This window comes from Magnolia sinica, chromosome 16 (assembly GCF_029962835.1).
Source record: "Magnolia sinica isolate HGM2019 chromosome 16, MsV1, whole genome shotgun sequence".
NCBI lineage: Eukaryota > Viridiplantae > Streptophyta > Magnoliopsida > Magnoliales > Magnoliaceae > Magnolia > Magnolia sinica.
The window spans coordinates 7,168,296-7,240,384 of record NC_080588.1 but is presented as its reverse complement, the minus strand read 5'-3'; the positions used below and the strand labels follow the sequence as shown (position 1 = coordinate 7,240,384).

General features: G+C 40.7%; 3 protein-coding genes across 5 annotated transcripts; 1 reads left to right on the top strand and 2 right to left on the bottom strand.

Annotated features, from left to right (window-relative positions):
- Positions 1-5,411: 5,411 nt before the first annotated feature.
- LOC131228586 (putative ubiquitin-like-specific protease 1B) lies at positions 5,412-6,004 on the bottom strand. Its single transcript, XM_058224342.1, has 2 exons — positions 5,896-6,004; positions 5,412-5,808 (listed from the first exon to the last, which is right to left on the bottom strand). The coding sequence occupies exons 1-2, from the start codon at positions 5,965-5,967 to the stop codon at positions 5,425-5,427; spliced, it is 456 nt and encodes a 151-aa protein (XP_058080325.1). The 5' UTR covers positions 5,968-6,004; the 3' UTR covers positions 5,412-5,424.
- A 7,579-nt stretch (positions 6,005-13,583) lies between these two features.
- On the top strand, positions 13,584-50,932 carry LOC131229127 (two-pore potassium channel 1-like). Of its 3 annotated transcripts, XM_058225003.1 has the most exons (6): positions 13,584-13,665; positions 14,272-14,400; positions 15,219-15,364; positions 40,749-41,680; positions 43,620-43,807; positions 50,575-50,932. In XM_058225003.1, exons 4-5 carry the CDS (start codon positions 40,785-40,787, stop codon positions 43,786-43,788), a joined length of 1,065 nt encoding a protein of 354 aa, XP_058080986.1. In that variant the 5' UTR covers positions 13,584-13,665; positions 14,272-14,400; positions 15,219-15,364; positions 40,749-40,784; the 3' UTR covers positions 43,789-43,807; positions 50,575-50,932. The 3 variants fall into 3 exon arrangements, with proteins under 3 accessions (XP_058080986.1, XP_058080983.1, XP_058080984.1); XM_058225000.1 differs by lacking the exon at positions 15,219-15,364; XM_058225001.1 differs by lacking the exons at positions 13,584-13,665; positions 15,219-15,364 and adding an exon at positions 13,863-13,990.
- A 17,361-nt stretch (positions 50,933-68,293) lies between these two features.
- On the bottom strand, positions 68,294-68,865 carry LOC131229523 (uncharacterized). The gene has a single exon (XM_058225510.1). The coding sequence runs from the start codon at positions 68,813-68,815 to the stop codon at positions 68,462-68,464; it is 354 nt and encodes a 117-aa protein (XP_058081493.1). The 5' UTR covers positions 68,816-68,865; the 3' UTR covers positions 68,294-68,461.
- Between the last annotated feature and the right edge of the window lie 3,224 nt (positions 68,866-72,089).

Here is a 72,089-nt window from a genome sequence, read left to right as displayed (position 1 = left end):
ATATATTTCCAGTTACGTTTGGCATCGGGGAATCGGAGAACGGTAGCAGTTGGAATTGGTTCCTTACTTACCTTAGCGATGCGATAGGGTCTCTGGATGATCTTGTGATTATATCCGATAGACATAAAGGTTTACTGAAAGAGGTACCCCATGTCTTCCCACGTGCAATTCATGGCTACTGCGCATATCATATCTACAGAAACTTGGTGGACACTTTTAAAGACAAGTCATTGGAGATGTACTTTTGGCGGGCAGTGAAGACATGTAGGGTGGCTGAATTTGAAAAATTAATGCATGATATCGAAATGGCCAACCCCGCAGTACATGCATGGCTGACAGAAATCGGATACGAGAGATGGGCATCTTCACACTTTCCAGGAAAAAGATTCAACTTGGTTACTACAAACATTTTCGAGTGTGTCAATGCCCTCTTCAAAGAAGCACGCGAATACCCCGTTACGAAATTGATAGAAGGGGTTAGATTGAAGATACAGGAATTGTTTGACAGCATGGGCGGAGCAGCAGTTAAAGGATCTTGTGCAGAAGGCGCGAGATGTTCGCTGTCATCCTATTTCTCGAGATGAGTACTATGTTGTGGGAGATTATAATGATACAGTCAAGCTCAGTGAGTTTTCGTGTACATGTCGCGAGTTTGGCGTGAAGGGGTACCCTTGTATACATGTCCTGTCAGCATGTATAAACTACAATCTCCCTCATTACTCATATTGCTCCCCATTCTACACGGTGCAAAATTACATAGCTACGTATAGCGAATCGGTCTACCCAGTACGTGACAAGAGTGAGTGGGAAGAAATTTCGGTGGGCTTTAAGGAGTACTGTGTGCAAATCAAACCTCCAGGACAAAGAAGGTCAGTTGGAAGACCTAAAAAGCTGAGAATTCCATCGCGTGGAGAGGAATCGAAAACAATAAAGTGTGGGCGATGCAAACAAACTGGGCATAATCGTCGGAAGTGCAAGTTTCCCATACCTGAAAAATAGTATACTCTGTAATTTCTATAGTGTTTTGATGTATAACATACTTTGTAAACTTGGTGGATGTTGAATAAACTCTCTATTTTGTCCCACAGTGTTTTCAGTTTGTCCCGCTATGCTTGTCAAAAAGGAAAATGCTAATGGAAATCATTGCAAGGCAATTGCGCAGATACTAGAATGTGTAAAAGTAAAAACATGCCTGATAGACAAGAACTTCACAGGCATAGAAGGGAAATCCCTCCAACCACTCATTTTCATGTTTGCCCCGCTCATATGTCAATTTACCCCGTTGTTTTTCTAGTTTGCCCTGCTCAAAATTTAGTTTGCCCCGCTCATATTGCATTTTGCCCCGCTGTTTTTCTAGTTTGGCCTGCTCATATTTCAGTTTGTCCCACTGATATTCTAGTTTGCCCCGCTGATTTTCATGTTCGGCCCACTTATTTTCTAGTATCCTCCGCTGATTTTGTAGTTTGTCTATCTCGTATTTCAGTTTGCCCCGCTGATTTTGTAGTTTGCCCCGCTCGTATTTTAGTTTGCCCCGCTGATTTTCTAGATCACCCCGCTTATTTTCTAGTTTCCCCCGCTGATTTTCTAGTTTGCCCATCTCATATTTCAGTTTGCCCCGCAAATTTTCTAGTTTGCCCCGCTCATTTTCATGGTTGCCTAACTCAATTTCATGCTTGGGATGAGAAATGACAGAATCAATCTGAGATGCATGATGAAGGAGATTGAGAGTAATAAAATGAGAACATCCATACACTACTGCACATCATAAACCAAAGCGGAAACACTTTCATATATAATCTGAGTTAGTACAATGTTCCCATACATAACTATCCATGAAAAAAACGTAAATGATGCCAACTACTAACTATTACAGTACTAGGTGGAAATGATCCACTTCTTACTACACATTAAACACAAAGCACATAACTACTAACACGGCTAAACAGAAGTGAAGGAGTCCATATGCATCACAACTCCCTACTGTGATACCGAGTCCGGCGAGGGAGGGGGCATTCCCTCCTTCTGTACACAACACAACACCGCCTTTATCGTTCGCTGCATACTCTTCATCTTACGCTTCAGATAGTCCTGGTCCTTCTTAATCTCAGATAGTTTCGCCTCGATCGCCCCTACACGCTCATCTAAACCTTGACGTGCATTGGGCACTTCGCCTGTATCATCACCCTCTCCTTCTTCTTCAGCCTCATCCTCTTCGCTACCTTCTTCATCTTCAGCTATCTCGTCACCCATTTCTTCCAACCGCCTTGCCTCTTGTTTAGGGCCACATTGCATGCGATTTAAGGTGTCTTCCGTTATCACTCTTTCTGGATGTGAAGGGCCGATGGATGCCCTAAACCCATTTCCTCGGGCTAGCTTGCAAATTAGGCGGCCAAATGGGAGGGAGAGATTACATCTTTTACTCTTCACAGACTTCACTATATGGTAAAGGATAATGGAGGGCAGGCACACATTCTCCCCACGCCCTATCTGGTACATTATTTCTGCATGGTAGACAGAAACCTCCGTACTGTTTCCCTTTCTCGGATATAAATTATATGTGAAGATGTAGTGCAATAGTCTGTAAATTGGAATCATTTCTTTGTTTCTGAAGCTACTATCTCTCCTCCACTCTACGAGGTGGCCACACAATCTCCTACTCAGCTCACTCCTGTGCTGCGATGTGTTCAAGTTCCTAGTGTCTATAGGGATATGAACCGTCCCCAATGACACGCCAAGTGTGTTCGCGATGTTTTCTACCCTGATCGGAATCAGCACGTCTCCAAATGAAATGTCAAATCCGAGTGGGTTGACACTTGCATTAATAATTCGAGAATAGAAAAACCGAACATCATGCTCATTGGCTGGAAAATTACCTTCAAAAATAGGTCCCCAACCTTGATGCAAGAGCCGATCTAGCACGTCATTTTCGGCAAACAGTCGGTCCCCCACCGTGATTTCGAAAACCACTTCCCTATCGTGATAGTGGCCCGCATCCAATGTCCGTAAGTTTCGGTCGTGGCCCCTCTTTGACCTCCTTTCACGATGAGCCGGTCCAGAACTCGTTGCACCAACATTGACCGTCCCTACATTTCCACTCTTAGGTGGTGATGATGGAGTCGCAACGGCCGCAGCAGCTCGCCTTGTGCTTCTTTGTTGAGACGGAGATGATGGACTTGCTTGAACAACTCTCTTCTTCCCCATGATAATGATGGGTTTAGAAAGGTGTTAGAAAGATGAAGAGATGATTGTGGAAGATGTGGAAATGGGGTTTTGAAATTGAGGAGATGGTAAAAGGATTAAAAAAAAAAAGTGAAGGAAGATAAAGAAAGGGAGTGGAGACTAAGAAAGGTTTAAGGTTTGAAAGATGGAAATGGAGATTGTGGAAGGTGTGGATAATGGGTTTGGAAGTTGAGAGAGTTTGATAGATGGAAATGGAGGTTGTGGAAGGTGTGGATAATGGGTTTGGAAGTTGAGAGAGTTTGATAGATGGAAATGGAGGTTGTGGAAGATGTGAAGAGGGAGTTTGGAACTTGAAGAGATGGTAGAAGGATTGAAAAAAAAAAGGAGGGTGAAGGAAGATGAAGAAAGGGGAATGGAGATGAAGAAAGGTTTAGAGAAGTTGAGATATTAAGAAGAAGAGAGGATTTGTGTGAAGGAATTTGAGGAAAGGGGTATGGAATGGGAGGGTTTGGGCGTGTGGGGAGTTAAATACATCATGCCATGTGGGACCCACTTAAAATTTTTCAAAAAAAAAAGGGGGCGGGCGGCACTACCGCCGGTCCGGCGGCACTACCGCCCGGACCTCCAGACGGCGGCGGAGGTCCGGGCGGTAGTGCCGCTCGCCCCCCCTCTCTTTTTTTTGAAAAATTTTAAGTGGGTCCCACATTTCTTACAACATTTGATATTTTTAATGGGCCCCACACACAGAAATACATTTTTGGTGGGTGTAGAAATACAGTAAGATGGCTGTACCAATTTGGAGTGGTTACAGTCTTTTCTACAAAATTTACAGATTTTTCCCCTTATTTCAATTTTTTATTTTTTAAATTTAAAAAAAAATAAATAAAAGATGTGAGATCACATTTGCCGATTATGCAATCACACATGATGGAGTGCACATAATCTCTTCTGCGATCTAACAACGTTGCCTGTAACGTTGAATGTGTTAGCTTGGTTTTCTAGTTCATGGTTGGGGCTGCACCAACATTTGCTCGGCCAGCCGCTCATAATTTCATGTTCAGCTTCATCAGTAAGTTAACATGTTAAGAAATAAAGGTACTTCAAGAAATACATTTTTTTTTATTAAGTGGATATATGATACAAATGGCTAATGTTAAAGATGCATATGGGGCCTTAATGCATCATGACGTGAACCTTGTTTCCTGATGTACAAGTCTGTATAAATGGGCCCCATTGTTTGGTGACCCATGGTGCTAATCTGATTACCCTAAAATCAGCGGGGGATACTACAAAAACAGCGGGGCAAACTAAAAAATCAGCGGGGGAAACTGGAAAATCAGTGGGGGAAAAAATAAGGGCCCGTTTGGCCAGTCGGATTGGAAGGGGTTGGAAGTAAAATCCCGGGATTGGCCGGGCGTGCCAAACAGAGTCGGTGATCTGATCCCAATCCCACCGATCTTAAGACAATCCACTGACAACATCATCATTACCGGGATGGGAAGGATTAATCCCAAGATTGGCCGGGCGTGCCAAACAGACTGGATGTAGCAATCCAGGGATATAGCAATCCCATGGATCTCAAGACAATCCACTGCCAACACCATCATTACCTAGAAATCCATGCCATCCACCGTAATACCGTTCAATCCCTTCCAAACCACCCGGCCAAACGGGCCCTAAAATCAGCGGGGCAAACTAGAATATCAGCGGGGTGCACTACAAAAACAGCGGGGCAAACAACAAAATCAGCGGGGCAAACTGTAAAACCAGCGGAGCAAACTACAAAATTAGCGGGGGAGACTAGAAGATCAGCGGGGGAAATATGAACATCAGCGGGACAAACTAGAAAATCAGCGAGGCAAGCATGAAAATGCACGGGGCAAGCATGAAAATGAGCGAGTCAAGCATGAGAATGAGCCGGCCAATCTTAAGCACTGAGTCACAGCAACAGCATACTTGATTGATAAGCATAGCGAGGCAAACGAAAAATATAGTGGGACAAAGTATAAAGTTCATTTCATCATCCACCAAAATTACAAAGTATGCTATACATCAAAACTTACAATTCCGACGAATATGCCAAATTTTTTCAAATGTTGCTATCCACCAAAATTACAAAGAATGTTATACATCAAAACTTACAATGTATGCTATACATCATAACTTACAATGTACATTCAATGATGTATATAGTACAATGTATACAACATATTTCCAAAATTCATCCCATGCCCTAAACAAATATCATCTACAAACTAGAGACAAGCAATCATATGCTATTGACTTCCTCCAAACGGCGGTGAATTTTTGCATGTCTATTCCCGCCAAGGTGAGACCGCTACACAAAATGTCGATGTATTTCATTACGAATATACCACAGTCATAACCATTGTCCTGCTTCGGCGCACATTCATCGACTCTGACGGTCCACTTCTTCCCTTCAAGCGCAGTGCTGTCTCCAGTAGCATGGAAGAGGATGGGGAGTGCATCAGTCATCATCTTCATCTTTTGCTTGTACTTCGGCAATAAACGGGTGCACAAGCTATCCACAATAACAATTTCTCTTGCTCTAGGATAGATGACTAGCAGAAACCAATGTGAATTTTCGTGATTTATGGGCGCATAGACCTGTTCGTGATTCACAGAATAATATATTAGTCAAACATGATAGAAGACATAACAGTAAGAGATGATGTTCTGCGACAAGTGCATTACCCGTTCATAACACCAAATTGCTTTGGCGTATGGTCTATCTCGCTCCTTGGCAATTGCATAGGCCGTACCCATATGACCTAATAGCTCGGCCTGTTCTGACGCTGATTTGGAGGCCTGGTATGCAGTCAAAATAGGCAAACACCCCTCAAGGCTTTGCTGTTACAAACATGATGAAAGTTCACGTCATGTAAGAAAATCAAATTTTCAAACAGATTATGGATTAGCGCAATAAACAGTTACCGTAAAATACGTAGGACAGAATTTGCAATCTTGAGGATATGCTATTGTAAGGTCGTTATGCCTTTTCTCAAGGAACTCGATGTATGTGTCGATAGCCTAATCAATAGAATAGTACGATTTAGTCATAGATTAATATAACACATAATTATATGTCAATCAATGCATATCGAGAATAAATTAATAATACTTACCTCGCTATCAACCCACGCATCCTTCAGCCATATCGTACCGAACCATTTTTCCGCTGCCATGGCTTTGTTTGCTTCATACCAGTCCTCTACCTCTTTAACCTCATGTGCGGATAGTATCCTGAAAGGATCCATCTGTAGAGGAAATGGTATCGGAGAAGTTGCAAAAGCTGTTACATGCTCTGGTTCAGGAACCGCCGCAGGGGTTGTATCGAATGCAGATAGGGACAAGTATGGAGAAATTTTATAATATGACGGCTTCGGTATCCTTTTGGTTCTCCTTTCATAAACAGGATGAGAAGTGGATGCATTCAATACATTACCTTTCACATTACTATATGACTGCACATCTAGGTCCCCATGTCCATGCTCTTTATCTTCCATATCATTTACTTCCCCTTTCTTCCTCAACTCCTCACCCTCCTCCATCACAAAACATCCCCTCCGTGTACGACTACATTCCTTTTCCTTAATAAACTCCTCCCTCTCATTCACTAACTTTTCCTTGTCCTCAAAAAACAAATCCTTCTCCCTCTTCAATTGTTCTTTCTCATTCAGCAACCTCTCCCTCGCGGCAAACATTGCTTCTTTCCTTCTCATCTCTTCCCTCTCTTTTCTCAATTCTTCCCTCTCCTTCTTTAATTCCTCTCTCTCCTTCTTCAACTCTTCCCTCTCAATTTGAAATTCCTTAATAAAAGCAACATTCTTCATAATACCCCCCTCCGGTCCCTCTCCCTCCACGCCTTTCTCATCGTTATCATCTGACTCATCCTCCTCTTGATCAGTCTCATTACCCTCATCATCATTATCTTCCTGGGTCTCGGTAAGCTACAAGATGTATAGATGGATATGTAAGAGTAATGATAACTTTATAATGACAGAAATTTATAGTTCATTTTTCATGACATCTCACCTGAAAATTGTCACGCACCGAGCGAACGGCATCCGTTTCCCATTCTCGTAGAGTAGGTTCTAATTTCGTAGCTACTAATGTCTGGAAAAGAACAAAGAGTAATGGTAAATAAGTAATGGTAAATAATTAAGCGTATACGTCAACTTAAGCAAAGTAAATACTGCTGATATATAAACTTACAGCTTTACTCTCGAAAATAGCATTTATTCTGTTGTACCTCCAACATTTCCAGCCTCGGTATTGAATGAAGCGCGGAATTTGATGGGGAACATACGAAATAATACACTCTTGTAGGGCCGGATATGTCTCTACTGCCCATACCTGTTAGAATGAAATTGTATATGGTTAAAAATTCATAATTGAATATAGAGGGAAAACATAGGAAAGAAAAGGTGGTCTTACTTGTACGGGAAGGACGCAACCACATACAGTGTACCGACGGGACATTGATGCGGCAACAGCAGATTCGATTCCTTGCAACATTGTATAGTATCCCAGACTACCCCAGGGATACATATAGAAATCATCTAACGAGTCCACCAGGTGAATATAATCCAAGTTGCACATGGTTTTCGGTTCGGTTCCCCTAAGAAAGCACTCTACAACTAAAAGTAGGGCAACCTTCACGACGTCCTCATGTTTATTGGTGTCAACTAATCTCTCAAACACATCCATTAGGTGCTTCTTTAAGATTGGATATTCTTTGAAGTATTTATCTCTTAGTGTACTCGTAGTGCGACGATTCTTTGGTACAGTAAGATCTCCAATCCTAAGACCAGTAATGAGGGCGAAGTCCATCTCCGAAAACTGCAATCGCCTCCCCCTGATCTCAAATACTGAATCACCTTTGTATCTTAATAAAAGAACGTGAAATATAGCCCCTATAAATCTAAAGGAAGTAACATGCAATAGAAACGAGAAGGGGGATTGCCTAAACAGATTTAGGCGACTATTGTGTTTTTCCACTCCATCCTTCACCTTCTCAAACCACCATGTCAGTGTACACCTGGATGTTGGGTTGGAGATTACGGCAGAAGATTCATCACCTACAGAAATGAATTGAAAAACATATCAAACAGACAATTCACAAGATAAACATAGTGTACAAACTTGGAATCATTTCTGAAAACAATGTAGCATTTCATTAATTTGAACAAGTTTCATATGAAATATAAATAGAAAATGAGCAAGGAATCAACAACAAGATGTTATTTGCAACTACTTTTATAGTTGGTTCATTGGTCATGTTTTCTTCTTGAAGAGAGTTGTCATCAGATTACGCTTGCAACGCCCCATGATAGTGTTTTATTTGTAATACATCATGTTCATCGGATTATGTAATTCCCATCCGTTTTCATCGCAATATGTATACACCAAAGCCCCATATGTGGAAGGGAACCTAGACATTGAGGGAGGACACCTAGACATTCAGCGGGACAAACATGAAATCGAACGGGGCAAACTGGAAGATCAGCGGGGGAGACTAGAAGATCAGCGGGGCAAACTAGAAGATCAGCGGGGGAGACTAGAAGATCAGCGGGGCAAACTAGAAGATCAGCGGGGCAAACTAGAAGATCAGCGGGGCAAACTAGAAGATCAGCGGGGCAAACTAGAAGATCAGCGGGGGAGACTAGAAGATCAGCGGGGCAAACTAGAAGATCAGCGGGGGAGACTAGAAGATCAGCGGGGGAGACTAGAAGATCAGCGGGGGAGACTACAAGATCAGCGGGGCAAACTTAACAAATAATTTCGTAGCTTGGGACGAAAAATCTAAACATATCCAATGTTCAAATGGACCACACCATATGAAATTTTGAGTTGAACTTCTAATGTTGATCATTGCTTAGGGGCCATAGAAGTTTTGGTTCCAGCTTACAATTGTGTTTTCTGTTAATCCATATATGTATGATCTTGTGGTAGAAATCACTATGCCCACTGTTTCCCACGGTATGATCCACTTGAACTTTTGATATGCTTCAATTTGGGGGCTAGACCCCTCAAGATAAGTGACAAATCGGATGGACTGTGTGGATATATTACATACATTCATTGTGGGCCCAACTGATATTACATAGTACAATGGGAACGTACTACTAACTCAGTACGCAATCCGAACACGCTTGCTACGCCCTATGATGGTGTTTTATTTGTAATACATCATGTTCATCGGAATATGTGATGTCCATCCGTTTTCATCGCAATATGTATACACCCCCATATGTGGAAGGGAACCTAGACATTGAGGGAGGACACCTAGACATTCAGCGGGACAAACATGAAATCGAACGGGGCAAACTGGAAGATCAGCGGGGGAGACTAGAAGATCAGCGGGGGAGACTACAAGATCAGCGGGGCAAACTTAACAAATAATTTCGTAGCTTGGGACGAAAAATCTAAACATATCCAATGTTCAAATGGACAAACTTAACAAATAATTTCGTAGCTTGTGCCGAAAAATCTAAACATATCCAATGTTCAAATGGACCACACCATATGAAATTTTGAGTTGAACTTCTAATGTTGATCATTGCTTAGGGGCCATAGAAGTTTTGGTTCCAGCTTACAATTGTGTTTTTTGTTAATCCATATATGTATGATCTTGTGGTAGAAATCACTATGCCCACTGTTTCCCACGGTATGATCCACTTGAACTTTTGATATGCTTCAATTTGGGGGCTAGACCCCTCAAGATAAGTGACAAATCGGATGGACTGTGTGGATATATTACATACATTCATTGTGGGCCCAACTGATATTACATAGTACAATGGGAACGTACTACTAACTCAGTACGCAATCCGAACACGCTTGCTACGCCCTATGATGGTGTTTTATTTGTAATACATCATGTTCATCGGAATATGTGATGTCCATCCGTTTTCATCGCAATATGTATACACCCCCATATGTGGAAGGGAACCTAGACATTGAGGGAGGACACCTAGACATTCAGCAGGACAAACATGAAATCGAATGGGGCAAACTGGAAGATCAGCGGGAGACTATAAGAAGGGAACCTAGACATTGAGGGAGGACACCTAGACATTCAGCGGGACAAACATGAAATCGAATGGGGCAAACTGGAAGATCAGCGGGGGAGACTAGAAGATCAGCGGGGGAGACTAGGAGATCAGCGGGGGAGACTACAAGATCAGCGGGGCAAACTTAACAAATAATTTCGTAGCTTGGGACGAAAAATCTAAACATATCCAATGTTCAAATGGACCACACCATATGAAATTTTGAGTTGAACTTCTAATGTTGATCATTGCTTAGGGGCCATAGAAGTTTTGGTTCCAGCTTACAATTGTGTTTTCTGTTAATCCATATATGTATGATCTTGTGGTAGAAATCACTATGCCCACTGTTTCCCACGGTATGATCCACTTGAACTTTTGATATGCTTCAATTTAGGGGCTAGACCCCTCAAGATAAGTGACAAATCGGATGGACTGTGTGGATATATTACATACATTCATTGTGGGCCCAACTGATATTACATAGTACAATGGGAACGTACTACTAACTCAGTACGCAATCCGAACACGCTTGCTACGCCCTATGATGGTATTTTATTTGTAATACATCATGTTCATCGGAATATGTAATGTCCATCCGTTTTCATCACAATATGTATACACCCCCATATGTGGAAGGGAACCTAGACAATGAGGGAGGACACCTAGACATTCAGCGGGACAAACATTAAATCGAACGGGGCAAACTAGAAGATCAGCGGGGCAAACTAGAAGATCAGCGGGGGAGACTAGGAGATCAGCGGGGGAGACTACAAGATCAGCGGGGCAAACTTAACAAATAATTTCGTAGCTTGGGACGAAAAATCTAAACATATCCAATGTTCAAATGGACCACACCATATGAAATTTTGAGTTGAACTTCTAATGTTGATCATTGCTTAGGGGCCATAGAAGTTTTGGTTCCAGCTTACAATTGTGTTTTCTGTTAATCCATATATGTATGATCTTGTGGTAGAAATCACTATGCCCACTGTTTCCCACGGTATGATCCACTTGAACTTTTGATATGCTTCAATTTGGGGGCTAGACCCCTCAAGATAAGTGACAAATCGGATGGACTGTGTGGATATATTACATACATTCATTGTGGGCTCAACTGATATTACATAGTACAATGGGAACGTACTACTAACTCAGTACGCAATCCGAACACGCTTGCTACGCCCTATGATGGTGTTTTATTTGTAATACATCATGTTCATTGGAATATGTAATGTCCATCCGTTTTCATCACAATATGTATACACCCCCATATGTGGAAGGGAACCTAGACATTGAGGGAGGACACCTAGACATTCAGCGGGACAAACATTAAATCGAACGGGGCAAACTAGAAGATCAGCGGGGGAGACTAGGAGATCAGCGGGGGAGAATAGGAGATCAGCGGGGCAAACTTAACAAATAATTTCGTAGCTTGGGCCGAAAAATCTAAACATATCCAATGTTCAAATGGACCACACCATATGAAATTTTGAGTTGAACTTCTAATGTTGATCATTGCTTAGGGGCCATAGAAGTTTTGGTTCAAGCTTACAATTGTGTTTTCTATTAATCCATATATGTATGATCTTGTGAATAGGTTTGATAACAAACAAACATCACCGTTGGGCCGGCTATGGTTTTGGGGGTAGAAATCACTATGCCCACTGTTTCCCACGGTATGATGCATTTGATCTTTTGATCTGCTTTAATATGGGGCTCAACCCCTTAAAATAGATGGAAAAACGGATGGACATCATGAATAGTAAATTCAATGTGGGCCCAACTGAGTTTAAAATATAAAAGGTGGGGTCCTTACTCTTGCTCGGGTGGTAACCTCTCATTAGTTTCAACTCCTGGTCAAGAGTTCGAGTGCCATAGGTGGTGAAATTCCACCAGCGTGAGTGTGCGCGGTGTGTGTGCAGCGTGAGTGTGTGCGGTGTGTCTGTCCGTGTGTAATAATAATTAAATAATATATATATATACCTGTCTTGTGTGCTTTCTTCGCTGGACCCACCATTTCGAGAAGAAAAGATGAAACGCTGAAAGGGCCGATAAAAAGGGTGTTTTTTTTGGGTCTTTCTACGGGAAATGCAGCGGGGAAATGGGGGTGAAAGCAACGGCAGTGAAAGTGGCAGCAGAAAGGGAGAGGAAAAGCAAAGAGAGGTAATGGAGAGGTAATGGAGAGGAAGAGCCGTTTCCGTCAGGAGGAGGGGTATTTTCATCCCGATATTCCAACTCCGTACGAGGAGGTCCAACTGCGTATTCTAAGTTTGTATTGCTTCAGAAAAACCGCTGGATAAAAGGTGGGGTCCACAGTCGTTAATTTCTCTATTTTCCGCTCATTTTAGGGCATGAGCCCCAAAACGAAGCAGTTTCAAATTTTTGGTGGACCACAGGAAACAGTGGTAAAACACCCACGCTCTGCGGGGCACATTGTAGTATGCGTGTTTCATCCACTCCGTTGGTTAGTGGAGTCTTATCATGTTCACCCTAATTCCCAAGAATTAGTCTGATCCAAATCTCTGGGCCACAACGAAACAGGGAGCAATGTAAAATCCCCCTATAAAACCTCTAAACTCAAGCGGTGTGGCCGGTCTGATTTTTGGATCAGGCTGTGTAAATAGTGGTGATGTACGCTTGATTAAGGGTTGGATGGAACACAAACTCCATCGTTGGTCCCACTAAAAAACCTAAGGCTGGCGTGTACTCCCCATAGCTCCCTGCTGCGTGGCCCACCTGAATTATGGATCCGTCTAATTTTTTTCCTACAAAACTAGAACCATAGGGTTCGCCTGATGGACGGTGTGGATTTCATATGTATAACAAGGTGGGCCCACGGAACTTGGGTGTTTTACCCTGTTCCTACAACACGTTTTGCAGAGGATTCCCGTCAGCGTCAGTTTGAGCTTCCGCGGCTTTCCAGAGAGTCCGCTGCGAAAAATTCACATACGTGCAGCGTTCCTATTTTCCGCTGACGAGACGCTTTAGTGGAGCATCAGATCCGTTGAAAATGTGGGTCATGCCATGGAGATCACTTGTAGGAAAAATTAGAGTAATTCAGTCATAAGGTAGGGCATTTACATACACTGATCCAGACCTTCGGATTTCAATTGATTACAACAGTGTAGATCTATGAATAAATGAGTCATACTGGTTTTCGGTCCAGATGATCTTTATGATGCCGGCCACCTTTTGCACGGATCGGATTTCGTAGAAAGTGATACCTTGGCGGGAAATTAATGTTTGGAATACAAAATTTCAAAAATGCCCCTTGAAATGCCTCTTCCAAGAGCTGACCGGACTCTTCAAATCACTCACTCTCTCTCTCTCTCTCTCTCTCTCTCTTATGAAGGTTAGCTGTCTCTCCCTCCCTCTGTCATCTTGGCAACCATATCCATCTGATAGATTGGTATCTGGATTTGGAAATCCTTTCCTCTTTCTACTCATTTAATTCATTCATTTGGTTTTTTGTTTTGTTTTCTGTTTTTTGGTTGGCCCCACTTCATATCTTGGAAGTTGGATGCTAGAAAATTGTTATCAAGTGCATCTTTCCTGATTCTCCTCGTCGAATTGATTCATTTGGGGTTTTTATTTAATTTAATTTAATTTAATTTTAATTTTTTTTGTTCTCTTTCCGTTTTTTGGTGGGACCCACTTCAGATCTTTGATGGTAGAAAGTTGAATCAAGTGCATCATGTGACACTGAAGTATTTATATGCTTTTGCCAATAATTGGTAATTTTGTAATTTTTAAAAGCCCAAATTTTATTTTATTTTTTTGCCTTTTTAAATGCTGGGATTCCATCTTTCTCAATACTGTGGAATTGTTGTTGTTTTTAGCTTTTTCTTGAACTTTTATTGGGACCCTTTTCAATTTCTAGTAATTGGATGTTTTTTATGTTTGAATTCAGATAATTCGGTTTTTTTTTTTCTTTCTTTTTTATTTTTTATTTTTATTTTCATCCAATTTTCAGCACCCATTTCATTAGTCTGATGTTTAATGCATGTGAAATCAGGTGAGCCCAACTGAGTGGATGGATGGTTTTTCTCAAAATCAGGATTATCTGATCATCAGGTGGGCCGTGCGTTAACAAAAGAATGGATAGTTAAAGAGGAATCAGCAAGTTTCTGCACTCAATTTACAGGTATGGCCCACAAGATTTTTTGATCAACTTGATTTTGTAGTCAAGGGATCTACACAGTCATGATCTATGTGATGAACCGATTTGATGGGATTGAAAACCCCCCAAAGTGGATGGTTAGAGATGCTCACACATGCGAGCGCGTGGTTGATTGTGCACTCCCTTTTCTTTCATGTGAAAAAAGTTCAGTTTATCATCTTTTAGATCATTAATGTTTTTCCTTGTTTGACTGATTATTGTTCCTTTTGTGGACCCCATTTCATGTTTGGTGAGTTGGGTGCTTGGTGCTTGGATTCATTTGGATTTGCATATTCTATAATCCAAATTTGGGTATCTGATGGAATTATTCGACATGGATTCCTATGCAATCATTTACTTTTTCTTCCCTTTTCTATAATGCAGAACATGTGGCTGGGTGATGTCTCATTTGATTCCATCCATTAGTGGGCCTCATCATGGATGGCCTATGTTTCAAAAATCACTCCTAGACGGTCCTAGCTGCCACTTCTCTTCAGTCTCAGGCACTTAATTGACCATTTTGAAATAATTTTTCTTGTACTGACTTTGCTTTGAATGCCACTATTTGGATGGCTAAGATCATTTGATCTATCATCTATGTGTATCTTGGAACATTTACCAACCATAGTAGGGCCCACTAGATGGGCATGATATAATTCCAAAGGTAGTTTGTATTTCGTATATGTTCAAAGTATATATGGGTTAAGCTATACAGAAATACATGAATCTCACACATATAGACAGCTCATACTAACCATATATACAAACTATGCATATATACAAACTATGGATATAGACTACAGCCTACAGGGATGCTTGAAAAGAGCGTCTGGAATTTAGAGAAAAGATGATGAAACCATTGTGTGTATTTTTATGAATCCACCAGTTGATGCTTGGAGGAAATGTAGGAGAGAACGGTGGTTCATTGAAGAAAGCCATGTCAAACAAAGTAATATCAATTTCAATGTGCTTTGTCCACTCATAACACATCATTACAGCCTTACAGGTGTATGGCATTTCACTTTTGTTGTCACAAAGAATTCAGATAGTATCAAGTGACGGCCCATATCTTGAAGGAGCCAACATAGCTAGATAACTTTTGATGTAGACATGTAGTATGAGCAAGGCCACGGTTTTCAGCTTTTACATTAGAATGAGTAAAGCTGTACATGAGTCGAGTTAGCTCGGTCAGCTCGCTCGACTCGACTTGGATAAGCTTGACTTGCCTCAGCTCGAAATTGGATTCAGGCCGAGTCGAGCTGGTTTTTGGAGTTTGAACAAATTTCTAGCCGAGTTCGAGCTTAGCTGAGCTCGACTTGACTTAGATTGAACCTCAACTCGAATCGACTCAGATCGAATCGGCTTGGTGACTCGATTGATTTGATATTGATGCTGCTCGCCAAGTGTTTGATGAAATGACTTAATGAAGTTTCAGGTGCATACATTCTCCGCGGGATTGGCTGGTGAAGGAATGGATATAAAACAAATCACTATGTTTCGGGTGTATACATTCTCCTCATATCTTGATTTTGATGCTGCTCGGTGAGTATTTGATGAAATACCTGTACAGTATTGTTATTGTTCTGCATTCTGTGAGAAATTGAAGTTACACTCTAGGTGTTTGAGAAAATGTCATAGAGGCTCAAACTGGCCTGAGCTGCTGACCAAACCAAGCCGAGTTGGGCAGTCAGGCTCGAGGACTAAGACGAGCCGACTTTGAGCTGGGGTTGGCTACTGGCCGAGCCAAGCCGAGCTGTGCCAAGCTCGACTCGGTTCGACTTGTGTAAAGCTCTAAGAATGGCAATGATGAATTGTTTCTTACTTATCAGAAAGTCAAAAAAAAGAAGAAGAAGGAGAAGAAGAAGAAGCCTAGTGATCAAGCAATGATAAGCACATCCCCAGCTCAATCTGAATCAGAATAAGCAGTGACTAGTTTAGGGCCCTAAAAGAGAGTACCATAGATGTAGTGCAATATCTGAAGAACTGCAGCAAAGTGAACAGTTTGTGGAACAGACTTAGGCTGACCGAGGAGATGAACAATGTGGCTGATATCTGGATGAGTGATTGTCATATAATTCAAGCTACCAAAAAGCTGACTATATAGGGTGGGATTAGAAAACATTTCTGCATCAGTTGGCTAGAGTTTAACATTCAATTCAAAAGGAGTGTCCACGATTTTGTTGTCAGTAGGATTGGCTGGCATAAGAAGATCATATTCATTCATAGAGAAAGAGTATAACCACTAGAGGAAGTAACCTCAATGCTAAGAAAACAGTGGAGTGTACCAAGATCTTTCATGTCAAAGCAGGAATGTAGGCTGAGCATTGGAAATGCTACTAGAGTCATTCTCTAATGGCATAAAGATGAGGAAGAACACAACACTTTAAACCCAAGGCAAGAGCATCAAAGAGACTTTTCAAACCCGGTGCTAGATGCTTGTATGAGAATATATAAAGCACACTTAAGTCAGCAAACTTGATGTGGATGATGTAGAAAGAAAGGCATATGGACCACTTCAATTAAGTCACTGTAAAGAAAGACATTCTTTACATCTATATGAAATAATGGCTACCATCTAGAATAGTCACAACAATAAGAATATGGACGAAGGTCATACGATCAACCGAAGCAAAAGTTCCTTCAATCATCTCATATTCTTATGTATAACCTTTAGGGGCTGTTTGGATACCCTCCCATTAGTAACTTCTTTACTTATGGCAGTAAATAAGTTACTTTTTAAAGTTAGTTTGGTTAGCACCTTTTTAAAAGTAACTTAACAATTTAAAGTTGTGTATGTGTGTGTGTGTGTGTGTGTGTGACACACACACGCGCGCACACACACCCAGATCCATAGCTCAATTGGCAGACTGAGTGGAGATACCTCGTTTCAACACTTGAGGTCTTGGTATCGATCCCTAGTGGGGGTGGCTAACATGGAGTGCATGTACTAACATGGGTGTGTACTAACAAGCTAACCCAACATATATATACACACACACACACACACACACACACACACACACACATGTATATATATATTACTTTTAACTTTTTACTGTTCTACTCTCTCTCTCTCTCTCTCTCTCTCTCTCTCATGTCCACATAACGGAAAATCCATATCAAAGGTGGCCTCACTTGATGGACAACCCACATCAAAGGTGGGGCCCACACGATGGATGGTCTACATTAAAGGTGGGCTTGACATGATGGGCAGTGGACATTGAAGGTGGGTCTCACATGATGGGGAGTGGACATTGAAGGTGGGTCTCACATGATGGATAATTAACATTGATGGTGCGCCCCACATGATACATGACCCACATTAAGATAGGCCCCACATAACGGGTGGTCCACATCAAAGGTTGGCCCCTAATGATGAATGGTCCATATCTAAGGTGAGCCCCGCATGATGGACAATGTGCGTTGAAGGTTGGACCCACACAGTGGGTGGTCCACATCAAAGATGGGCTTCATAAGATGTACAATGGACGTTGAAGGTGGGCCCCACATGATGGATGGCCCACATCAAGTTGGGCCCCTTATAATGGATGGTCAACATCAAAGGTTGGCCCACATCCAAGGTGGGTCTTTACATGATGGACAACCCATATCGAAGGTGGGGTCCACATGATGGACGATCCACATCAAAGGTGGGCTCCACATGATGGACAATGGATATTGAAGGTGGGCCCCACATGATGGATGATAGCATTGATGGTGGGCCCCACATGATGGAGAACCCGTATCAAGTTGTTCCCCACATGAGGATAGTTCACGTTGAAGTTCGACCCCTAATGATGAATGACTCACTCCAAGGTAGGCTCCGTATGATGGACGAACCACTTTGAAGTTGGGCCATGCATGATGGATGGTCCACATTAAAGGTGGGCCTCACATGATGGAAAGTCCACATCTAATGTCCAACATGATGGATGCCCCGCATCTAAGGTGGTGGTGTAGGACAATTAACCACTTGCTCTAAAAGCTCGAACCGTTAGAGTATGGTGAATTAATTCCTTTATCTCATAGCCCAGGCCTCACATCTCATGGGTTAGAACCTCGGCCGAACCCCCCTCGTGGGCCCCAAATCACATGGGTACCGCCTCACACGGGTGGCCCACCCCGAGTGTGTCCTCGCATCCCACAGGCTACCCCACTCGAGCCCAGTGTGAAATGGGCATTAATCACTCCCAGTGAGGAGTTTCGAACACGAGATATGGGCCTAGGATGAGTACTATCAAGGCGCATTTTGAATTGAATGAAAAATTCAAGCTCGTTTCTTTCTACTTTGTGTGGTTCTCGTGCTTAGATTAAAGGTGCCTATGCTTGGGTGAATCCTTCCCATCAATCGGCTGCTCTAGTTTGGTATCAGAGATAAGTTCCAACGACTGTGTTGAAGTCTTGTATCAACAACAATCTTAATATTATTGTTTCCAGGTTCTTTAATTATAAAATTCTGCCTCTTTTCCTTTATTTACTTCATTGCATCCATCCCTCCTACCCTCCATTCACTTTTTTTCTTTTCTTTTACAATGCCCAAAAGTGCAATTGATAAAGGGAGATTTTTCTGAATTTTTTTCCGCCATCTCCCTGTATAATCTAGTTCATTAAAACCTAAAATCAGCCCCATTCCAACATATTAACACCCTAAAAAAAACAAACCCCTACATTCCAGCCCATTAAAGCTCTCCAAATCAGCCATATTTCAACCCATTAAAACCCTCAAAATCAGCCCTATTCCATCCGATTAAAACCCCTAAAATTAGTATCATTCCAACCCACTAAAATCCCAAAATCTGCCCTATTCCAATCCATTAAAACACCCCAAAATCAGCCATATTCCAACCAATTCCAATTAAAACCTTAAAAAATCAGGCCTATTCCAGCCCATTAAAACCCCCAAATCAGCTCATTCCATCACTTAACCGCCCCCCACCCCCCCCACAAAAAAAAAATAAAATAAAAAATAATAATAATAATAAAAAAAAATAGAAATAAAAAAAAATAATTTTGAGCCATATTCTAACCAATTAAAACTTTAAAAAAGCAGTCCTATTCCAGCACATTAAAACCCCCAAATCAGTTCATTCCGTCACATTAAACCCCCCTCCAAAAATAATAATAATAAGCCTAATTCCGGTCCAAACCTAAAATATTTCAATCCATTAAAGCCTATAATCTCAGCTCATTAGCAATCTTCTATTCTAAACTAGAAACTGCCATATATTCTGTCCATTACGTTTAGACGTTACAATGTCTACCTGTAGTGGTAATGTTTATCGAGGGAGGCTTACCGGTCAACAACGAGATAATTGCATCACCAAGCTATTCACAAGGGTAGCATGCCTGGAAACCTCTGTTGACCAACTATGTGGAGAACAACATGGTGAGCAACCTGATCCTATTGGAGATCCTGATGGTGATTCAAATCCGTAGCAAGGGTTCCAACCAGCACCTTCGGTGAATCAATGTGGTATGGGTCCTTGGGAGTCCATTTATGATTTCATGCAATGACTTTTTGCAGAGAGAGCCTATGACATTGCGCTAGAGACGCCCTAGAAAGATGACATTACCAAGAAAGTACGGGTTGAAGTTTTAGACTTCAAGGGTTGTCTTGATGCAAATGCTTTTGTTGATTGGATTACAACGCTAAAAGATTATTTTGCATGGTACGACATGGATGATGTCCAGCGAGTGGCCTTTGTCAAGGTCAAGTTGAAGGGCCTATCAAGAATATGGCGGCGAAGCATTGACGACATCAATCTCATCATGGGTCGTCCTACTATAACCGGGTGGGCTGACATGAAGGAGAAGCTAGAATGTAAGTATTTTCCTTCAGATTACATGGACACTCTTCTTGATAAGCTCATTACGTACAAACAGGAAACTTTATCAGTGAATGACTACACCAAAAAGTTCAATGAGCTTTCTATTCGCTGTAAGCTTGCAGAGACAAACCACATAACAACTAACCGCTATCGGACAGGGTTATGCCAAAAGATCTAGCGTGAGATGGTCATGTATGATTTCGAGTCAGTTGATGATGTTTATTAGAAGGCACGATGAGTTGAACAACAACTACAATAGCATACTCTCTGACGTTTTGGTTCTCTAGTTGCTAAACCTTATGTGAGAAGGGGTTCGGATCCGCATCTCAATCGTACTCCATCACAGGGCCACCGACCACCTCCCCACTCTTTTCAGCCGTGCCCAGAGATGCATGCTCTTCTTATAAGGCAATCTCAACCTTTGCAACGCCCTCCGCCATAGAATTCATACCCAAAGCAACTAGTGGTGCAGAGACATGACACGAGGGGGCAAGGTCTTAATCTTAATTCTTCCTTTCGAAGAGAGCAGTGGGGTGTTGACTGTTACTATTGTGGACAGATAGGGCATTTTTCTAATGAGTGTCCGCAAGCCAGGAACCTCCATTACTGTCGTAATGAAGAGGACCCCCTACTACCTGGACGACCATGAGTATTACGATGAGCACATCGAGATGGAACAATTCTATGTAGAACATACATCACAGTCAGAGGACCCTCCTGCTGAAACTGTAGCTGAAGTTGAGGATGAAGGTCTTATCTTATCATATGCTATCTCCTTACCATCACCGAGGTGGAATAGGAAGATTGGCGACGAGTCACTGTTTTCCGTACGTAGGTCAAATGCCAGGATAGGTTATGTAATATGATCATTGATGGCAGCGGTGCAATGAACATCGTACTTCAAGAGGAGATTTATAATCTCAAGTTGCAAACTGAAAGGCATACAAAACCATATAAGGTTGCATGGGTCGACGACACGGCCATCCCATGACTCGAAGTTGTTTGGTATTATTGAAAATCAGCATATATGAGGATAATATTTGGTATGACATAATTCCGATGAATGTCACCCACATCCTTCTTGGTCGACCTTGGCTCTTTGATCGAAAGGTATAAAGCCACGGTGAAGCTAACACACATACCTTCCTATAGCAAGGTCATCATTTCCTTCTTCGCTTGTTGCAACCTACGTCACCTCCTTCATCAGCGCCTTCATCGTCGACATCGGCTACTCTTTCAAACTCCCATGTTCTCACCATATGGAAGTTTAAAGAAGAGAGAAAGGAGAAAGGCGTAATGATCGCTTTAGTCACAAAACAAGTGTAAGAGCCTGTTATTGACAGGGATGAACTTATTCTTGATGAAGTCAAATCTCTGCTACATGACTTCCAATATTTAGTCCCCAATGATCTACCTATAGAATCAAGACCAAGTGCAGAAGCTGATGACTTCATCCGTCATATGCAACAGGTGCATGACGAAGTTCAACGCAATATTGCCACAAGTAATCAAAGATATAAGTAACATGTAGACACAAGATGTCACTTTGTTGAATTTGCGGAAGGTGATATGGTTATAACCCATATTTGTCTTGAACGGTTGCCCCCCGGTACCTCAAAGAAGCTCCATCCTCACAATGTAGTACTGTTCAAAATCATAAAGAAGATTAATGCCAATGCTTATGTTTTAGATCACTCACCAGATTTACTTATCAGTCCTACTTTCATTGTGGAAGATTTTTCCATCTATCATGGGCACCATACTGACGGTGGTATCGAAGAACAAGCCATCACACTTCCGACTGTTTTACCACCTGCAGACACGATCATTGATGTCCTCAATAACCAGATCGTCTCCATGCGCCAAGGTGGTTACCAGAAGTTTATCAACCGTTGGCAAGGACAACCTCTCTCCGATGTTATATGGATCATAACTACTGACTTCCAACGTTTGAACCCTGACCTCCATGAGTAATATTAAGCCATTAACTCGCCGGAGTTGATTTCTTTCAAGTAGGGGATGACTGATATAGGCTGATCTGGTCCAAAGATCCATGGGCCAGGCACAAGTCCAACAATTGGCCCATCAATAATGAGGCCCAAGCCTTATATTTAGGTAGCTAGCTTATTTAGGCAGTTAGCTAGCAAAATCAATCAGCTAGCTATGAATAATCCATTAGTCAAATCCTTTTTTTTAAATATATTTATCTTCCATATTTGTAATAAGTTATTGGTTGTCAATGACATTATGAGTTTTCCTTATATGTACGTCTCAAAGCTTATCTAAGGGCCTTGGATGAGTAGTATCAACGCACTTTTTGAATTGAATGAAAAATTATAGCTTGTTTCTTTCTACTTTGTGTGGTTCTCATGCTTAAATTGAACGTGCCTACGCTTGGGTGGATCCTTCCCATTAGCTGGTTGTGCCAGAGGTAGTGAGGGTTGTGAGATTTATTTAAGAAGACTACAACGATGATAGATAGAGATGAGGCAATGTGGCTAGAGGAAATACAGAAACTTCTGGTTTAAACTGCATAGAATCGAGGTGGTGTGACAGTGATGGACTAGGCATAGATGAACGGGTTTACAGATGATGCTTGCAGTTCCAACAACATAATGATGTTGATTGGTTGCAATGGAGGTTGACAATGGCGAGTGAATGCTGAAGAGGATGATAAGAGAATGCTCGTCTATCGAAAATCTTTCCACAAAATAATAGGAGGGCAGCAGCCACCAAAAAAAAAAGAAGCAAAATCAAAGATGGTTGATGGACAGCTCTGATACCATGATACAACTCTAAATGTTGTGTACTTTTTGTATGTATTTTGAAGGAAGTATGCAGTTTTATATACAAAGGTAAAAAAATATACAAAAGGAATACACATATCTGCAATGTATAGACAACTTATACTATATATACAAATTATGGATATATATACTACAAAATATATGCTAATAGCACAGTCATGAGTCATGATTGATGCATCAACCTGTCACGTTTAGTGTGGAGGAATGGCTTCATATTCCATATCTACTGGCTCTTTTGTATCATCTTCCTTTTTCAAGACCCACTTCATGATTTGATGTTTAATGCTTGCTAAATCATTGATGTTACTAATTATTTTGTCTCTCTTCTTTAGTTCATTTATTGCTGCAGTCCATTTCATGTTTCATTAATTGGGCATTGCTGCTTAAATTCATTCGTGTGGATTTCTCTTTTCCAGGGTTTACAAGACCCAATTAAGTACTTGATTATAAAGTTAGCATCTTTCTATTATATCGAAATCAAATTCGGCTTGAGAACTGATAGATGTAATGAGATCATTGATGTCGGAGACTTAAAATTCCAATTCATTTTTTCTGTGTTTGAACCCATTTCCACATGAAAAATGTTGTAAGAGATCATTTTGTTTTAGTGTTGTATATAGATTAAGGGTTTTTTGGATGCATCTTAGAATGAGGTTCAAACAAAACAAGGCTACACACACGCACATTTTGCAGAGGTGGATCCTGTTTGGTGCATACCTGAAAATGCAGATGGCAGAGTGCACTAAATCCTACCGTCTTCAGAATCCTCCCCAAAATGAGAATGTTATGTTAACTGGTCAGACCCATTGTTGTTGCATTCTCATTTTGGGCCACAAATGCACAGGTTTGCCTAAACTGGTTTGTTTTGTTTTGTTTTTCGTTTTGTTGTTTTGGCACAAAGGGTAGTTAATAGTGTAGAGCGGGTTGAATGGGAACATGGTGGATCCATCTTTCCACATCACATGTTGCAAGGCGGCTTGTCATTCTAAACTATCTATCTAGTCGCCCTTACATGAAAATGGTTCAAAATACACAGATCCAACAATCCTAACCATGCTGGTGGCCATGATGTCATGGTAGGACATAAAAAACGGTTACTAGTCAACATTGATTGTGGAAGACAGATGTCTTGCAGAGTCCATAAGTTTCTTCTTCTTCCTCTCCTTTAAACCAAAAAAAAAAAAAAAAAATCTTTTTGAAATGTGGGTGAGCCATTATAGGGTCCACTAGATGATGGCTCTATCATATTTTGGTTCTACTATCTCTACCTTGACATTCCCTGATAAATAAATCCCCCAAGGAGCGGAATGCAAGGAGTATCTTGTTTTTTATTTTTTATTTTATTTTATAAAGGAAGACTCTGTGTGTGTGTGTGTGTGTGTGTGTGTGTGTGTGTGTGTGTGTGTGTGTAGTCATTTGGGCGGGTCCCAACAAAAAGGTAGCGGGCCACGCCTATCGTATACAAGAGATCAATAAAGCCTAAACGATGCGAAGACTGCCCAAGCCTATCCTATCAAGGAAGATCAGGCCACAAATCTTGGTGGGGAGGTCTTCCACGCCTTGGAAGAGGATATCCTCGTGTCTCGCACTCCCTAATCTAGCAAGTTCATCGGTTGGGTAGTTGGCCTCCCTGGGGCAGTGAGAAAAACGAATATCAACAGAAAGGGTGAGAGCCCGGATCCTGGAGAGCCAATACCACATGGTCCACGAGAGCTTCACACCTAGGGAGAGCAGAAATCACCGAGAGGGAATCGTTGACGACTTCGACTTGGTTGAGACCACGGCTTGCAACCAGGATAAGGCCATCAAAGATGGCATGGATTTCTGCTCGAGTATTGGTCCCTAGGCCATAATGATGCGAGAAAGCGAAAAGAGCGTGCCCTACGGCATCCATAGCCAATCCACCCCTGCCCAAAGAGCCTGGATTGCCAAGAGCCGATTCGTCGACATTCAGTTTGGTCCACCCTAGCTGCGTCGATGGCCATCTAACCACCCTAACAACGGGATGCGCAGGGGAGGGGCTGTCTTAGGGCTGCTGAAACTCGGGGATCTGTGGGGTTTAGAGGGGGAAGGAGCAGGCCTAGTTGGAAAATCCATCGTTGAATGTTGGTTATAATGCCAGTTGCTGTAGTCTCGATACCGTCAAATCTGGCCGTATTTCTGGTCCTCCAGATTTCCCAGAATATGAAGGAGGGAATGAGGCCAATGAGGTGCCATTTCTTTGGGGAAGCGGAGATGGCGGCCCACTAGGAGATGGCCGTGCTAACTACCAAGGAAAGGCAACCTAGGCTGAAGATCCCGCCAAAGTGGGCCCAGACCACTGATGTTCACTACCCCAAGTGTAGGGTCGCGATGTAGTAATAATCTCGGTAAGACCGAGGTCGAATCCACAGGGACTGAACCTTGTACGTAATCTGAAAGTAACTAGAACTAGAACTAGAAGATGTAATCTAAACCAGGAAAATTATGAGAGTAATTGTGAATAGATTAATTAAAAACTAATAAATTTAAAGGTGGTAACTAGGGTGCCAAGGATTCACTTGTAGCAAGTGGGAAGCTACCTTTCATGATTCAAGGACACAACTGGAATCAGAATCCTATCCTATCCAATTGGTAAGAAGAGATTTGTCAGATCTCTGAACTTCTCATGGATCTAATCATCAATAGATAAGAGTGGTAAAGATTTGGAAGTGATTCCGTCACCGAACCATGCCTAGGAGACTATGGTAAACAACAACAATTTACCAATCCACAACCAGTCTAAGAGAATTATGAACGTTAAGAAGGATTCCATCATCCAACCATGCCCAGGGGACGATGATGAACGACAGGGTTCCCAAGTTCATAATCTCTATAATGGAAAGAACATACTCAAAGCTATCGCAGATCTATTGTAATTTAAGTCACAATAAACCATTAAAAACTAAAAGTATTCCTTATAATCAAATTAAAATCCAAAAGAGTTCAATAAAACATGAATCAAAACAAAGCAAACATCCCAATCACACTACAAGCTTCACCTCTTAGCCCTAGCTAAGAGGTTTAGCTTATCATAGACACGATTATCTCAGAAAAATATTAAGGAAACAATGAAAGAGGAAGAAGGAAAACTCTACTGAAGACAGCTAACTCCACGCCTTCTCTTTCTCTCTGCTCTGCTCGTTCTCACCACGCCTCCACGGCTACACCTGGCTGATGATCCTCAGGTCCTTGGATGATTTCTGATCTCCCTTCCACGCTTTCTTTATAGGGGTCCGAAGGTCGGTGGCTGGGAGTCAGTTGCACAGGTTTTACGCAACGAAAACGCAAACCTGCGGAGGCAGCTGTGTTTGGTGGGAGATTTCGGCCAGTGGATGTTCTAAGAATTGATTTTGGCTCCATAGTTAGGTAAAGACCCTCCTCTGAAGATTCTGGATGATTTGGATCAACCATCCGAACACAAACAGTGGCCCACAACTCCATGCAACATCTGAGAAAACCGGACGTGCATTGCATGCGAATTTTCCTGTGCTGTGATGCTCGGTGGGCCCTACAGTGATGTTTTTGGCGAAATCCACCCTGCTCATTAGATTCCTGGCGAAAAACCAGTCGGAAAGGAGTGGTTTTGGTCGAGTTTTGGTGCGGTCCACTGTATCAAATCACTTAGCTGTTCATCCTGCGTTTTCCGGCGATCCACGTGTGTACGTGTGCATGGGGCCAAAAGGCCACAATGGCTAGGGTCGTGGCCACCCCCTGGACGCAATGGATGGTCCAGATCGTCCGTTTGGACGATGGGTGTGGCTCACTATGATCAGTCAGCCTAAGACAACCGCCCGCTGTTGCTTTTCGCGGAAGAAAACGGGTCAGCCCAGCTTTGACCGGGTTGACCGTCCGGTGCACAGTCGGTCAATGTGCACTATGTACATGCGTGTGTACATGTGGGGTCCACTGTGATGTATATGCAACATCCGCTCCGTCCATCCATTTTGCCACCTCATTTAAGGGGTTGAGGTAAAAATCGAAGCATATCCAGGTATCAGGTGAGCCCCAAATCAGAGATTTATGGGCTGATCTGTCCGTTGGGTCACTTCCACAAGGATCCAATGGCTGAAATTTGACGTGTATGGTTAATTTAGGGTCCTCAGGCCATATGTAGAGTTTCGAGCCAAACGGATGGTGGGAACCTTGTGATCTTGCATTCAGGACGACTTTCAGGCCTCTTTGTTGTTGATCACTTGATTTTCACGGATCTTTGGTGTGTAAATTCTTCGATCTCGGTCCCCTGAGGTCCGTCCCTTGCCTTGGTGATTTCTGAGCTTTAAATCTATGCTTTTAGTACCCTTTTTCAGTCTAGGCTCATAAATTCACCTTGCAACACAAACATGATTAAAATAGGGCGTTAAACAGTAACATGTTCATAAAATCAGGTAATAACTGGGGTCTAACATACAATATTTGACCCTCAACAACTGAGGCCTTTGAACCTGCAAGAAAGAGATGGTCAATTGTTTCTATCTGGGGCGAGGTTGGCGCGGAGCAACAGTTGCACTTGGAAGCGAGAGGGATCCCTTTGTTTTTAATGCGATCATCCACTGGGATGGTCCTGTGGATGATTTTCCACGCCAAAAGGGAAAGCTTGGGAGGGAGCTTGGGTGCCAAACCCAACACGACCAAGCCTTCTTGTCGGCTCGCGGTCTGAAGAGATGGGCTGTCGACCGAAGAGAAAATTCCCCTGTAGTGGAAGCCGTCCAAACACATTTATCTTCCGAAAGAGAGGTGTAGATGCCCTTGTCAGAAATTTGGTCCAAGACAAACTGAGGCAAGAGAGAGGAGAGAGGCGCTGGATATCCAATCGTTAGGACCAATCAGATCGCTGACACGGGCGTCCTGCATGCAAGGAGGGATGGGGCAAAGAGCCCAGTCGAGAAGAGGGCTCAGCCCCGACCGGTCGGTCCTCCAGAAGTTATGGTCTCCAGTGCCAATCATCCAGCGCGAGAGAGGGGGGAGCAGAGGGATGGCCTTGCAGATTTGCTTCTAGAGCGGGGAGGCATTCGAGGACGACGAGGGACTGGCTGGCCCTTGGACATCCAAGGAGTACTTGGCACGGACAAAGGTGTTCCAGCAACTATTTTCACCTCTGTGATGGATCGTCCAAGCCATTTGGAGGCGGTAGGTTTTCATGATGGAGGAAAGGCTCCCAAGTCCTAACCCACCTTTTGCCTTAGGGAGAGCTATTGCGCGCCCGCTGCGCCAATGATACTTCTTCTTAGATCCTTCCCAACCCCATAGAAAGTCAGCAAAGGACCTATGGAGATCCTTCAAGATACTGGACAGGACTTCCATGGCCGTGAGCATGTGGATAGGCATGCTGGATAGCACATGATTGATAAGAGTGAGCCTACCCACTTGGGATAGGAGTCTTCCTTTCCAGTTGGCAATTTTGGAATTAATCCTTTCCAGCAGAGGGAGAAAGAATGCTCTTCGAGGCCTACCTTGGAAGATGGGAAACCCCAAGTAAGTGAAGGGGGAGGAGCCGCGACTGAATCCCAGAATAGAAGTAGCCGCTCTTAGCCGACTTTTAGTTTGATTTGTTGCCATAATGAAGAAACTTTTGTGGGAGTTGATGCATTGACCCGAAGCCTACTCATAATTTTTGAGGAAGGACGCTATCTTTCCGAGGGAGGAATTGCAGCCGTTTACGAATAGGATGGTGTCATCGGTAAACAGCAGGTGGGAAATGATCGGGCAGTTCCTGCAGGTTAGGAAGGGCTGACATTGGCCCGTCTTAAACAGGTTGGAGAAGCTGCGGTTGAGCACTTCCGCAGCCAAGATGAAGAGGGCGGGAGAGATTGGGTCTCCCTGGCGGAGCCCACGCGAAGACCTGAAGAAACCGCAAGCTTCGCCGTTGATGAGAACCGAGAACCAGCAGTTGGACCAACATCTTTCAAGCATAGAGATCCATCTGTTGTCGAACCCAAATTTTTTGAGCACCTTCAACAGGAAGTCCCAGCTAAGCCTATCGTATGCTTTTTCTATATCAAGTTTAAGCATGATGTTACCACCTCTAGCTTTTCTGTTTATATCTCTGAAGATCTCGTGGGCTAACGCGCAGTTTTCTGCGATGGACTTGCCTTTCACGAATGCCCCTTGTTTAATGAATATGATTTTAGGGAGGATGTTTCCTAACTTGTTAGCGATCAGTTTGGCAAAAATTTTATAAATGCAATTGCAGAGACTGATTGGTCTAAAGTTAGCGAATTTAACCGGAGAGGTGGATTTGGGTATGAGGCAGATCAACGTGGATGAGAAGGCTCTCAGCATGGATCCACCATTGAAGAAAAAGCGGGCAGCACGCACAAGATCCGGGCCCACTATCACCTAACAAGATTGGCAAAACGCCCCAGAGAATCCGTCTGGGCCAGGGGCCTCGTCTGCTGGGAGGGCCTTGACAGCCGCTAGGATTTCATCGTTGGAAGGGGGAGCCAGGAGGGCTTGGTTATCATCTGGAGAGATCGACTGATAGATGACATCGAGTAAATCACCAGAGCAGCAGGGGTTTTCAGCCCGCAGGAGTTGCTCGTAGTAGGCGATAGCTTCCTGCTTGATGGAGATGTTGTCCCTGGCTACAGACTCGTCCTCTAGTCTAATTACCTGGATGGTAACTCTTCTAGCCCTCCCATTCGCCGCAGCGTGAAATAACTTGGAGTTTCTATCACCCTCTTCGAGCCATTGGATCCTGGATTTCTGCCTCCAAAAGATTTTCTCCCTCAACTCTAGCCGCGCCACCTTCTCCCTAGCTGATTGGAGAGCTCGATGAGGGAAGGAGCCCGGGGAATTTTGGGCAGCAATTTCTGCCAAGGACACCTGGTCCACGGCCTGCTTCAGGTTCAGGAAGATGTTACCAAAAGTACCCCAATTCCAGGTCTTCAGGGCACGCTTGACGTTTTGCAATTTTTTGAGGAGAGTGAGCATTGGGTCACCAGTGCAATCGGAGACCCACGCCTCTGAGACAACCTGGAGGAAGGATTCGTGCTTGCTCCACATGTGCTGGAATCTGAACGGCTTGGGGGCTGCAGGGGGCTGGGGAGGGGATGAGAGTAGCAAGGGCGCGTGGTCTAAGTTAATCCTGGGCAGGTGTTTAACTTGGAAATTCGGAAAAACTTGGAACCAGAGGCTGTTGCAGCAGGCCCTGTCAAGTTTGGCCTAGACCCTGGCTTGGCCCGCTTGGTTGTCGCATCAAGTGAACTAGTTACCCTAGAAGAGGGCATCAATCAGCCCGGCCTTGTTCAGCCCATCAGCAAACTCAGCTGTGCTGCGCATGTCATAGGTTGCTGAGCTTCTTCTTTCTGAGGAAGAGAGGATAGCATTGAAGTCACTGCAAACAATCCATGGGCACATGCAGGTGTTCCCTAGAAGGGCCATCTCACCCCACAGTTGCCTTCTCAGGATGCGGGAGCATTTAGCATACACAAAAGAGGCCATGACTATAGTTGCTAAACCTTGGATCCCCACAAAAAATGTTAGCATCTGGTTGGAAAAAGCTAGGATATCAATATTGAGATGGGATGCAGCAAGAATCCACAACTTTCCCTCTTGAGCTGCATTGGAGAAGGAAGAGTGGAAGCCCAGTTTAAGGGCCCAATGAATTCTCTTCTCGTCCCTTAGCATGGGTTCGAGGATGGCGATGATCGCTGGCTTGAAGGATCTGATTAGTCTTCTGATGGAACTAATAGTGGGAACATTTCCCACCCTGCGGGCATTCTACACTAAGATTTCATACATGGGGCAATGTAGTAAATCTCATTACACGTCTCTTCAATGATCCAATCCTAATACTGTGAGGGGCCACTTCGAAGTGGGGGAGAATAGCATTGACAACCCTGGAGCTTAAGATGCTTGCCCCTTGCCCCTTGGAGACTTTTCTCCCGGTATAGGTTAGTTGAAAGGTTGCTGGAAGGTTAATCTTCTGATTCACTGGCTTCCCCCTAGGAGGGTCTGTGAGGGAGGAAAGGCCAAGGCTAGGCTGGGAATTATTAAGTTGAGGGTGGCTCTGCTCCCTGAATAAAGTTTGAAGGTTCTTTCTAGCTGAGGAACCCCTGTTGCTAGAATGCTGGCTGGAACGCAACTGGATAGAAGGGAGGAGGCCATCAGTCGACGTGTCCTCTGAGCCTAACGAGGACCCGTCATCAACGGGAAGGCAATGGGCCTTCTCCTGAAGGTTTGGGAGATGGGGTAGAGGTTGGTTTAAGAAGTAAGGGGAGAGATCGATCGCTAGTTGGTCCCCCTTTGTGGCTACTGGGGATCTCGGAGTGTTAAGCGGGAAGTGATTCCACACTTCTGTTTGGGTGTCTTCACCGACAGTCTCAAACTAGCTCCCTGGCTATAATGGGTTGTGACCCTCTGAGAGGGCCTTGTGGGGCCATTTCAAGGGGTCGGGAGAGGGGGTGAGGCCGGAGAGGCTGATGGATGGTGGGCTTTGCTTATGAGGGGGTCAATGTCTATGATGACACTTGGGATAGGCAATGCTGACGTTGGGAAGATTTGATTCTCCCTGGGCGGGGGGGGGGGGGGAACCAAAATAATAAGCAGGGCGCATTCAGCAGTAGAAACGTGAGGTGGAGTTGGGGCATGGGGGCTGGTTTGTAGGGGTCGGGCAGGGCTATTAGGGTGTGAGGCCTTCTGGAGGGGGAGTCTGGATCAGGTCCTGAGGAGGAGGGAGGCAGGGGATGATCGGATTTCGGGGAGGGTTTGGGTGGTGGAAGGCTTTTTCCACCCATTGCCTAGTGGATTCTCTGGAACAGATGGGAGGTGAGGGGACATTTCCCACTGCATAGGAAGATGAGGGAGGTAACTTGATTTGGGGCCAAATCAGAAATGATTTACCCTCCACCGTAAGGCTTCGAACACTCTGGGTATCAACCCTTGAGTGAAGGCGGACCTTAACTCTAGCTGCGATTTGGATGAGGCCAATTGTCGAGCACCTGTCGACTTCTAGCACTTCCTCGAAGGAGGCCCCCAGGGCGATGAAGACCAAGTGTAGCCAGGCATGTGTCGGGATACCGAAGAGGCGTACCCAAACTCCTTCGGAATCGAGGGAGGCTCTCAGAGACCATACCTCCATCTTAGTTAGGCCCATGTTGGAATGCATAGATGCATCAGAGAAGAATGAGATCAATTCCATCCTTGTCTGGAAGACAAGGAGGAACCAATCTTCAGCAATCCGGGCAATGTTAATGGCCGAAGAGATATACTTGGAAGCCTTGATACATTGGATGCATGATCGAAACTTTAGTGTCCTTGGCATGGCCCACTAAGGCGAGGCTGAGCTCTGTCAGTTTCTGCTTCACTTCTTGGCTGTCTACATGGATCGAGGGTAAGGGCAAGCTTGTAGCAGGTTGTCTACCTAGATCGAGGGCAGAGGGAGCCTTCCCTGTATTAGTCGCGACTTTGGCCGTTCCTGTGACTGCGTTGAGGAAGGAAAGATCCGATCTCCGCGTAGGATGTTGGATGGGGCGGACATATCTGTTGGTTGTGGGGAGGGGATGCGAGAGATCGAGGTGGAGCCTCCTGGATTTTGCCCAAGAAATGTCCCAACGTCTATCGTCCACCATTTTCCCACAGAGGGTTACCATGGCAGCTCGTGCGCCATCTTCGTAGAGGAAACGGATGAAAGCATAGTTGTGAGGCCTTTGCAATTGCTGGTTCCAGGGGATGTCGATGTCCGAGATCTTGCCGAATTGGCCGAAGATACGGTTGAGGTCGCCGTTGGTGGTGTCGAGGGAGGTGTTCCCGATGAACAAGGAATAGGCTTTGGGGCTATTAAAGGCCGAATGGGAGGAGGAAGTCCTGTGGTGAACCTCGACCCACCTAGAAGGGTTTGGTTGAGAAGGGAGATTTAGGGATTTCGATGATGTTGGGTGATTTTGGGAGAAGCAGGAATCTGGAGGGTTTTTCTGATTTGGGGGTTTCCGAGGGATATCGGGAGGCATTCTACTCGAGTTCTTATCGTGATATGCATGTACCATCCAATCCATTCATCAAACATGCTCCCAAAAAAATAAAAATAAAAATAAAATCTGCTTCACGTGGGGTTTTTCGTCTTCGTCTTTGTTTTTTTTGTTTTTTTTTGTTTTTTTTTTTTGTTTTTTGCAGAAATAAATTCTGCTAAACCATGATTTAAACTTCCATAGTAACTTACAAAAAATGTGGATTTCAAGTAAGTGCTTGCTAAGAACCCACATTTGTACAACTCAGCTAATGCACATAGCACCACATAAGTCAGCCTGGCGTGAAATATGCAAGCCATTCATCACAAGGCCCTCTCTATGTAGATGCTAATGCCAAAAGATAAAGTACGTGTGCCATGATATTAGAAATAAGCAGACGGGTTAGAAAACTTTGGATGATTTTTTCACACCGTACATTTGTTCATCTAATGGTGGCCCGCCTGACTAGTGGGCCATCATGTTTCTTGGGATATTCGTTCAGTTATGCCACTAGTGGACCATCCGGTTTGTTGGGATAGGGAATCTACATAGTGGACCTAATGGCTTGGATGTTTCGCCTGTGTACTACGTTGGCATATCTTGTGGTGTGTGTATTAGCTAACTCATACATGTGTGGACTTGGCAAAGCTCGTCAAGTAATATTAGCATAAACTGCAGTTGATGGTGTTCAAGGAGCAAAGACATGGTTAAAGTTTCTTTAGTCCGAGAACCATTGGTCTCTGTTTGGATTTGTCATACTAATGCATTTTTTCAAAGATCTTAAATAACATTTAGGAATTTTGGAAATCATATGCATATGCTGGTTTTGAAAATGAATACCCAGTTTGCAGAACTAAATTCTCAATGATGTAAGCTGTAAGACAGGAGGTTGTCAACTAAATGTTGTGACGTTGGTGATCAATGTCATCATCTAAGTCTTATTCCAACTAAGTGGAGCTGGGTACATGAATCCTCTTCCACCATTCCACTCTATCAAGGGCCATAACATGCCCTAGCATGAGTTTGGAATGTCATATTGTTTGGATTCATGATGCAAGTTGTGGCATAAGCGGGACACTGGCTGCCAACTTAACGCAGCCCTTCTCCTTCATCTGGGCTTGGGACCAGCAATGAGAGCACAAAACTCTTAGGCGCAATGTAATAGACTATTAGATAGGTTGATTGTAATCAAGCACTATCTAATAGTCTATTACATAGGTTGATTATACATTGAGAATGTTGTTTATCGATATGTCATCTAGACATACAAGGTCTAGTTAAAGAACTTTTTAAAGAGAGGTAAAGAAAGATGGCCTTGGAAGTTAAAATTTTTGAAGTGATGTGGAAGATATGGACCTATTTTGAAACAACATTTACATATAGGAAATCTCATCTATGGAACCAGTTAATGTTTAGCATAATTGTGGAACATCTAGTGACATTTGCAAGGTATTTGGTAATGATAACAGCCAGCCATAGGACTGTTAATGCCCCTGTAACGGCCATTACTGCTCTTTAACGGTCAAAATTTTCTTTTAACGAAAAAATGTATTGGCCCCATTATGGCCCCTTTCTTCAGACCGGGCATTATAGACCTGTATCACATGATGGGTCCCACCATTACCATTACGTAACGGCCTTGCTTTTTTTTTTTTTTTTTTTTTATAAATTTTTTAACACCTTGGCCATTTGGGAGTCACTAGAAATTTGGAATTGGTTCTGCTTCTATATTTGAACCAATCTGCCTTCTATCTACATCGGCTGGGGAACCACATTAGACAGGCTCCTGTCTTCCTGCCTTTCCTGGTCCAAAAAATTGCTGGTTGGATAAGAGCTTTTCCACTTTCAATTTGGTGAGCACAACCCATTCCCTGCAAAATGGTAAACTTTCTAGTTGGCCTTGAAGCATTGGTATTGGATTATGAGGCTGGATTTTTCTTACCTTTGCCTCAATTTATTCGGATCAATCTCAATGTGATGGAGAATCGCATGTTTGATATCTAACCATGAGAAGTAGTACTATATGTACCATTCTTGTTTTAGGTTTGTACAAGTGGGGCCATGGTTTAGTGATTCCAACCACTGATTTTATAGGCCCCACTGCGGATGGCTCAAACATATACTAGATGAATAAGTCATAACCCTTCGATAGTGGCTAATAGACAAATGACTGAGGAAGTTAATATAGTAGCATTTCATTTCGACAAAAAAGCTACGATACCCAGATACTTAAAGAGTGGATCAAACATTTCCAGAAGAAAATCTAAAACTTAAATACAATTAGCATGTTACAATGGGAATTATGGGATGGTTGTACCCATGCCATATTCGTATCTTGACCGTCTGAAAAGTGGAAAGCTGTATGCCTTTTTTACCCTTATCAGTGTCCGCATGGTACATGTATCTGCATATATCAGAAATGCAAATATCTGACTGTAACTAGTGTTTTCCAATCTGGGAGACTTTTTGTGCTTCATGGTCCGTCCATGGTGAAATGTTTCATATAAATTGTTTTGCTCACAAAACCAAGGGCCCCGCATGTATAGACTTTTTTTTTTTTAAAAAAGAAAAGAAAAGAAAGAAGGTGAGCACTTGCCACCAGCATTGTATTGATGAAGATGAATTTACAACCATTCGGGCAGGGCCATGATGGACAAAAAAAGAAATCGAACCTAAGTATTGTTTAATACCTCTTTCATTATTCTGTTAAACCAAGGGCTCATTTGGGAGCTTGTGAATGGAGGTAAATGGTAAATGGAATTGGAGTTAAATCAATTGAGAGTAAATGGCTTATTCAGTTGTGTTTGGATGGGAGTAAATGAAATGCATTTGAAATCCAAATATTCTTTTTGGATGGGAGTAAATGGGAGGAATTGAAATACATTGGAATTGTTTAATATATTCATAGGGACACACGTGATATCCCAAATTAGTGTACATAGGTGATATTTAATAGAATGATTGTAATAAGCCTATTGAAATATATATGTTTGCCAAAAATGAGGAAATTTCAAGCCTTAGGTGGGCCACAAACATAATGATTATAAACAAACAACTTGCCAACGTTTTTAAACCGCCCATTTAGATGGCCGACCTTTGGATGGTTTTGATCATTCTGTTGGTGTGATTTTAGTGATGTAGTTGCTAATTGGATTGTTTCAGAGTATCATCAATGTGCCACGTGCAGTGTTCGAATTATCTTCGATATTATCGAAATATCTCCGATATTATCTTTATCTCCTGGTCAGCGATGCCGATAACACTGGTAGTGATACTGATAATGCTAGTAGTATAAAAAATTCCAGGTATTAGCAATGTATCGCCAACCTATCAATATCACTAATGTAATCGTCAATATTTTCAACTTTGTAAATTTTAGGCGTCGCTTGTATTGCCAATGCATCAATATCGCCAATGTATCGCCAATATTTTTTACATGTAAATTCTAGGTAATACTTGTATCATAAGTATATCGACGATATTTCAATAATATCGCTAACGTATTGATATCATAAAAAAAAATGAAAATAAATAAATCATGGGTACATGGTTGTATGTAGTGTTCAATTTGTCATTGATAATATTGATAATATCTCGATATTATCGATATCACAACATGTGAGATATTGAGACCACAATCTTTCGTTTCCTTTCCAATTATTGATGGTTTCTTGGTGAAATATCATGTGTTGTTGATATTTTGCAATATTGATGGATGTTTAGATGAAAGGTTGGATGGTTAAATAAGCTGGAGGGGATGGTTGGACTGATTTCTTACAACAACACATGCTTTTAAGGTCCCATTAAATGGAAACTTGTTATGTATGCATTCTTTTTGCCTTCTTTTTTAAAAAATTTTTCTAAATATGCTAATATGCAGTGTTCGAAATATCGATACTATCGGCCGATATTATCGTTATCGCACCCCTGCGAGACGATACACTCGCGATAACCCCCGGAAGATACCAAAAAACCCAAAATCCAGATATCGGCCGATATATCGTCGATATCGCACGATATTTCGACGATATCGTGCGATTTCCTCTCCATTATTGTCGGATATCGACAATAGCGTCATCATCCGAAAAAATCGGGAAAAAAATTAGAGGGTGGATTTCGGTACCTGTAGAAGAGATCGCCATGATCGGAAGCTTCCATTTGGTGGGCCATTCGAATTGAAGCGTTGTTCCTAGGTTACCGCAAATAAAATCTCCGATTTTGGAGAAATCTGGAGACATCCTCGCCGATACGATGAGATTTGGGAGAAATTTTAGGGTTCCGGCTTCCGGAACCCTCTCTGCTTAAAAATAAAGGTCGTTCGAGCCTTTTTTATTGAAATCAAGTACCGCACACCACCGAGCTAACTGTGTGTTGACAACTTGACGTCACCAAGTTCTGTGGGTCCCATCATGAGGTATGTGTTATATTTAGACTGTTCGTCCATTTGGCGAGCTCTTCGTAAGGCTTGAGCCGAAAAATAAGACAGATCCAAAGATCAACTAGACCACACTGCAAACAACAGTGGTAGATTGAACATCTACCATTGAAACCCTTTTGGGGGTCACGAAAGTTTTAGATCAATATGATATTTATTTTTCCTCTTCATCCAGGTCTGTGTGACCTAATTAACAAATTGGATGGAAAATAAACATTATGGTGGGCTCTACGAATGTATTAATGGTGAGAATCAGTCCCCCACTGCTATTGGTGGTGTGGTCCACTTGAGCTTTGGATATGACTCATTTTTGGGTTCATGATCTAAAATGATCTCTCCAAATGCATGAACGGTGTAGATATAATAAATACATTATTGTGGTGCCATGTAACTTTGAAATGTTCGTACAACTTGAGCTCGAGGAGCATCAGTGCCGAACACAGATTTCCTGCCAAAGCCTTTCGCAGGAAGTTCCTGCACTTGAAACCTTAGTGGGGCCTACTATGATGTTTGTGAGGAATCCACTCCGTTCATCCGTTTTGTGAGATCATTTTAGGACATGGAGTAAAAAATGACTAGGATCTAATACTCAAGTGTGCCAAAAATGTGAGGATTGAACATCCACACTTGAAATATTCGTGGGGCCACATAAGTTTTGAATCAGACTAATATTTGTATTTTCAATTCATCCGTGTAGGAATAACGTTATGAACGGTATGGATGGCATGTTAACATCACTGTCGACCTAGGGAGGTTTCAACGGTAGGAGTTTTCCTACCCACCTTTTCCTTTAGTGTGGCCCACTTCAATCTTGGATCCTACTCATTTTTGTTCTCAAGTGCTAAAATGATCTCAAAAAACGAATGGACAAGGTGGATTTCTTACAAACATCATAGTGGGCCCCACCTAGGTTTCGAGCGAAGGAACTTGGCAGGAAATCTGCGTACGATCAGTGCCCCACCCCCAGTGTGGTGGGAAGTGGAGCCCCTAGTGAGCAGTGTACTTTGTAAACTTTGTGGGCCCACTATAATTCATGTATTTCATCCACTTCGTCCATCCATTTTACCAGATAATTTTATGGTTTGAATGAAGAGAAAAAACTGTTATTAGCTTGATCCAAAGCTTTCGTGGCCCACTAATGGTCAATCACCATTGTTTCCTATGGTATAGTCTACCTGATTATTGGGTTTGTTTTATTTTTTGTATAATGTCCTGAAATGATATGGAAAAACGGATGGACGGGGTTGATACTGAATATAGTTGTCTTAGTTTAATCAGACAACGCATAGCTTATGACCCTATACAAAGCAAAGCTATTATGTACACTTCTTTTTTGAAACTTTATGATTTAAAAGTGTGTATTAATGTCTTTTTTAATAATCCTAGAAGTTTCATTGAAAAATTCAACCATTTTCCCAATGTTTCTCCATGTTTCCCAAAAAGTGCGATAAATTACGTGATACAAACGATATATCCCGTGTGATAACCGGTACGTATCTATATCCCAAGGGTGCGATACATTGCGCGATACCGAAATTTCGAAAGCTGCTAATATGTACATTTTAACATCTCCTGAAAATTTGAAATTTCGCTGAAAATTCCACAGTTTGTCCTATGTTTCCCTGCATTTTCGATTATCAGCGATATTATCGACAAAATCGATATTGTTTCTGTATCCTTGGCCAGCGAAACTTGTAGCGATACTGATACTTCGAACACTGGCCACGTGTATGGCAGACGTGTGTAGCGGCACCTTGGTTTACTCATGCGACTCTCCAAGGGAACTCAAAAAGGCATTTCACCCCATTAACTTCCAAATCCTCTATCAGAGAAAGGATTTCATTTACATGCCCATTCACTCTCATTTCATTTCATTTCCATGCATTTACTCCCATCCAAACACAACTAAAATGCCATTTACCTGCATTAACTTCCCATTCACCCATTTACCTCCATTTACTCCCATCCAAACGCCTCCTAACATGGACATAGAATAGGGCAACCATGAGGATTGCATTTGTTGAAAATCAACATGTATTTCCCATGCCCGAAATGCCAATTTTAGACTATCCAGATGTGTCAAATTTGGTGGATGATACTTAAAATTTTCTTTTCTAGAAAAAAAAAAGGATGAGTGCTTTCAGGAGAAATACTGCATATTATGAAGTCTTGTGTTTGGGAGCATAAGTCCATTGACTCTCCAAGTTATTACACTTGCAATGGCCAATCTCCGGGTTGTTTGGGCCCAAATTGTGAATTGGCCAGGCAGGACCTATTAAAAAGATTCTTTCCTTTTTTTTTAATTTTTTTTAAATTTTTTTCTTTGCCCAGGCTTTGGCCCATTGATAGATTGTGATGATTCTAGTCTTCCTTTTAGAAAATAAGATAGTATGGTTTGTTGTTGGGCCAGCCCTATTAAAAAGTTTTATTTTTTCTTGTTCTTTAAAGATTTTTTTCTGCTTTGCCTGGGCTTCGGCCCATTGACAGCTTGTGATGATTCTATTCTCCTTGTAGAAAATAAGGTAGTATGGTTTGTTTTATCAACATAATTATTTTACTTAAATTTTAAATACTGACGTATTCTATTATTTGGATGACAAAAGTATTGTGGGTAAATTGTATTAGAGCTTTGCCAAGCCCACATGCACCTCTGAGGCAGCTTATGTACACACCCCACATGTCATGCATGGCACATAGATACAAGATTCAGTCCATCCATCAGGTACAACCATGTAGATGTCCTGGCCAATGAATTAGGACGGCTCACAAGTCAGGAAAACCACAATTTACAGAATAAATGAGAACAATCTTGGATGAAATTTTCTGACCTGTCCATGTGTTTCTAATATTGTGGCCCACTTGCTGAGCTGACCAGCTTTATTTTTGGGTTAGACAATCCACATAGATGGAGCCATCTGATGGATGGCTTGGATATTGGACCTGCCTGCCAGTTGGTGTGTGGTGGTGGTGTAATAGGCTTTGCAAAGCTCATCCAATGAAATGTCACTTGGTAGAGATCCTGCATGATTGGAAAACATAGCCAAACAATCTTAATGAAAATCCACGCTCTTCCATCTTCTTCTATGACATTATGAATCCAAGTTTTAAAGTGTCATCTGAAACTGGTACGAATTGTATTGTCCATGAATGATACGGATGCATCGGCCTGCATTGGGTCGAAACAGCCCGATACCGGGCGATATGGGTGATCCAAGGCCGTATTGATGGTGGATGAAATGATACTCAATACACGAATTTTAAACTTTGCTCGTACTCTAAAAAATTTGATTAAATGCAGGTTTTCTTGACTTGATCATCTCTGCCAAACCAGCCAATGGCCTTCGATGATGCAAAACATCCATTGCTCTCAGGTTTAAGAGATCCTCCTCATCAACCTGAACAAAAGATAGGTGCCAAGAAAAGATACCGCCGCTGTAAAAGTGCTCCTGCCACAGACATTTTACTAAAAAAGAATCATGCTGCCTCATCTCCAGCCTCAGAAACCATTGTTGGCAAAGTTCATCCTGCATTCATACAAGTAATCGTGTTGTTGGCTGTCTATCTAGGAATAGGCACAACTTGCTTCTGCCTCGTTAAGAATCAGATCAAGGGCAAGAAAACAAATGGCATTCTGGATGCCGTATACTTCTGTATTGTGACAATGACAACCGTTGGATACGGGGACCTCGTTCCCAATAGTGTCACCACGAAACTCCTCGCATGTGCTTTTGTCTTCACAGGCATGGCACTTGTCGGGCTTATCCTAAGTAAATCGGCGGACTATCTCGTGGAGAAACAGGAAATGCTATTGGTTAAAGCCTTACATATCCATCAACATGTTGGGATGACGGACATTATGAAGGAAATTGAAACCAAACGAGTGAGGTACAAGTTTCTTATGGTCACAGTGTTGCTTGTGCTGTTGATCATTGTGGGGACGGTTTTCTTATCGACAATTGAAGGATTGAACCTTGTTGATTCCTTCTATTGTGTTTGTTCTACTATCACGACTTTAGGATATGGGGATAAAAGCTTTTCATCTGAAGGTGGGCGTATTTTTGCCATCTTCTGGATATTGACTAGCACAATTTGCGTGGCCCAGTTCTTTCTCTACCTTGCTGAGCTAAACACTGAGCATAGACAACAGGCTCTAGTCAAATTCGTCCTTACAAGGAGGATGACAACCTTAGATCTTGAAGCAGCAGATCTTGACGATGATGGGGTTGTGAGGTAAGTACAAGTATTTTTAGTCGTTCATTCAAATCATTGTTTTAAAATCCGAAAATTTGACTCGACTAAATGTTCAACTAGGTTGGGTTGACTCGAAAACTCGACGTGATCTGACTTGATATTTAATAATTACAAATTTAAAAAATTAGGGGTAAGAGTAAAAACACTATCATCAAAGTACCAATAGTTCACTGATTCATTCGCTTTGTTGCAGAGGTTGTGGGCTCAGTTCTCTTCCTCTTAATTTGTGTTTCATTAATGTTCACATTGTGACTCACCAAGTGACTTGTTTCGAGTCACCGGGTTTCATGTCGAGTTGACTTGAGTCATCCTGAGTTGGGATTGAGTCAGACCCAGGACTGAGTTTCCTAGTGACTTGGCTCGAAATCTCGCCAAGTCAAGTTGAGTCAGCCGAGTTTCAAGTTGACCCAGCGAGTTTTAGAACCATATCCCAAATGAATTGGATTCTAAGCTTTTTATGACATGCAATTTAGCTCCGCATGCAAATTATCCCAATTTTAGATCTGAGCTTATCAACTATTGAATTTGTTTTGTCCGGAATGCGGCATACATTGTCTGAGGTGCTATACAATGCTAGACCTGAGAAAATGTACAGTTTTTTCTGGGTTTTCAGTTTATGCAATTTTACAAGTGCCCTCTGTTCGGTGAGCCAATCCAAGCCATTGATTAGGTGGACCTGGATGCCCATGCATTAAAAAATTATCCCAGGTGGGAAAAACCCTAACCCTTCAATTGGTGACCAGAACATACAACAACGATCCACATTGAACTGAAAAGTGGCCAAGGAATCAATGAATATGATCTTCCAATCTGGGATTGGCGCATGGGGCATCAACCCTGGGGCCCAGCACATCAACAGTTTGGATCACTGAACCATGGCCCTGACTTGTGCGATTTGCCCCACTTCAATGCGTCTTGGTCCAGTGAACTCATTTCGGTACGGTCCAAATCAGATGTAATTCAGCCAAAACAAAGGCGTATTGGATGATATTTAAATATATGGTGTGAACTGAAGAAACTATGCAAACCGACATATTTTCAGGTCGAGCATTAAATTGAAATCAGCATGCTGAGGCATTGCATGTTGGCCAACTGTAGGTAAGAGTATTTATATTAGTACTTATTTGGGTGGCCCCCATTTTCATTTATTTGGGTGACCCCATTTTCATTTATTTTTTAATCTGCCATGTGACTTTCAATGTTTGTAAAATGTGTCACCTGGTATTTTGTGAAAAAATGAGTTTGGGATGTGGGCTTTGTCCACCATATTGCACACATGCCAACTGATCGAAACTGTCCATGATGTGACCCATCACGTAAAACTAACATGCTTCAAAATTCAGGGCCATCCATTGTTTATGTGGGCCACGGTTACACCGTAAATCTGAACTCTTCAGCAAATTCCCTACTAAGCTGACAGCTAGAGTCACAATTATCAATGAAAAATGGGTTTTGCTTGTCATCCAAACAGGCCCTTAGTCTGTCTTTCAATTTTCTAACGGCTTCTTCATGTCCTCTACTAACAAATTTATAAAGAGTGCATGCCATGCACAGACGAACTGAATTGCAAAAACCCAATTCATATAGAATAACTGACCAAAGTGTAGTTGCACCATTTTGATTCATAATGACTATGAACACCAATGTCAATTCCATGTGTTCCGAGTTGAAAATTAAACAGCTGTATGTTCAACTATGAAAAGTGGGGCCAGGCCCACTTCGGTCATTCCCACTTATTGATTTGAAACTTTTGCAATTCAATTCAATTAGGCGTCTGAATGCAGCCTAACACACACTATCTTGTGACTTCATAATACGTCTTCCATCATCCTTTATATTAGCTTATTTCATCTAACGCTCCTCTGCTTCTTTGGTTGCTTTCGCAACTCACATTGTTTCTTGGGTTCCATTTTCATAGCTCTGCCGAATTCATCATATATAAGCTCAAAGAGATGGGAAAAATTAGCCAAGAAGATATCACTCTTGTGATGGAAGAATTTGAGGATCTTGACGTCGATCAGTCGGGTACACTGTCAGTGTCTGATTTGACACTTGCACAATCTCCTCCACATGGGAGCAAAGTTTAACAGCAATGATCTTAGAGATGTTGGTAACTGATGCCTTTTCTTATTATTTTGTAGTTCTGACTGTTGTAAATTCTTCAGTTTTAGATGCCCAAGAGGTCAGTTGTAGAGATAGCTATGTTCTCGGAATATAGTTTTCATTTTCCGCTTCAATCTTCCTTCGAAGCTACCACTTACATGCACTTTCCCATGCATGGTAGTTGACAAGGGAAGATTTAGTTAACCTTCCTTCCCAGAGGAGTTGCACGATCCTCAACCAAAGGATATACACAACACGCTTGTGTTTTTAGGTGGGGCCCATGGTTCAGTGATCCAGCCTGTCCATCAGTCTGTTGAGCCCATAATGGATGGACCATGGCCCAACATCTCCCAGATTAGGAATGGGCTTTTTCTTTTAATCAGTTAAAGCGGACCATTTCTGTGTTTCTTATGTTAACTATCTATTTACAAGCCACCACATTGAAGGTGTGGATGGTATCTTTTGAGGATGCATTTGGTGCATGGTCCATTGACAGCCATGTGATTATATCCTTGGGTTGAGGATCATACAATTCTTCAGAATCACTGTTAGCCATGTGATTATTAAGACAATGTTTTTTCTTTCTTCCAAAACAATCTTAAGTTGAAGACACTGGTATAAAATTATAATCACATGATTAGATGGACAATGGTGTTAGAAGAAAAGAATTTGAGAGAGAAGAAAAGAGTGCTTAGGGCTGGATGTCCAACCCTTATTTATAAGTGGTACAATTACATGTATGCCCTTAGGACAAAAGAGAGACTAAAGAGAGGAGAGGGCAGATAAGGAAGTAAGAAATAACTTACTAAATTTTTGTTAGTATAATCGCAAACATCGTACTGGGCATGTAGGTTTTTATACAGATGGTAGGCTTTAGCGTTTCCACATCCAATTTAAGCTTTTGCGGAGCCGCAAGGGTAGAAGCTTGCTTCATCTCTGAGGTTTAACAACCCTTACCGCATGCTGTGCCCTTGTTTGTTTCACCAAAAACTGTGGTTGGAGAGTTAATGCTCTTGTATTATGCCATTACTTCAAATTAATGGTTGTCATTTTGATCTTACAGTTGAATCCTATTTCAATCTATAATGAAGAAATGATAGTAGCTCGTCATTTTATAGGCTTTATCATATTCAGTTGGAAGAGTTTAGGTAAGACTTTCAAAGTGACACTCGATGGGAGTATCGAGGCTATTCAGGAAGAATCGCAACAATTCCGCATTCCGAATGAAGTAGTTCCTCTGGAATCCAATGAACAACAATGATTACTTAGGATCAGCTTGTGAATCTGTGGCACCGTAGTAGAATCATTACCAACGGCACACAAATCAGTGTTTCCCAAGTCATGTGGGTAGCTAGGGTTTTCTCTTTCAACCAATAGAGCGCAACCGACCATCATTGTGGCCAATCTCGTCCGCAATTGTTCTTCTGCTGATCAGCCCTGTTGGATTGCAACTTCAACTATGCCAGGTGATGCCTTGTTGGATCCACCAAATTAGTAGTTCTAGTCCTCCCCCTTCAAAGATTTCCTTTGGTTTTCTTTAAAATAAAAATCTGAAAATTGTAAATAACTAAAAGAAACACCAATTATCCAGTTGCCATCATTATGCACAAAGAAAGTTGTACATATCATGATATTATTATCAATTGAGAATTTGTATAAGTTATGTTTGTAAGTGTAAATGTGTCATAATAAAGTTTAAATCACTCCACACCATCCCATTTAAATTTATTCTGTACATTATTTTAGAAAGATCTCAAAAAGAAAACTAAACACCCAAAAAAGGATACATTATTCTGTCATGCATCCTCCCCTCCATTCCTAGTCTCATCAACATTGGTGGCACCATCATCATCATAACTATCATCCTAATAGTAAAACAAATTCTTCTTCCTCATTGACCCACTCGCCCTCCTTGCTTTTGCCTCTTTATTTGCTTCTTATGAGAAGGTTTCTAGGACCAACAATACAAGATAATTGTCATCACATTAATTTGGCATTACTAAATCACTTCATTGTCTGCCTAGGGTTGTCAATGGGTATTAGGGGTACTCAATGGACTTGATCCAATTTAAATGGGTCTAAGTCCAATTTTTTAGACCTGTCAAGTAATCGGTTTGGGTTTGGATCTTAACTTTTGGGACCGGTTAAATTCAGGTCTAGGTGGGTTTGGGCTGGGTCCATCAACTAGGACCCAATTAAAATTGGGTCGGGTTGGGTCCAACTTGGGTTTAGTTAGTTTTAATGGTGATATTCACTATGTTAAGTATATATTGTTTATTCTAGCAATAGGACAAGGTTTCCCAAGCCATAGACATGTAAGGGCTCTTATTTGATCCTCTTCTCCATGTAAATGCTCTTATTTGACCCAAATCAACCAAAAACCTAGAACTAAAGACTTGATGGGTACCTGTTCAGATCGGGGTATGGGTGAAGTAGGCCCAAGCCCCACTGTGGAGCCCAACATGTTCTAGTTTTGGGCTGGTTTATTTATAGATTTGGGACTTAAATATCAAGATTCGAATTTTAGTATTTTTGGAAATTATGGGGCTAGATTCGAAGATGTGGTTGAAGATATGGGGCTATGTGATTGAAGATTTATTGGCTAATGTGAAGATGTGATCCAAGATTTGGAGGATTATTTCCTATATTTTTTTTATTAGACTTTTACCATCTTAGGTTGATTAGAGTGATTTGGGGGGATTCTCAAATGAAGATGATTGACTGCAAACAGATTGGGACGCCTCTTGCTCTCAAGCATGAAAACAACATCCGCCTTACAGCCCCCGGGGAAGAAGAACCACTCTCAACAACATCTGCCCTATAGCCCTTGGGGAAGAACAACCACTCTTAACATCCAGAAGATTGTGATCACCCCCTAAATCCCCCTTTGCCAGTAGTAGGGGGACTTTCAACAACCATAATGATGTGCCACTCATGCTTCTTTCAAGAGAAGCACTTCGCGTCACTCCTTTGATTGGCACCTTAAGGGGGTACACCAAGTCACACCATTTTGTTCTAACATAGATCCACTCAAAGTGGGTAGATCGACTCACACATGCATTTGGCAATCTCATTAATCAAGTGGGGGATTTTTCAGCATGGAGAGAATCTAGACATCGAAGTTGGAGCACATGGACATGTATGGGAGGGTCTCCACCAAGGTCCTAATCAACAATAGAAAGCTTTAGCTTATGAAGACACCAATGATCCAATCTTTTGATTGTTGGAATGTGACAAAGAAACCAAAATTAAATTAGAAATTATGGAAAGAATGAAGAGATCCATTAAGTCAAAGGAAGAGTTGCCATCTGAAGTAATCGATGCATTGATGTTGCACCTACACTTGAATTCACCAGTGGATTAATTGATGAATCCAATTGATGCAGGACATGAGATTTAAACATGATATGCAAGATTTCAGGCTTAGATCATACCAATTCAGAAACAATTACACAAATTCCACATCCCACATGAAAATCCAAACATTCAATTAAAGGGGAATCTATGCGGGTCCAGGCCTACACAGGCTAGGACTGGACTAATAAAAATTATAAGCCAAATGATCTCAAAGGGAAATAGAAAATCAACCACTCATGCATAGCAAACAGTTCCTAATCCAAGGGATTCCCCAATCTTAATTCGAGGAACCCTAGGGTGAAAAAAAGGGCAAATAAATTAGGACTAATGCAAACTAAGGTTAGGGTTTAGGAAATAAGAATGAAAAGAGGAAAACCAGAGGAAAACTTGACCCGGAGAAAGCTCCTACGCGCAGATGGTGACCCGGGGCTGACGCATATGCGTAGGTGGGCTGGCCGCATGTGTGATGGAAGCTCGCCTCCCCAAAGTGACACCTAGGTGTTGGTCGGATAGGGGAGACCTCCAATCCCTCCAAGTTTAACAGCGATCCGATGTAAGGTTGAGGCGTTGTGCTTCGCCGAAGTTTCAGCCCTCCTACAGGTTCAGATTCTGGAAACTGACTGTAGGGGAATGAATAGCTGCAAAACCTAAAAAATTCAAAGCAATAATGATGATAGAAGATGAGATATATGGATGGGAGAGGATAGGGACGGATGAGGATAGATGTGGCTTCACACCACGTAGTTGGCCTTTCAAAAAAGGAGGGTTTTGCACTCACTTTTGAATTCTTCCACAACTCACTAAGAGAGCAGAAAAATAAAGCAGGAATTTTTATTAAGCTTGAATGAATGAAAAGAACTACAAGGGGTGCTTATTTATAGGAAAAAACATATACCCCAAAAACTCGCACCATGTGCGCAACCTATTACTTGGCGATGAAGTAAACTAAAATAAAAACTAAACAAAGAAATCTAAAGCGTTCGCGATGTTCTAAATAATAACAATAATAAAAACCTAAAATATGAAATTAATCTGATGAGTGGGCCACGATCATGAGATCCTATGATGAGCTTTTCTTGACTATCAGGCCCACTTTTTTGAACCAAAACTTTTCTAGCTAAGTGGCCCTCCCTGGACGTCGTCATCGAGCCAAATCGATGGTGGAGTCTTCCTTCTACGTACATACGTGCGTAGGGGTGGTGGTGTGCATGCGTGTGTAGGCGGCTTGCAGGCGTGTGTGTGCATGATGTCCTCATCACCAATGATAGCAGTAATCAAATTAATAGATGTGCATTACTCGAATTGAAGCACTCGTGCAAAAAATGACTATGGCACGAAAAACGGGGCAAAGTTTCAATATCCACGAAGAACTTTAAAGTTACAACAAACAGGTTGGCACTTACAAAAGCACAAGCGAAAGAGACATCATTTACAGTGGGCCCGCTCCAACAAAGGTTGTGCCAAACTAGTGCTTAGGGTTGCACCACCAGATTCTACTAAAGAAAAGAAGATTCGTTGTAGAGGTAGTACAAGTCCAAAAGTTGAGATTGGTTTCCAACTCAAGGATGAGTCCTTTCAAAGCTGGGGAGAATTGATGCAGGCTCATGGCCCATCTAGTCTCATGATCCACCAGAAAGCCCAACATCTGTTGATTTTGGACTGTTTATATGGATTTGGGGCCTAAATATCAAAATTTGAAATTTACTAGTTTTGGAAAATATGGGGGCTGATTCGAAGATGTAATTGAAGATACGAAGAGACATGATTGAAGATATTGGGGCTAATTTAAAGATGTTATTAAAGATTTGGAATATTATTTCTTAAATTTGCTTTTACTATTATTAGGCTTTTACCATCTTGGGTATATTAGATTGATTTGAAATCAATCTCTTATTCAGGGGATTCTCATTGAAGATTCATCTAGGGTCTTCATGTTTATTTCTTTGCAATCTAGGTGTCGAGATCTCATTGACTCAATAATTGGGTTGCAGCACTGGGTCTTCAAACCAGGTCCTTGCCCGAAAGGACTCGGACCTAGCAAGATCCGTATCTAGGTAGCTCAGGTATGGGTACTGTGGGACTCGTCCCAAACTTGACCACCTATTGACAACCTTAAGTCGACTCTATCAATGAAAGAAAAGATATCAGAATTGAATGGAGTTTAAAGTTATCACGTGTCTTGGGATTCTAATGACCCAATCCTGTCATCACCTTTTATGGGCTGCACAAAACATTTGCCTATATCTGTCCATGTGTTGTCTTGTGGAAGGGCAAGGTCCTCTGTCTCAGTGATCCATTCATCGTTGGACTGCATATCTAATCAACAAATATGACCATGTCCTTGCAATAACTCACTTTACATTGCGTACTTCAAGTTCCATATAGGCTTTTTTCTCAAGCCTATTTCTTTCCTTTTGAGTGTTTCGGAAATACAGCATTGATACATAAGTTTACAATTATACAATTATGCAGCTCGTTACTCTCTGACAGTTATTTTCACCTACTAAAATGTGCTCTAATAACGTTCATAGCACTTGGTGATGCAAGTGAAACTTCATATATGAAATATGAATTGCTAACTTTCACAATTCCCGGCAATGATCTTCATAGTTCTCCCACCATAAATTAATTGTTACATAGATAAAATTGATTTAAAATTTGAATAAAAGAAAATGGCCAAATTAAATTTACATAACCAGGAAATTTTAACAGATAATCAAATGAAAAATAAAACAAAATTGTTTTCCCAGTTAATCTGGCTGCCTCCCTCCCAGACATATGGAAAACTTTTCTAAAACCGTCCACTTGATCATCTATGTTAGACTCAGTTTCTTGAACTCTGCACCGTTCTTTCATGCAATCATATAATCTAGTCTTAATTTACAAATCCACATGAAAGTCATCTTCATATTGAAATCCCAGATTTAGATAGTATTTGGCTGCGTGTGATGGCCTGTAAAGCTGTATGTTCCATAGCTCATTGATGATGTCCCAAATAGGCATATATCTTTTCCTCACATCTCTAAGATTCTTTGCAATTGTTTCCTTGGCCTGATCCATCACTTCTTATATGTATCTTCTGGTTGGCCTTTCATTGAAGTCTACTAATCTCAAAACTTTCAATAATGGAATTGTGGTCTTCAGGCAGAATTAATTGACAGCCAAAAATCTTGATCAACCGATACACTGTCATAAACTCTTTTTAATTTGTGAGTTTTCGTAGAAGTACTCTCTTGTCATATGTCTAATGCAAGCATTGATCTTAATCTGACTTTCTGTTCTTGGATGCTCTTCAAAGTGAGGAAATGCATGGCAAAGCATGACATGATTGGTTTCATGTGGTCTTTTTCATCTTCACTGTTTTTCCTTAAATTTAATACCCATATATTCTTATAAACATGAATGCATTCTAGGGAACTTAGGGGGAGCATCAATAGGTAATAAGATGAGGGAAAGTAGACTTACATGGTTTGGTCATTTGCAATGGAGACCAAGAACTATGCCCAGTTAGGAGTGAGTTGGTACAAGTTGAAGGCTCTAAAAGCTCAAGAGGAAGGTGCAGGAGGACATGGGTGGAGGTAATAACACTTAATGACCTTGATAGAGTGGAACAAGATTCGTGTAGCCAACCCCAATTAGTGAGGATAATGCTTAGATAATGATGATGATATTTTTATAAACACATTGTAATCTCATTTGCCTTGGCACAGTTTCTGCACGGGCTGGCAACTTTCCCATTTGGAAAGTATAAATTCATTATAGTGAGCTGCACATGGTGACCAAATTCGATACTTTTTTCATAAGCATTTGCCCAGCCTTCACATATTCACTATCTGTGATTACTTGGACCACATCATCTTCCTCAACATTTTTGTCAAATGGCATATTCGATCCGACCCATGGGGACTATGTACATATGCGACCGCACAATTGCATATGCCATTGCACAGCCCCGTTCTCTATTTTAATTTATTATTATTTTTATGCAAAAATTAAGAAAAATCAAGGAAAAATGAAAAAAATATATATAAAAAGGTTATGTAAAAATACCACAAGTGCAGGGATTTTTTATTTTTATTTATTTTTACAGTTTTATTACCAATTTCAGTAAAATTTTGTTTATATTTATTACATTTATTAGACTATTAGACTATAACAAGTCAAACTCAAATGAATGCATATACTAAAACATATGGAAAAAAAAAAAAACAACATAGAAATTTTATTGATGTGATTTTGATGGGAGATTATGCCATCACATAATTGCATACTTCAGCATATGCAACCACATATTTCCACATGCGGCCACATAATGCTCAATGGTTATAAAACTACACAAGTCACCATGGCATATGTGGTATATGTTGTCAAAATGGCACATGTGATCACACAAGCGCATATGTGATCACATATGACAATGCTGTTCCCCAACTTCAACTGTTAAATCAAGAAATTCAAATAAATATGTTTGCATTCTTTGAGAAGTTTGATTTATTGGTGGACATAAAAACTATATCAATAGACCTTATTTACTACGTTGATCCCTCCACTGGGCATGATTATACATCATGTTTTCACTCACTCTTATATGTTTCCAAAGGTTTTTTTTTTTCCATTGTTGCCCTCTTCCATGATTAAATACTTATTCCTAACTCATGATAGCTTGGAAGCTTCCATCAGGACCCCAAAGATGCAACCACTTCAACCACAGCAACAAAAATGAACATTTAACAAGATTAAATGAAAAGGCATTTGCATAAAGAAACCTAGAAACGGAAAGACAAACATATTCTCTATTCCCTCCTTCCAAATTTGATTTAGAGTGGATTTTTTCCCCTTTCCCTCCAGTCCTTCAGAAATTCATCTATTAACTTCTTTCTTTTATCATGTCCCTGTTCTTCATCTTTCTTCTCTTTACTATGTATGGTTCAAACTCACCCTACTTGTTTTTGTTGCTTGGCATTGGTAAAGCTACTCAACAGCTTTTAAACAATTTCAACACAATCTCACCTACTTAGGTGCATGACATGACATTTTCCTTTTTCTGATCTTAGGTGATGTTTCATCCAAAACAGACCTCCCAATTAGACTTTCCAAAAAAATTACACCTAAGATGGAAGGTTTTAGCATCACTCACTAGAGAAAATTTGTCCACCCTGTAATGTCATGAGAAATTTTCACCTTTGGCGCCTTCAAAAATCTCCAAAACATCCAAAAGTATGCATAAGAAAGAAAAAACAAAAAGAAAAAAGAAGAAGCTCACAATAAAAAGAAGACAATAAAGCCAAATGAAAAGTTACTTACAATATTATATATCTTTCGATTCAGCTGAGAGATGAGAAAGATACCTTGAATTCTTTTGTCTAGGTTTTTGGGTATTTGAAAAACCCAAATCCCTCTCATTTCTTTCAGAACTTGTAAAAAGACAGGTAGAGTAATAAATCAGCCTTTTCACTGATGTGGCATGCTTAATCTCAGTCCGTTCCACATGAATCATACAACCCACAAATCGTACTAATCATATGATCACCAGGCAATTCATTTATTTGCAATTTTAGTGTATGGTTCATATCATGCACTGCACAGTACAGTTCATATTATCCAGACTGTATGTTGTATGATATGACAACCTGATTGGAAGGACACAACAACAGAAGAAAAGGTGGGACGTCGAAATGGGAGGTGGTAGGAAGGGATTGGAGCTGGCAAGAGTAGTAGTAATGAATGTTCCGGCGAAGGGAGGAATGACAGAAAAAAGGGTGGAGGTAAGAAAGAGAGAATGCAACCAAGGTTAAAGAAAGGTAAAACTAGAAGTCGGAGGGATAGATAAAAATGGCAATGAGCAAGGAGAGTCTGAGTAGGGCCCACATGACAAGTTGGTGGGTAAGAGACGGCATTGTGAGGTGGGAAAAAGGGTTGTTGGTGTTGAAATGCAGCGGCAATCAATTGAGAAAGTATTCATTTTGTGTTAGAAATAATGTGTTGAAAAAAGTAGATGGTATTCAAATATATATATCTATATATATATATATATATATATATATATATATATATATAAAATAATTAAATAATAAGATAAAGTAAGAAAAGATGAATTAATTATTTGAGTCCAGACGGGTCACTCTAGCTTGAAAACAAATCTGCCCTCTCCCAAGTGCAATAGGAATATTGGAAAGTTGGCCTCCAGGATACAATGACCATAAACCAATTCCAACTGTGCACTCGTTGTACATGAGCGTGAACTAGCATGCATAACTTAAATCTGAAGTGAGTTGATTTGGTGGCAAACTCAGTTGGCAAAATACTGAACCAAAGACTTATTTTAAATAATCAGAGAAATTGTTGGTTTTTAATGATTTTTTTTTTTTCGGGGAAAAATGAGTAGGTCTATATATGAACCATGATTAGGTGCTTAAAGCATCGTTTCAAATGAGTTAGGTCCATTGGGTTGGAACCGAACTGGTGTGACCACCCGAACAGACGCATCCCTAGTTTGAAATTTGTGTAAAACCGATATGTGCAAGTTACGGAACAAAATTCATTAGTGCTAGCGTACTCTCGGTCCACACATAGACCCAGACCCGGCCTAACGCGACGTGCACGCACGCACGCACACATCACACAACCACGGCTCGGCTCGGTGCGCTTGTAAAGAGATAGTCCAACCCAAATTGTTATTCTTCCTTGGTAGCTTAAGCCTTAGACCACATCTCTTATATACATGAGATTTCTTTGGTTCTTTTCGATGTGGGACAAGATAACTACACTAAAAACAAAAATACTTAAAAAAATATAGAGACAAAACTTTGAATTTTGAAACAAAATTATTTTAAAATACAACAATCTCACACATGTTTCAAATTCAAAACACTTCGGTATGAGATAGAAGAGTTGTGTAATAGTGTCGATGTCTATCCAACTTTAATCGATATTTAAAGCAGGCAAGACATGTTTATAGGAATCAAGTGACTATTGGTCTTTAACCTGACCATTTTAAGCGTAAACGACATTTTAAGCGTAAACAGCTACACATGCTACTTATACAAATTTTCACTACAATTGGTTACGTGGTTAAGTATTTTTTTGCCAAGCACCTTTACCTAAATTTTCATGAATGCTCTAGAGAAACAACCTATATATTCTCATAGGAAGTGGTCCCACTTTCACACTCATATAGGTGAATTCCAGTGTACACAACAACTAGATACACTATAACATTTGGTTATGGATTTATTAAGAGTTCAAAAACTCATCATTTCACACGCTGTTGCTTTCACTGCTTATATCATAGGAATGGGCAAGTTTTTCTGTAGTGCTTCCTAGTGTCCTAGTGTCTTGTTGTTTACCCATTGAGCCTATCACATGGGATTTCCACTCGTATAAGTTGAGTTGCCCACACTGGTAGTTCATTCGGTTAGGCTCGATTTATTCCCTTTGATGTTTTCATGGCTAATCCTTTGGTTGAAAGGGATGATGAATTAGTTGGGACTTTAGCAGGAAGCCGTGCCTATGCATTGTGACAGTAAGAGCGCTATCAATTTGGCTAAGAACTCGTTGTATCATTCCTAGACTAATCACATTGATGTGCGTCATCATTTTATCTAGTAGATGCTAGAAGAAGACAGTGTTACTCTTGAGAAGATTCACAACAGTGAGAATTCAGTAGACATGCTTATAAATGTTGTTCATGCAGAGAAGTTTAAGTTTTTCTTAACTTATCTAGGCTTGACAAAGAAGAGATGAAGACAAAGTGTGCACGGAAATTGACCATTAAAAACTTTTCATGGGCTACCAAAGTTTTGGATCAAGATATTTGTGTGGTCTCTTCATCTAGGTCTTTGTGACCTTGTCAACAAGTTGGATGACAAATAAACATTTTGGTGGCCCCTGTGAAGTTTTTAATGGTGGGGATTCAATCACGACTGCAACTCAAATTATGGTTTCACGCAAATATATATATATATATATATATATATATATATATATATAATATATATATATATATATATATATATATATATATATAATTAAAAAAAGCTAGATTTGAGTCATATGTGGCCCAAAAAAATAAAACCACATTTGGATGATGAACATTGTTGAAACATTCCTAGGACATAGGTGATTTGTTCGTGAAATGGCCTTACAAAACGAATGGACAGCTTAGATCACTTTGTATGCTAAAGGTAAGCCCCAAACACACTGACGAAAGTAAACACAAAAAATTAGAGTCCAACTGTGAATATGACTGGCAACAAGGGCAAAATGGTTTTTAAGAGACCTTAACGACGCCTTTTTGTCAGGAATCATTAGTCAAAGTTAAACATGCTGATTTTTCATCGTATTTTTAAATAGAAAGCGTGTATTCATAAGTATTTTTAAATGAGGCCTATATTCAAAAATAAACTGAAAGGTACGTAGGTTTTCGTAATTAACTCATGTTTTTTTTTTTTGGATTCCTATATGACATAATCACATAGTGTGGTCTGTATATGAGGAGGGCCATTGATAGAGGGGGTTGTTCTATTCCAAGTTATTCATCTTCTAGGTTATTTCTTGTACGGGTGGGAAAGCGGTAAGCCTTGCATTTCTGTTTCTTTTTATTTCTAATGAAGAAAAAAATTCATATTATTGCCTCATGGAGTAGGCATATTGCCGAACCACATAAATCGTTGTGCCACTCTCTTAATTTGATTTGGTCCTTTTGGCTTTTGTTTAGCCATTTCCTTTTATGTTTTTGCCCCGCTAACATTGATCAAGTGTGAGTGTTTTTCTGCCACCATTGTATCAGAATCAAAGATTAAAAAATCTTTTAAGCACAAGATTGGCGTTAGCGTTTGTTTTGCAATTATGTTTCAGACGACTGGATCGAGTTCTACCAAATTTGAGGTGTCGAAATTCAATTAATCCAATTACACATTGTGGAAATTGTAGATGAATGCGGTAGTGGTGAAGGAAGGATGTGCAATTGTATTTCAAGGAAAGCAAAAGAAGCTTGAAGAGATAAAAGAGCCATGGCAGACCTTCTTCTTCAATTAAATGATTTGGTTTTGTTCAATGTGTCCTATCAAACCACTGTAAAAGGTTTGTGGGACAGATTGCGAAACCTATATGAAGGAAAATCGATGTTAAATAAAATATTTCTCCAATGTAAATTGTACAACTTGAAGATGAAGCGTCCTCTTTGCAAGAATTCTTAAAGGGTTTAATACTCTGATTAGAAGATTGGTGGTGGTTGATGCGAAGTTTGATGATAAAGAAAAGGTCTCACTTTTGCTCTGTTCGATGCCAGATTTATGTTATAGTTAGATTACGAATCACAGCAATGGTCCAGATAGTTTGATTATGAATCTCAATAATGGTCTAGATTTCACTATGGAGTAAGTTGTATCCACATTGCTTACTGAAGAGTCTCATAGAAAAATACATAGAGAATATGCCAGTGATGTTATGATGGTTAGAGGAAGATCTACTTAGAAGGATTTAAGTGAGAGAGATTATACAAGATTTAAGTCGAAAGGGCATAAAAAATGTAAGTGTTGAAATTGTTAAAAAAAAAAAGAAAAAAAAAAAAGGGCACTTACATAACAATTATAGACTCAATAAAGCAAATGAAGAAAATTACAAACCTTAAAGCATCATATTTAAAGGGTTCATAAAGAAATCTAGTTGATAAAGGCAATTCATCTAAGGAACCGGGGGAGAGGGGGTCAGCAGTGATTCCACGAGAGAATTTGATGCATTAATGGATCTTAGATTCAGGCAATTCATTCCATCTGACTTCACATAGAGATTATTTCTACACATATTGGTCATGTGATGACGGCACAGTTTATATGGGTGATGATAACATGTGTAAAATTATGGGGTTTGGAGATTTTATAATTATCATATTTGATGGTATCACACGTACAGTTTTTAGTGTGCAACACGTACCGAATATGTAGAAGAGTCTTCTATTTGGGGGGGGGGGAGGGATCAGTAGTGATTCCACGAGAGAATCTGATGCATTAATGGATCTTACATTCAAGCGATTCATTCCATCTGACTTCACTTCACACAGAGATTATTTCTACACATATTGGTCATGTGATGATGACATAGTTTACATGGGTGATGATAACATTTATAAAATTATGAGGATTGGAGATTTCATAATTACTATGTTTGATGGTATCACACGTACAATTTTTAGTGTACGACACGTACCGAATATGTAGAAGAGTCTTCTATCATTGGAAAAGTTCGATAAAGATGACTATAATTTTCTGATGAAAAGAGTCGATTGAAGATTGTAAATGGGGGAATGGCGGTGGTGAAATGAGATTTAATGGGTGGTTTATATTGTTTGATTAGAGATACCGTAGTTGGCGATGCTATTGTTGTTAATGCCGTTATAGACTGCTATAATCTGGCACGAGCAGTTGGGCCAAATAAGCAAGTAATGACTAAAAATACTTCTTAATTAAAATTTATGTTCTGGTTTGAGGTCTATTAAGTTAGATTTTTGTGAGGATTGCCTATTTAGAAAGCTTTATAAAACTTGTTTTACATCATCCACTGCAAAAAGTATCGATGTTTTAAATCTTATTCATTTTAATACTTGGGATGCTTCAGTCGAATCTTTGGGAAGTTCGAAGTATTTTGTTTTTATTGACGATTTTTCCATAAAAGTATGATTTTACATATTGAAAAGGAAAAGTGGTGTTTTTACTTGTTTTACGAAGTTTAAAGCATTGATTAAAAATTAAAATGGAAAGAAAATTAAATGTTTGAGAATTGATAACGAAGGAAAATACACCTCAAAAGATTTTTATATATATATATATATATATATATATATATACATACAGTGAGCATGATATTGAGAGGCACTACACGGTCCCTGGTACTCTATAGCAAAACGGAGTTGTGGAACATATGAACCGTATGCTTATGAATTATTCTTGAAACATACTGAGTTCGGCTAAGCTCCAGCAATGCTTTTTTGCAGAAGCTGTTAATACAACTTCTTACTTGATAAATTGTTCTCCTACGATTATACTTGATTATAAGATTCCTTAACAGTTATGATCTAAAAAACTTGTTAATTATTCGTTCCTTCGTAGTTTTGGTTGTGACGCTTATTTATGGATTCCTAAAGAGCATAGGACTAAGCTAGATATGAGGTTTAGAGTGTATTTTTCTTAGCTATGTAGAAGGAACAAAGTGGTACATATTGTTGGGTTCTACTGCCCATAAGTTAATGATTAATCGAGATGTGGTTTTTAAAAAAGATTCATTACATAAAAATATAGAATTATCGAACTCAGAGTTACGAAAGATAATTGAATTAGAATATTTAAATGATGTTTAAAATTAGCTTATTGATTTAGATGATCAGTAAGTTGATGATATCGTTAAAGATGAAGCTGATGAAGAATATGCAAATGAGATACTGAGTGTTGAAATTCAAAGTGATCAAAGTCGACCAAAGAGAACTATAAAACCCTTTGTTTATCTCAAGGATTATGTTATAGTTTACGCTTCAATGATAAGAGAGCACAAGCCTTGTTAATATGAAGAGGAATATGAATCTGTGGATGCTAGCCAATGGAGAGTGTCTATGAATAAGATGAAAATTCTGCATAAGAATAAGACTTGGGAATTGGTTGAATTACCCAAAAGGCTGAACGCTATTGGTTGCAGATGGGTTTATAAGTTAAAAAAAGATACTAACGAGAATGTTGAAAGATATAAAGCCCGATTACTAGTAAAAAGGCATGCTCAGAAATTAGGTATTGACTTTAATGAAATTTTCTCTTTGGTTGTCCATTTAAGTACTACTTGTGTTGTGTTGAGTATGGTAGCGATTTTTGACTTAAAGCTTGAGCAGTTGGATGTAAACATTGCTTTTCTGTATAAGAATCTTGATGAAGAAATTTATATGACTCAACTCGAGGGTTTTATTGAAAAAAATAAGAATAATCTAGTTTGTTGATTAAACAGATCACTTTACGGTTTAAAGGAAGTGTCAATGTATTAGTATAATCAGTTTGATTCTTTCATTGTGAGTTTAGGATTTCAAAGATTAAGTAGACCATTATGCTGATTGTGCTTATATTTGTAACTATGGTAATAATGACTTATTATCTTGTTATTGTATGTGAATGACATGTAGGTTGCAGGTACTAGTGGAAATAATATTATAGCATTAAAAGCTCTTTTAGCTAGGAAATTTGATATGAAGGATTTAAGTGCTGTTAGTTAGATTCTTGGGATGATCATACTTAGAGACAAAAAGAACATGAAAGTCTAGATAACACAGAAGGGTTATATTGAAAGAGTTTTGTGCTACTTCAATATGCAGAGTTATAACCCAGTTAGCACTCCATTCCCTGTTAGTTGCAGGATATCTTCAGACCAGTGTCCTAGCATAGAAGCAGAGAAGGCAATGTCTCAAGTACCATATTCATCGGCGGTAAAGAGCCTTATATTTGTCATAGTGTGCACTGGACCAGACATTGCGCACGTAGTGAGAAAAGTTAGTAAATACACGACGAATTTGAATAGAGAACATTAGACTCCTGTAAAGTGGATCTTTTATTACTCGAAGGGTACTTTTAAGGCAATTATTTATTATATCGGTTAAAATTTAGAGTCGGTTGGGTTTGTGGATGCAGATTGTGCAAGAGATTGTGATAAAAGATCTACCATGTGTTATATTTTTTCTTTGACTGACGTGCGGTTAGTTGGATGTCGAGCCTGTAATCAGTCTTGGCTTTGTTTATTACAAAAGAAGAGTACATATTAGCTACACAAGTATGCAAAGAAGCTATTTAGTTAAAGAAGTTGCTACAAGAATTGAAATTTAAGTAGAAAGCGGCGGTAATTCACTGTGACAATTAGAGTGTGTTACACATAATGAAGAATTTGGTATTATATGCTCGAACTAAGCACAACAATGTTCAATATTACTTTGTTTACGACATGGTGGAAGACGATCAAATCTCATTGTGGAAGATTCACACTGATGATAATGTAGTAGATTTACTAACAAAGTCTAATGCAATTGAGAAGTGTGCTTGGTGCGGGACTTGTCTTGGGCTTGTTATTACTTAATGATTAGTGACGTTTAGGCAGTTGTTATTAGGAGTGTTTTTCGCAATATTAGAAAAACTAGTATTCAAGTGAGTAAATGTTGAGGTGATGGAGACGCACCTCCTGGTTGTGATGTATTCCAGTGGGAGACATTTCTCCTCTGTCTCCTACTCTCTCTCTCTCTCTCTCTCTCTCTCTCTCTCATGCGTACAGCTGGCCTATGGTGAAGCCTATTTCTATTTTTTGGGGATTCCTCTCTCACATAGTGTAGTCTATATATGAGGAGGGTCATTGGTAGAGAGGGTTATTCTATTCAAAGTTATTCATCTTTTTTGGTATTTGTTGTATGGGTGAGAGAGATATATGCTTTGTATTTTTGTTTTTCTTTATTTCTAGTGAAGAAGAAAGCTACGTGTTGTTGTCCTGTGGAGTATACATATTACCAAACTACATAAATTCTTGTATTTCTTGTATCTTGATTTTGCTTGGCTCTTTTCATTCTTGTTTGCCCCTTTTTATTCTATGTTTTGAACTTGCTGATATTGATCAATTGCGAATCCTGATCTTTCGCTTTCTTCACTTGTTTGTTCCTATGTATTCAAACTCTTATTAAGTAATTCTGCATTCGAGCTGTGTGGGCCACCCTTGATGTGTATGTGGAATCCAAACCGTCCATATAATGCATCATCTCATGTTCACTGTGCATCCTAAAGATTCCCCGATCAAAATTCAGGTGGGACACACTACAGGGAGCAAAATACAGCCACACCAAAAAAACCTATATATTCACTAGTATAGGCTACCTAATTAATTAAAGGCCTATCTCTTGGTGTGTCTCTTCATCCTCGTGGTTTGTACCTGATGAATGCTTTGGATGCTACATATATAACGCGATGGATGCAATATTACGTCTGAAAGTTTCTATGGTAAGCATCCTCTCCCAATGTCCTCCATTGCTCGCTTTGGTGTGGCCCACATAAGCTACGGATGAGGATGATTTTTGGAACCTACACCTAACATGGCTGGGCCCACCAGAGGCATGGTGCGGATTCTACATGCCATGGTCCATGGTAGCTTAATGTGCATTCGAACACATTACGCCTTATCTTTCGATATACACCCATGGTTTTTAGACTCATCACTCAGTTCGATTCGTTCGCTATCGAGTTGAGTTGTGACCTGCAGAGTCAGGGCCGAATATGGTCCATTGATATTGGGGACTGGATCTGAGTCAGACTTCAACGAGTTTAATAGTTGAGTCACATCAAACTCTCTGAAGTATTAAAGCCATGCATGTATCTTTTTTCACTTTAAAAGAGCATGTATTCAAACCTATGCAAAGCATGTTTGAAAGTATCTGAGTACTCGCAACATCTAACGTTGGCTAGACCAATCAAATCTACCAAGGTAGGTCCTTACCATATGGGTGTTTCCCTTGCTTACTGAATCTGACTAGGAAATGCTTATATTGCACTGAGTGAACTCTGTGGAGCCCACTGCCGTGTATATATTTTATATATCCATGTTGTCCATCTCATTTTCCCAGCTCATTTATGCATGAGACTAATTGAAAACTCATTGGGGTCACAAAAGATCGTTGAGCTGATATTTGTGTTTTCCTATCATTAGTGTTGTACACAGTTGAACCGAGTCAAGCTTGGCATAGCTCGGCCAGTAGCTAATCCCAGTTTGAACTTAACTTGGCTCGATCCTCAAGCCTGTCTTGATAGCTCGGCTTGGTTCGATCAGCAGCTTGGACTAGTTCGAGCCAAGTTCGACATTTTCTCATACCGATAGAATGCATCTTGAATTCTCACAGAATTTAAAACAGTTATAATATTTCACAGGTATTTCATCAAACACTTATAGAACATCATCAAAATCGAACAACCGACATTCATCCCTTCCTCGCCAACACTTCATTGAGTCATTTCATCAAATGCGAACAACATTCATATCAAAATAACTGAGTCACCAAGCTAATTCGATCCAAGTCAGTTTGAGTTGAGGATTGATCCAAGTCGAGTCGAGCTCAGGCAAACTTCAACTTGGCTCGAAATTTTTTCGAGCTCCAAAAACCAGCTTGACTCAGTCCGAATTCAATTTCAAGCCGAGGTGAGTCGAGCTTTTCCGAGTTGAATCGAACGAGCTAACCTAGTACCCATCATCCATTTCTTTGCGACATTAGGAACATGTTAAGTGGCAAATAAATATCACTGCAGGCATAAGAAGGTTTCAACGGGAGATGCCATTGTCCACATCGTTTCCTGTGGTGTGATCCACTTGAGCTTTGGATGCGCTTCAATTTTGGGGTCATGTCCTAAAATGAGCTCATAGGATGGCCCCACATGCCCTAAAACAACCTATAACACGGATCGACGGCTAGGATAAGACATACATCACGGTGGGCCCATAGAATTTACTCAATACGCTAATTACTCTGTAGGCAGTCCGTGTCCTACCGAATCCGGTTGCCTTAGAAACGACAAGAGGAATTTACGTACGGATCAATCTTTTTTCTAGATATTGTCGGCTGTTTTGAATTTAAACATTTGAAAATCTATCTCCGCTGCACGCACGACTCCAGTCTAAATTCCCGTGCATATTTCCGTACATGTACTTCAATCTAGACCGTCCAAGTCAATGGCCGCAATGTGGATGAGCATATTACAAATAGAGGGCTCAGGTCCAACGGTATGGACTATAGATTAAGGTCCACCCAGTAGATAACTTCCAACCTATCATGTAGGTACAACATCCCAACGGTCTGATAGGTTGGACCCATCACTAGGTTCATCATATGCAAAAATCAGCCACATCCACATGTTGTATTTTGTTATTTATCCCTGGATAGAAATTGTTTTCTATGGTGTGGCCCACCTGATGAGAGGTTGGGGCCAAGTACACAGACCTACCCAATCTTGGGAGCCATACATGGTCCAATCAAATCCAACCACATGGATTGAACTATAACTTGTGGTCCGGGGTGCTGGACTTGAACCTCTTTCAAATCCTACTTCCAAATCTTCTTATTTTGCTCCTGCAATTATCCAAACATTTCCCATCTCTACCGTCCATTTTATAGATACTAATTGGATGGTTGTGATCATTAGAGCATTATGATTTTCAGGCCATCCTCCGTAGGGCTGTACATGTGCAGAGTTAGTTCGGTAACTCGCTTGACTCGACTTGAAAAAGCTCGATTCAAAACTGAGTTCGAGCTGATTTTTTAAGCTCAAAAAAATTTCGAATCGAGTTCAAGCTTGCCCGGGCTTGACTCGACTCGGATCGAACCCAACTCAAATCAAACTCGGATCGATTCAGTTCGGTGACTCAGTTACTTTGATATTGTTGTTGCTCACCAAATGTTTGATGAAATGACTCAATGAAGTGTGGCTGGTGGCAAGGAAGGTACGTTTATGAGCAAATATCATTTTTTTCATGATTTTTATGTTGTTTACAAGGTGTTTATAAATCCATTGTTGCTATTTTACATACAATAAGATTTTGAAAGTACAGTTCATATGTTTGTGAAAATGCTGCGCAAGCGAACTCGGCTCGATCTTGGCTCAAACTTGGCTCAAACTTAGCTCAAACTGGCCCGAGCTGTTGACCGAACCGATCTGAGCTGGCCAATTAGGCTCGAGGACCGAGCCGAGCAGCGTACGAGCTGAGGTCAACAAGTGGCCGAGCCGAGTCGAGCTGTGCCAAGCTCGACTTGGATCAACTCATGTACACCTCTAATCCTCCGTCCATGAAAGGACCATCACTTGGATTTCTCAAACATCGTGTGGACATGCAACTTTTTATAGGGTTAAAAACCTATGTTAACTTAGGACCATTTAAAAATTAGTGGTGGCTCTTTAGTCACACTCATGGGATGGTTGTAGCCCAATCCAGACCACCCAAATCAATAGCCCAATTGTGGACAGAGCATAAGCCTAAAATTGACTTAGAATTTGGACCACTCACTGTTTTACTTTTGGGTGTGTTTGGATACTTGAAACCCACTTGCTCTCTAAGCTAGAATCAGAAAATACAAGTAATTGTTCAACAGTTATGATGGAAATAATAATTAATTAATTAATTAATTTTATTTTTTTTCGTATCCATGGATTGGATTCTATAATGGGAAAAACCGAACTGACCAGCTATATAAGACACATGACGAAGAATTGTCAAAGCAACTTCCTTAGGTCATCGGCATGTCGACCTTTGGGGAAGCCCAACTGAGCTTCGATAAAAGACTCACTTGCCGAGCTAAATTGGTCAAGCTCAAAACTCATACTCACCAATTAACCTGACCATCTCCACTGAGCTATCTAAACAAACTCACTTGCCGAGCTAAATTGGTCAAGCTCAAAACTCATACTCACCAATTGACTTGACCATCTCCACTGAGCTATCTAAACAACCCGACTTCAACCTTAGAAACTGACCTCGACCTTGGAATAGAAATGTCCAAAGAGAATCTCGCATTGTACCGGGCCAAGATTGATCCAATGAAATCTGAACCGAAAATCACGCCAATCAAGGTGAAATCGGTGATATTCTCATAAGCATATTCCTACTCCAATGCGTGTCCCTCCAGCGTATTTGACAGATCTACTGAGATATGCAGACTATCTAGAAAACTTATAAATATACCACGTGCCTTGGGTAAAAGGTACGCACAAAAATCTTAACTCCAGCCACATTTGCTCTATGTTATCTACTTAACTTGGACATCGGAGGGTCCTAGCCACAACTGACACCCCCCATTGTCCTTTGTTCTTTACTGGCATAGGTATTCAGTAGCCTACAAGTAGAATTGTGGATTCAACCATATTCGAGCGATAACATATTCCTCATATTTAATCCACTTAAGAGTCATCGATTAAATGGCTGGAATTTCTTAATTAAGGTGAAAAGAAAAACACCCAACATGATCAAGATTTTTTGGGCTTTATTCTTCGGCCTGTTGATAAGTGGAAGCTATGAAAAACCGAAGGAATTCCTAATCGTTACTTACCAAGCTACTATTGAGGCATGAGTTCTAAGAAATGCCATTTAAGTGTTTTATGTTTGATTTGCAAGTGGAAATCTCGACTCCATCTTACAAGTTTCACCTTTGTTTGGAAAAGGTGGCCGGCCCCCTTTGTTTTTAAGGTCCGAGCCGAGCAAAGACTCTTGGTTTGAAAATGGGCTTGGCTTTTATAGTTGGAATGGGCTTACCCTGTCCGAGCCCAAAACCATCTTACTGCCTTGATCAATTAGAATACCACCTCTTGGACATCCATTGGGCAAATTATGCATATTTGAATGGCCCACCTCTTGGTAACCTACAAGGCTACAATGTCTATTAATTCAAAGGTCCATAGAATTCTGGCTTATAGTCCAATTTAAGGTTCTCGGGTCAGGTTCGGGTTGGAAAATGCCAACCCAATTTGAAATTGGGTTGGGTTTGGGTCGAGCTAGAGCTGTACATGAGTTGAACCGAGTCGAACTTGGCATAGCTCGACTCGGCTCGGCCGCTAGCTGACCCTAGCTCAAACTCGGCTCAGCTCAGTTCAGTCAGCAGCTTGGGCCAGTTCGAGCCGAGTTTGAGCTTGTGCGGCATTTTCTCAAACACACGAAGTGCACTTTCAATTTCTCACAATTTGCAAAACAGTAGCAACAATTTGCAAGTATTTCATTAAACACTCAGTAGGCAACATCAAAATCAAGTTCTAAGGGTAGTTTTATCACGTTATGTTTGTTTTTTTGTTAGTGATTTGTTTCATATCCATACCTTCCTCACCATTGGCCGATCCCACAGAGAATGTATCCACCCGAAACAATACTTCGTTGAGTCATTTCATCAAACACTTGGTGAGCGACATCAATATCAAAATAACCAAGTCACTAAACTAGTTCGATCCGAGTCGATTTGAGCTCCAAATATCAGCTCGACTCAGCTCGAACTCAGTTTTGAACCGAGTCAAATCAAGCTTTTCTGAGTCAAGTCGAACGAGTTAACCAAGCTAACTCGGTTTATGTGCAGCTCTAGGTCGATCAAATTCAGATCGGATTAGGTCGGGATGGGAATAATAACATGTATCTGGGTCAGGTCGGGTTGGGTTCAGTATAGAAAGGAGTTTGGGTTATGTACCGTTGAAATTCAGGTCAGATATGCAGGTTGGGTCCTTTTGAAATGGGCGGATTAGGTGTTACTACACCGGGTGTTACCCTAACCGTGTGGGGCCCACCTTGATGAATGTATTATATATCCGCTCCGCCCATCCGTTTTTTAAAATCTCATTTTAGGATGTTATACCAAAATTTAAGTAGATTCACATCTTCTGTGAACCACACCACTGGAAAAAGTGGTGAATGACTATTAAATCGACGGGTTGGATGACAAATATTACGGATCTGTTTACTGCCGTGGAAAGTTTTTAACGGTGGACATTCAATCACCTTTCTTTCCTTTGGTATGGTCCACCTGAGCTTGGGATCTGCTTAATTTTTGGGACCTCATCCTAAAATGGGCCGGAACAACTGTTTCCTTTGGTATGGTCCACCTGAGCTTGGGATCTGCTTAATTTTTGGGACCTCATCCTAAATGGGCCGGAACAACACATCATCAAGGTGGGTCCTGGGAAGTTTTTAATGGTGGACATTCAATCACAACTGTTTCCTTTGGTATAGTCCACCTGAGCTTGGATTTGCTTAATTTTTGGGACCACATCCTAAAATTGGCTGGAAAAATAGATGAACGGTGTGGATATACAACACATCATCAAGGTGGACCTCACAGTAAGGGTAACACGTAATCCACTCTCTTTTTGAAGTTGGGTCAAGCTTGGGTTGATCCTCAACCTGACCCGACTAAATTGCACCCCTACTGGGAGGGCAACATCAAAATCATGATTTGAGGGCAGTTTTATGATGTAAAATTTGTTTTTTTATATTGATTTGTTTAGTATCCCTTCCTTCCTCACTATTTAGCTGATCCCGTAGAGAATTTATACACACAACACAACACTTCATTGAGTCATTTCACCAAACACTTGGCGAGCAACATCAATATCAAAATAACCAAGTCAATTCAATCTGAGGCAATTTGAGTTGAGGTTTGATCCGAGTTGGGTCAAGCTTGGGTAAGCTCGAACGGGGCTGGAAACCTTTTCGAGCTTAAAAAAAAATCAGCTCGACTTGGCTCGAACTCAGTTTCAAACCGAGTCTAATCAAGCGGTTTCGAGCCGAGAGGAGCAGCTAACCAAGCTAACTCGGTTTGCGTACAGCTCTACATGCTACTAATCCATAGGTTAGTCACATAAGGCCCACTTAAAACATGGTCTTGATGTATTGTAGCATACGTGGGAAACTTAAATAATGGTTGATGACACACTTACACGTCCAAATATGTACATTGATACACGTACCATATTTTTAAATAACACCGTTGGATGTTTTTAAATTTTAACCATCTAATCCTTAAATAAATAAATAACCGTAATGTGTGGTTCATTGATACATCTAAAATGGAACCCATAAGCAGTTTAGTTTGAATTAATTGTATGTGCAGGCATCCTGCGTATCATCCATCTGCCAGAGTACTGAAGTTTTTCCCTTGTAAACTAACGTGAAATGATCCAGTGCTCTAGTGCACAATAAGTTATAGCACTACTGAGACGCATTGGGACACTTTAGTCAGTCCGATCGATCGATCCAGACCATCCATTAGATGCAGCACACATTCCATAATAGTAATAATAATTATTAAATAAATAAATAAAACTAATTAGATTATCCAATCCATCCAAAAATCAGCTTTAGTTCTTAATTTTTTGGCGATCATAAGCGATCCATAGCAAACATCCGACAAACAGAATTGACTGGACCGACTTCTTCACAATCAATCTTGACCGTCCATTTTATAGGCAATCTCATGCTTAGAACCGTCCGATTCGCTCGATTTTCACTTGGTAGTTGAAGAAACGTATGCTGCACGTTACGAACGATTGAGATCCAACGATTGGACGGTCGGAATTTCCCGATGCAAGTAAGAGAGCACTGTAACTGATAGGGATCTTGGAAGGAGGACACATCCGTCATTAACGTAATTAATCTAACTGGTGGAAAATATACAAACATTTCATTTCACCATCGCATTTCATTTGCATTTCATTTGCATTTCATTACCGAAAAGAAAACGAAAGCTCTGGTGAGAGAGAGAGAGAGAGAGACTGAGAGAGTGTCTCACAGAGATTTCAGATCGTTTGCTTCTGCTACTGTTTCTGTTTCTGCTTCTGCTTCTGCTTCAGCTTTTGCTTCTTCTTCCATCTCAGCGACGAAGGGCTTGCCTGCCACGTAATCGATGAGATCCTCTCCGGCCTTAAAGTCGCCGGAGGTGTCAGATGGCGGCGGGGAGATCCGTCCGAAGACGAAGACGGCGGCGAGGAAGAGGGCGGTAGAGAGGAAGAGAGGCCAGAAGTAGGAAATGACGTTGAGGAGGCTAGGCGACGGGTAGAAGATGGGTGCGAGGAGGAGAGTTACAGCCACCGCGAATATCAGATGGAATTTCACGCGCTCGAACTTTTTTCGGACGTCCATCCCTTCCAGAGAGAGAGAGAGAGAGAGAGAGATTTTGAGGATTTGCAGGGAGAGAGACCCTTTTTCGAAGACTTGAAGAGAGAGAGGGAGAGGGAGGGAGAGAGAGAGTCCTTTCATTAGAGCTGGAGTCCTCCCACTAGAGATAATCTGTGTACTTCCAGATCACTGTCAGTTATAGTGCTACTAGTTGTATTGGAGCACTCTGACTATACAATTGATCAATCTGAACCGTCCATTAGGAGCATCATACAATAATTGGTCGACCAAGTGAAAATCAAACGAATTGGACAGTTCAAACAGTCCGATATAAATGTACTATAAAATGAACAGTCATAATAACTTATGAAGAAGTGGGTCCAGTCAATGATTTTTGTTGGGGTTTACTATGGATCGCTTATGGTCGTAGAAATTGAAAATAAAACTGATCTTTGGATGGAATGGATAATCTGATGGTTTGATCATAGCGTTGGAATGTGTGCTTCACCTAATGAACGGTCCAGATCGATCAATTGTACTAACCAGGGTTTCTTGATGCGACACGTAGTAATATAAAAGTTACAAGTTCTCTGAAACGATCATTTCGGTAATTTATTAAGAGAAAATTTGATATTCTGGTAGAATGTGATGGATGATACGCGGGCACTTCAAAATTACTTTGAAATTGCATAATAGCTGGGATACAATTAATTCAAATTAAACCGTCCAAATTATGGGTCCCACTTTAGATTCACCATGATTCAAAAATTACACTTAAATTATTAACTTACCATCTGATTAACGTACATTTATTGGACGGTTAAAATAAAAAATATCCAATGGTCCTATTTCGTCAAACGAGCATATCAGAGGTTGGGATTGCCACTGGGAATGTTTAAACTGAGTTGAATTGCCGCCCGAGTATCATATTTGATACCTCATTATAGTCCTTGTTTCCTGATGCATCAGAACTTGAATACTGTACTGATGCACCAACGCCGAAAAATAACCCTTAGATGTGGATCATCCAGATCGTTGATCTTAATCTAAGTACTGTGGATAGGGATTCATCATAAAGAAATCCCATATCAGACGTTATTGTTAACTCTTTTATCAGTGACCAACTAATAGACGGACAATAAATTAAAAAGCAACGTTCTAGCCAATATGGGCAATATCTCGGCCATCCAGACCGTTGATCTTACTTTACATACTGTGGATGGGGGATTCCTCGAAAATAAATCCTAGATTAAAGGTTTCTGACCCTTTTATTAGTGAACAACAAATAGACGTTAATGAGTAAAGATCAACAGATCTGAAAATGTGAACTACTTTTTCGTCATCCAGACTGTCTATCTTAATGTCCGTAGTATGGATGGTAGATGAGTCAAAGAATCAAAAGAACTCTTTTCATCCAGAGATGACAGTTAGAAAAACAACAGAAACACAGCAACGGTCCAGAAAGAAGGCGGAAGAGTTGATGGTCTTGGTTGCACCCTATCTACAGTAGCTTCCACTATATGAACGGTCTGGATCGAAGAAATATGGGCTCTAATTGCATGAAACAGGTGCAGGAGGACGTTATTCATTTGGGCATGCATGAGTACACCGATAATACCGCTTGCCCAGAGATTCCCTGAGGGAAAGTGATGGGGGGGATAATATTGTCTTTCTGATTTAAATCTATCTAAAAATAATTGTTTATTTATTTATTTAAAAGTCTTACACCCTTATTATCGTATGTTGTTTCAAAATAAATATTAAAATTTGATTCGACTTCTCTCCACATTTAAAATTTTGATGCCTTTGGGGTGTGGGTTTTGTCCCACATTGCATTTACCAAAAGAAAATATCTTGCATATAAGATAGACTTTTTTCCTCGGGGATTAAGTCTTACTCAGGGGGCATGTGAATTTGGTCTTGTGGGGGGCTATGCCATTAGCTCTAATTTATGTCATTGACCACATATGCGTGCGCATCGAATTCGTGTCCGTGTACAGAACGGGTCAAGCTGGGCTGGGTGTTGGTGCGAGAGTGTACTCGCGTGAGTGTGTGTGTATAGTTACTCTTAGGACTTTATTTGCGAGAGTGTATTCGCACTTGCACCTTTTCGTTTTAAACCAGAGAGATGTATCCATTTCGGTTGGTCACACCTGTTGGGTTTAAACCCAACGGACTTAACCCTTTCTAAACGGTACTTAATGCACCACTTCAGAGTCTATAAGATCCTTTCTCCCCTCATCTTATAAAATTCTCTTTGTATTTTGGTTTAAGAATTTTTGCTGGGACCGGGTCATAATCGTTTTATCTTAGAGGTCGATTGCTCTAGAAACCTTTTGCACTTGGGACGCTGTCCAAAGGGAGCAAATTTGATTTTAAGCTGAGCGACTCACGTTACGCCTCGACTCAATTCAATAAGTCCTCTTTCTCAAATTTTATTTTCTTTTTTTGGTTCTCGATTTTTTAATATTTTATTTAATTCAACAAAATATTTCGACAATCTTGAAATCGAATTGTTGAATTACATATACTATAGCTACCGTAACAGTTAATACTTCTACCAAGTTAGCAAAAATCGAACCATTTGCTGGATGATACTTTAAATGATAAAAACAGAAACTGATGTTCGCACTAACCACCCTTAAAGTTTCATACATTCTGTCCGAATCATTTATTATAGATCCAGCAAATCAAACCAAAGTAGTAGATGAAAATAATTGTAAAAATTATATTCTAAATTCTGTCCAACGAACTATATAATATGTATGCTTCTTACGAGTCTGCTAAAGACATATGGACTGTTTTAGAAAAGAAGTACGTTCTACAAGATGCAGGCGCTAAGAAACATGTAATTGCTAATTTTCTTTATTATGAAATGATAGACAATAAACCTGTTACAAATCCGATTCATAATTTTCAAAATCTAGTTCATGAACTGTCGACTAAAGGAATTAAGTTGGATGAAGCGTTTCTTTCAAGAGCGCTGATAGAAAAACTACCGCCCTCCCGAAAAGACTATAAGAATATAATGAAACATAAAAAGAACGGTGTTTCATTTGAAACTACTATCGTATACAAACGAATAGAGGAGGCCAATAAAAATAGGGACGAAAAAGAAAATAGAAATGAGATAAATTCAAAGGTGAATCCTGTGGAATCAAGTCGAGAAAAAAATAAGAAAAATGACAAATATCTTAACTGTGGCAAATCTGAACATTATACAAATGAATGCAAGCTTAAAAAGAAAAATGCAAAAATCAATTCAAGAAAAAAGAAAATTGCTACAACTATGGAAAAC

Excerpts from the sequence above, each read along its gene's own strand:
- LOC131228586 (XM_058224342.1), bottom strand. The coding sequence starts at position 5,967 with ATGGGTACGGCCTATGCAATTGCCAAGGAGCGAGATAGACCATACGCC. Across the intron at positions 5,809-5,895 it reads CAATTTGGTGTTATGAACGG|GTCTATGCGCCCATAAATCA; the intron begins GTAATGCACTTG and ends AATCACGAACAG.
- LOC131229127 (XM_058225000.1), top strand. The coding sequence starts at position 40,785 with ATGGCCTTCGATGATGCAAAACATCCATTGCTCTCAGGTTTAAGAGAT. Across the intron at positions 41,681-43,619 it reads GACGATGATGGGGTTGTGAG|CTCTGCCGAATTCATCATAT; the intron begins GTAAGTACAAGT and ends CCATTTTCATAG.
- LOC131229523 (XM_058225510.1), bottom strand. The coding sequence starts at position 68,815 with ATGGACGTCCGAAAAAAGTTCGAGCGCGTGAAATTCCATCTGATATTC.